The 60,973-nt window shown below is 34.6% G+C and overlaps 5 protein-coding genes, 1 long non-coding RNA gene and 1 pseudogene across 8 annotated transcripts; 2 read left to right on the plus strand and 5 right to left on the minus strand.

Moving 5' to 3' along the window:
- Positions 1-9,637: 9,637 nt before the first annotated feature.
- On the minus strand, positions 9,638-13,848 carry LOC7487309 (protein QUIRKY). Its single transcript, XM_024604212.2, has one exon. The coding sequence runs from the start codon at positions 13,134-13,136 to the stop codon at positions 9,948-9,950; it is 3,189 nt and encodes a 1,062-aa protein (XP_024459980.2). The 5' UTR covers positions 13,137-13,848; the 3' UTR covers positions 9,638-9,947.
- Positions 13,849-20,066: 6,218 nt separating this feature from the next.
- LOC7487351 (uncharacterized) lies at positions 20,067-21,847 on the minus strand. The gene is given in 3 exon segments (XM_024603530.2): positions 20,067-21,011; positions 21,013-21,284; positions 21,286-21,847. Coding segments are annotated over 3 exon segments (1,020 nt in total). The 5' UTR covers positions 21,385-21,847; the 3' UTR covers positions 20,067-20,362.
- A 3,350-nt stretch (positions 21,848-25,197) lies between these two features.
- LOC112327946 (uncharacterized) lies at positions 25,198-30,840 on the plus strand. 2 transcript variants are annotated; one of them, XR_002982474.2, is made up of 2 exons: positions 25,198-26,016; positions 26,201-30,840. It is a non-coding gene; the product is annotated as an uncharacterized LOC112327946 (long non-coding RNA). The 2 variants fall into 2 exon arrangements; XR_002982473.2 differs by having other exon boundaries at positions 25,198-25,991.
- A 1,709-nt stretch (positions 30,841-32,549) lies between these two features.
- On the minus strand, positions 32,550-36,389 carry LOC7468050 (probable LRR receptor-like serine/threonine-protein kinase At3g47570). 2 transcript variants are annotated; one of them, XM_024603270.2, is made up of 3 exons: positions 33,475-36,389; positions 32,921-33,334; positions 32,550-32,785 (listed from the first exon to the last, which is right to left on the minus strand). In XM_024603270.2, exons 1-2 carry the CDS (start codon positions 36,176-36,178, stop codon positions 32,934-32,936), a joined length of 3,105 nt encoding a protein of 1,034 aa, XP_024459038.1. In that variant the 5' UTR covers positions 36,179-36,389; the 3' UTR covers positions 32,550-32,785; positions 32,921-32,933. The 2 variants fall into 2 exon arrangements, with proteins under 2 accessions (XP_024459038.1, XP_002309132.1); XM_002309096.3 differs by having other exon boundaries at positions 32,550-32,765; positions 33,475-36,388.
- Positions 36,390-41,497: 5,108 nt separating this feature from the next.
- LOC7487312 (uncharacterized) lies at positions 41,498-44,685 on the plus strand. Its single transcript, XM_002308180.4, has 5 exons — positions 41,498-41,882; positions 42,291-42,330; positions 42,415-42,575; positions 42,665-43,381; positions 44,089-44,685. Exons 1-5 carry the CDS (start codon positions 41,673-41,675, stop codon positions 44,401-44,403), a joined length of 1,443 nt encoding a protein of 480 aa, XP_002308216.3. The 5' UTR covers positions 41,498-41,672; the 3' UTR covers positions 44,404-44,685.
- Positions 44,686-45,296: 611 nt separating this feature from the next.
- On the minus strand, positions 45,297-56,306 carry LOC18100006 (RNA polymerase II C-terminal domain phosphatase-like 2; annotated as a pseudogene).
- A 3,030-nt stretch (positions 56,307-59,336) lies between these two features.
- On the minus strand, positions 59,337-60,475 carry LOC7487313 (chlorophyll a-b binding protein CP29.2, chloroplastic). Its single transcript, XM_002309098.4, has 2 exons — positions 59,899-60,475; positions 59,337-59,804 (listed from the first exon to the last, which is right to left on the minus strand). The coding sequence occupies exons 1-2, from the start codon at positions 60,394-60,396 to the stop codon at positions 59,445-59,447; spliced, it is 858 nt and encodes a 285-aa protein (XP_002309134.1). The 5' UTR covers positions 60,397-60,475; the 3' UTR covers positions 59,337-59,444.
- Between the last annotated feature and the right edge of the window lie 498 nt (positions 60,476-60,973).

A 60,973-nucleotide genomic window follows, 5' to 3' on the forward strand; every position in this document is an offset into this window, starting at 1 on the left:
TCCAAATTAATTTTAGGCCTTGCCTATAAGTCTTCTGGACTCTTTTGAGCCCTTGAAGTTGATTGTCTGTTCTATAACCTGATTTAGTTCATAGCTGAAGAACAGTTGGAAGAGCCCAATGACCACTCTATCCATCCATCCATCCATATAAAACTGGCCAGAGACTAGATATTAGCGTGAGGGAAGGGAACTCGTTAGCAAAATACCTTGTCCTTAACAATCCAAAGATTTATTCATGCCTTCGCTAATGGTAGGAGCAACATTATATATATGCATTAAAATAAAATTATTTGAGAATTTTTAAAATTTTATAGATAAATTTAGAGTTGTTTAGAGATTTATTACTTGAAAATTTGATATTTTTTGACTTTAAATAATTTCTTAAAGGCTGGGTTGTCCCAAATCACAAGCCATTAATTGTTCGGCCTCCAACGATAATCCACATGAACCATCCATGAGAAATCTTCTAAATCTCTTTTTAGAAAAAATGAATTCCTATACCTAGAATGCTAGTTCTAATTTTGTATTTACGTAGTTTTTTTTTTTATCTTACAGACAACAACTCTAAAAAATAAAAGACATGCCTTATTATTTATAGGAAAAAATAAAAAAAATCCTATAAATTAGTAAAATATAATTTTTTTCCCTGAATAATATCCATATATTAATTCGGGATAATTTTCCTTACTTGATTTTTTTAGATCTATAAATATAATCTCTGTATTAATTATATTTTAGTTCTTCATTTCTAAAATATATTTTAATTAAATCATCTCAGTTTAATTTCTGGCTAATAGTTTTTAATATGTGTGACCCATTAGGTTCCTTATATATTAGACCAAATATAAATTATAATTATAATTAAATAAATTAAAAAATAATAATTTATATTTGAAGATCAGGTGCATCGTCTAACAACGTGTTATGATCTCCCAAATATTAGAAAAGTCATTAGTGGTTTGATTTAACCTTTTAGTGACCGGTTTCTCAGTGAAATTAATATCATTTCATTAATAACATTAAAGTATTGAGTATGTCTGCCATGTTAAATCATGTTTGTTCTCTATATAATAGTCATTGTTCATTTGAATAAGATTTAAAACTCTTTTCAAATTTCATTCCATCTTGGCCAAGGATTTCTTAGTCAATACTATTTGAGAACAAATTAAACATTTTTTCTAATTCATTTAGGGTGATGAATCCTCTCTTGATCAATCAAATACCTTCATATAGTTTATGCTATATCTAATGTCTTTCATGTCGCTAACTCGATTAAGATAACATGTAACAAGATCAAAGCATAACATTCTCTATATAAGATGACTTAGCGATCTCAAGTCTAAGGATCGCTTACACAGCCATCACATGAGCCTTTCCAGAGATATATGTGATCTCTTCATATGAAATTCTCATACGGGTCAGTTCAATGTATATGTTTTATGACAAGCACCTACATATTAGTTCTAGGTATTCCTTATATCTCAACTTATGAGAATAACTGTTTCATTTCATAAAGGAAAGAACATAATATATATTTGTCTTTATAATTCTAATGAATGTTCAATATTTAAGGGATCATCGACTAAGAATATTTTATGAACAATGCTTTGATGCAATAGAAATTCTATAATTATAATAACTTTATATTTTTATTTACAAAACATTTTTGTCCCATAAACTTTATATTCACTCTAGATTCATTAATCTAATATTATATGAATATTGAAGATAAATTAAGCTTTTTTTATTAATAAATATATATTTACATGAATATAATAATATCACTGTAGCTAACTGATCGGCTACAAGACATATTAAATTAACAGGTGCTTCACTTATGACCCCTCAAGCTCTCAACTTTACATCTCGCATTTTTTATTCTCAATCCTAAATCCTTCTTTGCCATTCAACTTCTTCACTTTCACTCTCTATCACCACCACCCACTCCTCTTTAACCAATTATATTTTGTCTCTAGGTCTCCTATTTAAAAACAATAACTAAATGCTCCTTATCTTGGATAAGTTAGGGTATTCAACCCTCGTTGCTTTGCGAGCAAAGCATTTACAAAGAAAATGAATGTTTGTTGAACCTGTTTCTGGATATTTCTTCATTAGTTAATTAAATCATCCAATCCTTGGTTCGAAGAAAAGTCATTTAGGGCATTGGTAGGATTTTGAATATGGGATTTGCCTCTATGGAGATTTAAGTCCATTTTGAGGGTGAGATGCCTTAGAATTGTGAGTTGTGGTACACATCTATGTTATCGTTGTACACAATGTTGTGAACAAAATTTATTTTATTTTTTATGTTGAGCTTAGCTAATAGGTTCAGAAAATGAGAGTTTGGTCGCCAAAACTGTCTAGAGGAAACAAATATAGGAGATTTCAGGCTGAGATGATTGAATTTTGTTAAGCTCAGGTTTTGGTTTTTCCATTGAATGTTTTATTGCTTGTTCAAATTGCTATTTCATATGCATGTATACCAGGTTATAAAAAATGTTTTGTTTCATGCATCTATTTTTGCAATCAAATGATAATCTTTTTTTTTTTACATTTTTACCAAAAAATCAAGGATTTCAAAAATTATTAGAAAGTTCAACTTTCCTTTATCATCGAAGAGATTAGTCAAGCAACAGAGTTTGCTGCTTGTTATCTTAACAAGAGGCTCCTATGCATTCTGGTTGATTTCGTTGCTTCAGGCGAATACTCTCAAATAGAGAAACTTCATCTCGTTTATTGTGAGAGAAATTTTCTTCCAGAATGGTATATGTGTTGGCAGACGAAATGATGATCTGAGATTAATCTATGCATGAAGCTTCCGTACCCGGTAATATTTAACTCTCTATTTTTCTTGTTCCATAGGTGTAATGCATAGCTCTCTTTCAGTCTGAGCAATGCCTCTTCCACCCATCCCGAGTTGGTTCTATTGGCTGGCTTGCGGCAGAGGAACAATCATAAATCTGATCAGCTAGATGTGGTAAGTATTGGTAATTATAACCCGAGCATTGTAGATTTTTTATATATAAAATTGTTTTTCGAAGAAGAATAAGTTGACTTTGATAACATTGAGAATAAATCTTATTCTTGATAAAAAGGAAGATGACAGTGAAATGAAGCTGATTACTCACCATGGATGATGCTCTTTCAGATAAAATCGAATCTAGACTCTGTTGATCGTACTTTGCTTCGTCACTCTTTTCTTCAGCTTCTCTTTTTCAAGATTTTCACCAACACACCGTCTTCTTTCTTCTTTCCTTCTTTCTTAATTTTATCCCATAGATGCAAACTCCACGTCCCCATCCCCACCAATATTATTGTGGCTGTGAATATTACTATCCAACAGGATATGCTCCCATCTGTTTCTGACAGAGGCCGAGGCACTCTCAAAAAGTAACTCTCTCATCTTGTTGCTGGCAAAGAACACAAACGGGATTAGTCCCTCACCTCCAAGCTGCCCAGCTTTAGTGGAAAGCCCGTCCAATGCACTGTGTTTTGGTATGAAACGAGAACCCCACAAGATCTCAACATTTGTAGCTTTGATCCTCAAGCTACCCCATAGATTTTTTATTGAGAAATTCCCGTCAACACCAAGCTTCCAGGAAATGGAGTCCTCTTCTTCACTATTAGGATACATCATCCCACAAGCTGTTGCCTGAATATCAACAAGTCCATCGTTACGAGCATTAAGCTAGCTATCCCAAAGAAATTCCTATTATTAACATCTGCAACCTTTGCACCTGAAGATATATAAGTATTGAACATGATGCTGCTAAAGCATCATGGAATACTTATTGTCCCACCCAAAATGTTGTTCTTTGTGACTCATAGAATTCGATTCCCACTAAAGCATAAAGGAGGAACTACATTAATCCGGGAAAATTATTCTCCCTATTCCGGGTCTTTATCAATGCTTGGCTTTTGTCACTCCATTAATTTTTCCAGCAAATCTTTTAGCACAATCTTACCATTCATCATTCATCCTCCTTCCTATGACAAGTTATCCCACTAAATAATAACATAATCCTATGACAAGTTAATCCCATCAAATAATAACAACATAGTTAAGTTATTATACTTTCTTTACCTTATAGTAATGGTGACAGTAAGAAATTAACTTCATTTTCTTTTCTCAATTCAAATAAGCTTCCATATCATTTTTTTCTTAAACAACCAAACTCTTTATCCTAATAATGCCCAAATTAATTTCTATCTAAATTATCCCGAAATCCATTCTCCATATCTACCCTCCTATGACCAAATTGCTTAAGTAGTTGAACTATCATCATGGTTATCATCTGTATTTTCAGCTATAAATCTTTTAGATGTGAATTAACTTGTTTTGTAGACCTTATTCCTTTCAAACCCTTATGATCTGGTTCATCTAAAAAACTAGCCATTTTGATTTGTAAACCAGTCACCCACTCATTATCTTGGAAACCTTGTATTCATCAACTCCAATTTTTTTATTTTATTTTATGGCCAAATAACTCATTTCAAGATTATTCCTATTTCTTCGTGGTGATGATCCACTCTTAGTTGACATCGTCAAAAGCTAAAAATTAAGTTGGTAGAAACACACACACACACACACCCCTTACACACTCTCTTACGTGTTTACAATAGATTTCACACTCTTGTGTTTCACATAAATTTTTAGTTTTACACTCAAATATGATTACCTTTGCTTTTTACCACTCAATTCTCTAGTTTTCAATTCTTCAAGGAACTAGGTCACAACAAATAAAAAATTAATATCTTAATGGTGTAATTAAATAATGTAAAGGCCCAGGAAGTAGTAAAAACTAAAACTATCAATATAAAATCATGAATATTAATACGAATTCATTTGAAATATTAAAAATACGAAGATAAAAAAAAGACCATGAAAATTAAGAAACTATGGAATACGATTTAAACGACTCAAGATAACAAAAGAATTTTTAATCTTTTTATATATATGGTAGTTGAAACTAAAAAAAAATAATGATGCAAAAACTACTTTTTTTTAATTTTCAAGAAAACCCAACCAAATAAAACTAAAACATCCAAAATCAAGATTAATCTTTTTGAAACCCCAAGAATCAATATTTTTATTTCAGATTTAAAGCAAAAGTGGCCATATTCTATGTTTCTTGATCAAGATTTGAGATAAACCTTAAAAGTTTCTTTTTTGTTACTTTTCTTTGTTCTTGTTTTTTTTTTCTATATAAGACTTTATTGAATCAGAATCACAATTAATCAATTTTTTTTCTTAAACTTGAAGTCGTGACTAGTTCTTAGAGAAGATAAAGAACTCGACAACAATGGATTATACAAAAACTTGAAGATAAAATGATATAACTTAATTAATTTAAAGCCTTGTTATGATACAAACTGTCGCACCCTCGCGGCGGAGCGCGGCGACCCACAATCTATTTCAGGGTTTATGTTTATTTGTGGATAAAAGAGTCGCCACTTAGTATTATGGTCACTAGGAACCCTAACTGGTCTTTCAGAGATTCTAAGACAAGGGATTGGTTGCATAAAGAGAAGGTATTAGCACCCCTAGTATGCCCTACCTAAGGTAAGTTGCTTGGTGTTTGGTTTGCCTTATAATTGTTATGGTGTTGGTGTTTTCTAATCCCATCGGTTTTCTTAGGATACGTTTTGCTATGATGAACAAACTCGGACAAAAAGTCTAAAAAGAAAGAACCCTTGGTCAATGTGGATCACACCCTTAGATGTGTTTACAAAGTACCAAGGAGAACCCATGCAGATCACTTAAAATCTGTGTTTGATTCAGACTAAACTTATTAAGATAGAAATCCAAGGAGATTCCATGTGTTTTAAAAGCTTATTTTCCCCTTAGTATTTCAAGAGTTTGCGACTCGTAAATCGCAAGGATGAGGGAAAAAAATTTAAAAATCTAAGGAAATTCAGGGCGCTTTAAAAGTCTATTTTTGCCTTAGTGTTTCATACTCTCACGGCTCGTAAACCGTGGAGTCAAAAATTGAAATGTCCTCAATTATAATCAAGGCTTCTTTCAAGGATGTGTGATGACTTATTATTCATAGAAAATTATTTTGGATATTTACCACTTAGGGTTTCTTTATCTAAACATTAACAGTGCATAATAATAAGTTATTCCCAATAATATTTTGGATATTCATCCCTTTGAGATTTCTTTATCCAAACATTAACGGTGAATAATAGATGAATTCTCCCCAAAATAAGATTTTTGTATTTTTTGGAATATTGGCCAATACCCTTTGGAGTTTTACAAACATGTTGTATAATCCAGAAATGCAAGAAAATAATTTTTATTGTGTTTAAAAAATCCATGCGAAAATACATTTTCGAAGCCTTGGTGTTTTTTTATATAAAAAGAACGTTCAAAACATGTTAGGGTATTAGCCGTATGCATGGAAACATTTATATATATATATATATATATATATATATATATATATATATATATATATATATATTTGTCACATTGCGTCGAAAACCAGGTATTCTAAATACGAGATTGGTATTTTTTTGACAACATAAAAAAATTTCAGACTTTAAAATAAATATGCCAGAAAATAAATCTCTTTCTCTTTCTTTTTTTTTTTTTTAAAAAAGAAGGTTCGGCCGGGTCACTTGCCCAAGCAAGTGACCCGACTGGACACAAAAAGGCGTAGTTAAAGTTTAAGGAAAGCTGGCGAGTTACTGTTCAAGTGAATTAATTCACTTGAACTGTACAATCATAAAGGAAAATGCCTACAAAGAGACCCCGTAACTGTTCAAGTGAATTATAATTCACTTGAACAGTGCAAACATAAAGAAAAAAAATACATGCAAGAAGTGAAGAGAAACAGACCTGGAGACGAAGAAGCTACAACAACGTTGAAAGCATGATGGTTGCTCGGTCTGTGTTCGTCTGTTTCAAACCTTTTCCTTCTGTTTTGTATTTGCGTTTGTTTCTTGCTTTTTCTTTCCTCTGCGTCTTCGTCACTCTCTCTCTACTGATTCTTGCACTTTCTTCTCCCCTGTTCTGCAGATTTTATTTGCAGAAAAATAGAGCAAATACCGAAAGTCAGTCCCTGTTTCTTCCTTGTTTCTCCTCTCTTTTTTTTGCCTTTTCTTTTCTCTTCTTTCTCTTCTACTACCTGCCTTCCTGATCTCACAGCAACGCAAGGATGAAGGAAAGAAACTCCCTCTGTTCTCTGCATTTTTTTTCTCTCCTAACTGCTTACCTCTCTTGTGTTTTTTCTTATCTTTCTTTTTTCTGTTTTTCTCCCCCCTTGTCTCCCAGCAGAAGAGGTTTATATAGCCTAACATGCAGCTCTATTTAGGAAACAAATATTACATTAATTCTAGGTTGTAATCTCGGGTGAGCAAAAAATAGAAAACCAGAATATTTGATTCTGATTCTGTGATCATCAACGATTTCTTTCCAAGTTAGAGGATGGTGCAACTCCTTTTGATCCTTCCATAGCGGGGACCATGAGGCACCAGTTGTTTCCTTTGAAATGAGGCAAAAAAAACATGGTTTGCAGATAAAAGGAAAGAAGATAATCGGGTTAGCTGTGCAGAAAAAAAGGAAAGAATTGTAGACGAGGAGGCATTGTTTTCCTTTTCTGATCTAATACCCGTTTCTTCAATTTCTTTACCTGGTAAAATTTCTTCTAATTTTATCTTCAATCTACTCCCTTATTTTAGCACCTTTTCCATTCGGTCCGTGGTCCAAAAAAGGGGTTTCAAATTGGCCTGCAATTGGTCTTCAAACTTTAAGCATCTTACAATTGTGTCCCTGCAAACTCGGGCAAAAAATCTTTATTCCCTGCTTTCACACTAGATATTCAAACGGGAATATCTTAAATTTCTGAAATCAAAATCAAGCGATTCAAAATTAATTATGATATTTTTAATTAATTAAAAAATGTTAAAAACATGAAACCTTAATAAACATTTAAAACTTTAAACTATCTAGTTATTAGGAAAAGAAATTGAACAAATAGATTTATTGAATCTGGTTATGCCATAAAAATAATCCTTTTGAGTTAAAAAATTATTTGATAATAAACTCACGTTCAGGCATAGGCTCAAACTCAGCCAAGTCAAGCGTGCACATGTGATTTGAACTCGAAGCTTATTAAGCCTAAGGCTTCATATCTCTAAAAGCTTTAGTGCTTCACGAGTTTAATTTTGATTTTTTAAAACTTTCCACTTTATACATCTTAATAAAATCTTGTAATTTTTTTTTAATGTGGAATAAATTTTTTTTATTTGAAAAAATAAGCTATCTAGAGTTCTTGAGATTAATTTCTTATTCTATCAAAAATAATTTTAAACATGTTTATATTTAATTTTAAAATACTTTTTTTGAAGAACAATTTTTAACAAATTTCAAGTAAACCCCACGGTAAAATTTACTTCAAATATGTTAATTAACTATGTTCTTAAACGAATTTTCTATCACCCAATTTAGCAAAACATGTATAGTTTGAGACTGAATATTCATTGATTTGGAGATAAGAAATATATCTATAAAAAATTATCAAGAAAAGTTGAGAATCCAACGTTACTTATCACCAGAAGAGGGGAAATGATGGAGCAATTGTACGTGCTAACAATCTTTGGATTTTCCTCCTACCATCTTAATGCACTATCACTAATTAATAATAAGAAAATATTAAAGCTAGTTTATGTAAAGTGCTTTCTCTACCAACAGCTCTCTGGAATACACGCATCCTCCAAAACCCTAACTCGAGCATTATATATTAGAGCAGGATGGACTCACGTTCACAAAGACATGCCAAGTAAAAATCAAGGATGAATTCAGTGATTTGCTTATTGAGCCATATATATACCCTCACCATAGAAATACTTGACGACATCAGAAAACTAGAGAGAAACAGAACGTGAGAAAAAAAACATCGATCAGCTGGTGATAAATATTATACAAGCATATATACTTGTAGCCCTGAGCAGCGAAACTGAAGCAGAGGTGTGCCTTCAAATTAAACTTGAAGCTTTTATCCTGAAAATAACACCGAAAAAAACAAAACAAAACAAGAAAAACACCCTGATCCTAACCTCAACCCAATTAAAAATTAACAGAAAATGAAAGTGGTGACATCATAAACAGTAATCCCAACTGGAATGACCATACCATCGCTTCCTGCATTATATATAGTCCTTGCAATTCATCCCTCTGAACCAAGTGCTGGCCCTACTGGTGTGCAGGAGCTGCTTTCCCAGCCTCGAAAGGCAACTTTATCAATCACAACCCACCAAAAAACAAAAAAGAAAGATAGGAAATCTACAAATAACAACGTAAAGGCTTTATCATCTGACTTGGAGGGGGCCATTTGCAGTAAGTGATAGGTTGATTAAAGCAGAGTTGTACAGAAAAATCCAACTCTTTCGAAAATTAGTCTCGATGATGTCAGTTGCCAGACTAGCATTTTGACCTTGATGTTTATTCATTGTTTGATGCTATTAAATAATAAGACAACTCTAGGAAAGGCAAGATTTCTGATACTATATGGCTTCTGATACAACAGGAAAACAGACATTATCTAATCTCTGCTCTAATCTAATTATTGACTAGGAAAATTTTTATATGGAAGAGCGAGAGTAATAAAAGAAAGAAGAAAAAGAGAAGATGTAAATGAAGTTGCAACGTTAGAAAAGCATTTCAATGTTTACACTTTCCAAAAGACTCTCATTGGTGTCTCCCATTCAAACTCCGTTTTTTCTCTTATTTCAAGTTTTCAGCCTCAATCCGCCAATTCCATCTCAACAACAACAAAAATAAATAAAAAAATAAAGGAAACACATAACTTTTTACTTTCTTCCCACTTTTCACTCCTCTCAACGTTTATCTAGGACAACTTTTGTCTTCGCATTTGCTCCATCATCCCACATTTTGGGGCTGCTCATGCTAAACTATTCGCTATATCAATTTTTCCCATAACCTACATTAACCGATCAGATAAGCTTGGTAGCCGCCGGAAAAAGTTCAAACTAGCCGGTGGCATCGGGTCCCTAAACATGGGGTGTCGTAAATAATAGAATCCCAAGGCCACTGCTACCATTTTTGGTGGAACCACATAGAGTATCAGTGTTATAGCCAAACACACCCCTATGAACAACTTTGTGGCCCTCGGGTCTCTCCAACTGACCAAAGCTTGAACCCGCTCCCCTTGGGTTGCAAAATCACCCAAAACTGTTTGGACCCGGGCTGCCAGCACCCGTAACCTGTCATAACGGGCCCTTATAATTTCAGGTGGTTTCATACTTGGTATTGTATCAAATTCCTCATCCAATTCGTCCGGGTCAACCGTTTCCGCTTGGGATAACCGGATATCCATACCCGCTGGTATCTTCGGTCTGAATCTATAATACCAAACACCAATCAAAATCACATATAAAAACCCTGTTGGGACAACCAAATCCGGATACCAAACAAGCACCAAATATAAAGCATGAACTAATACTGTTGTAACCGAGTTCCTCCATCTCCGAATATCATCCAACCATTTAGCCAACCCGACAGCCCACGCAAGAACCGCTACAATTCGGAACCAATTAGCTTTACTCTTCCTCATGCTCCATGTATGAGAATCCGCATCCAACATATACCTAACAACCTCTGGTCCCAATGGTGGCTCGGACCGTGCAAGCCACAAAGAAACCATTCTGGTAGCTGCTCCACGCAATGCCTCTTGTTGGGCTACCCCGAGTGGGCGAAGATAGTGCATTTTAGGAAGTAATGGCTGGCCATAAGCCGCGCAAGTATCTGGCAACAAGCTTGGGCAAGCAAACCGAACCGCTAATTCGATCTCACCCATTTTCTTCAACCCGGTTCTTAATAAAACCAACAAAGGATATGAATTCGTATACACCTTGTTGCTCTCCAATGTAGATACTCGTATGCGTATTTTTCCTATACGACAATCAGGTTTATCATCAGACATATCACCAAACATATGCCAATTGTCAAATACACCAATGGTGAGAACCGTGCAAGGATCATAGACCTGCCACGTATACTGCTCGTTCCAACGTGGATCAAAGCTATCTGTGATTGTTCTTGTGCGGACCCATTTTTTGCCAAATTTAGCCACACAATAAGCATCGGTCGAACCTTTGCCTCCACCCTTGGTCTTCATGGGCAGCAACCCACGAGCTCCTAGAATCCCCAGCTCCAAAACCCCAATAGCTGGCTTCCATAGCTGCTTAGCCGTGGGTCTAAAATCACTGCACACGTGCGCCGCTTCATCCAGCACGTGATACCCTCCCTCCAAACAGAGACGTAAATGGATTCTCCCACGGTAGGACCCGCCATTAACACCACCACCTCCTCCCCCGGTGTCCCCACCTCCTTCCAGTGCGAACCATTTGGATGCCACGTGGCGTTCATCAATCCGTTGCTCAATTGAGCTCACAGGAATAATGATGTGCCCGAGTAGTAGTGCTTCCTTGTTTGTACGGTCCTCCACTAACAGAATCAACGACTCTTCGAGTGGCTCGCCGGCGACAAAAATAAGGTCCTCGATCCACTGGAACGACGTACTATGATTGCTCATGGACCCTCGCCTCGTTTTCGCTGATTGGAATCCTAATTGTGCCTTGACTCTGATCTCCGGTGCTGTTAACGGTGGCAGATTGGATGCTATGCGAAGATCCTGAGCTTCAATAACTGTCACTCTCAAATACCACAGCTTTGGGGACTGGTAAACCTTCGAGCGCGTGTGGGCGACGTATGGCGCGTCTGAGCTCCACGCTTCAGGAAACGCATCATCAGCTTGAGTCCCAATCCAAACAGAGAGCTGGATATCACCAGACACCCTACAGGAGTTCTGATCAGCGGCGGCGCCACTTTCCAATCGGTACCACTGAGGGGCAAGTGGACTGTCCGGCGGATCCCTCACCGGGACATCAGAGAGATCAAGGCAAACTCCTCCGAGAAACTGCTCCGACTGCGAGTCCCAAACTGAAATCTCTATAATGCCAGCATCGGAGGACTGTACGTCAGTCTTGTTATTATGGCCCAATGCAAAAACCTGGTGCCACTCAAACGAGCCTGGTGAGTCACCAGGTCGGTAACTCGCTGGTTTAGACCTCACAAAATGAGTTGAGGTCCTTAACTTGATAAAAGGACTCTCGTTTTGCGATAAACCACGAGCCTTGACAATTCTGATAAACAAATACTGCATTGGTTCAACAAGATCATAAGGAAGGATTCTCTCCGTCGGTTCAGATTTGAATCTGCCTGAAATTACTTTCGGAGTGAAATCTCCATTTGGCCTCCTCATTATCTTCACTCTGTTATTACCACTGGACTCTCTCGTAGTCTGCATCATCCTCACCTCTGGATGGTAGTGAGTGTGTGTTTCCATAGAATGTAGAGGAGGAGCATTAAGGCCCGGTGGCGGCTCCTCTGGAAGCGGTCCTTGTGGTTGTTGTGGTGGTGGTTCCGAATGTACATGCACCACTGGCGGTGGAGACTCCTCGATAGCAACTGGAGGCGAGTGAGTCCCATTCTGATGTTGTTGATGGTGGTCATTCTGATGGTGGTGATAATCGTGGTAATTAAACTCTGCATGTTCAGCGACTTGGAAAACCCTGACCTCCTCAACCATTGTGACTGCGGGAGACTTTTGCGGGTCTTGCTGTTGAGGCGGAGGTGCATCCTTCTCGGGGGGAGGTGGGGGTTGTTGCTGATCTTCTTCAAGTAACTCATCGTAATAGCAAATTCTTAGACCGATTTCACCTCTAATCCAGCTAAACACACTTTTCTTCTCTAGAGGGAAATAAACAATCCCTTCATCACCTCTTTTAGAAAACTGAGAGCCGTAGACTTTAACCCTCCCCAAGAAATGGTTTTTACGGCCACTGCCATTGCAGAATTTCTTGTCATTAAAAACCTCGATCTCCAGCTCTTCGAACTCCATGTTGCTTGGGTCGGAAACGGTGAACTCGAAGGTCTCTTTCCATACTGGATTGAGGTCTCGGTATTTTGTGGTGGTTCGTTTTCTTTGACCGTCAAAGTCTGCAATGACATAGGCGCTGGAGCTTCCCTGACCGTCTTTGGGGAGAAGATCACGTGCATCGACTACTTCTACTAGTACTTTCCGAACGGTTTTGGGTGGTTCGGTCATGTTTTTTTTTTTTTTTTTTTCCTTTTATTACTTCATGGGGAGTAATAAACCAAAAAAAAAAAAAAGGTCGTGGGGTTTTGATGGGAAAGTGAAGAAAATGGGTTCTTCGGTTTGATCTGGATTTTGACAAGGAGAGAGAAGCAGGATGGATGATAGCTGATAGAGAGAAGAAAATGGGTGCTGCATCTAGCAAATGGATGTCTTTTTTTATTCTTTCGAGGCGTTGCTTTTTGAATTTGTGTTACTTTTTCTGTTGCTTTTTTGAACTTGTGTTTCCTTTTGTTATTCTTGTTTTTTAATTTCTTGTTACAGTATTATTCAGTTCTGCTTTGCTATAAGATCTTGAGAGGGAGACAGAGGGAGTGAGGGAGGGAGGGAAATGGGGATTTTGGGAATGAGATTCTTTATTTTATCATCTCTTGAAAGAAAGGGAATGGGATTCCATGAAACTTTTTTTCCCTAAAAAGGGAATGAAATTCTATCCCTTCTCACGAAGAGTTTTGGGTTATTCTACGGTACAAATTTTCTGTATGCATACTGAATATTTTATAGCCATCGAATATAATAATAATTATTATTATTATTAAATCATAAAGTTTCATGTTATTTTTTTTATTCACTATCCTGCATTCCTTGTGATCCCTTCTTCTTTCCTCCTTCAAACCTCCCTTGTCTACTTCTTAGACATTATTGACGTGTTCATTTGCAGACAGGACAAGCCAATGTTTCCAAGGTATCTGGTTTTTCATTTTTTCTATTTTTTTTAATCTTTTGCTTTGGTATCTGATCTTGCTATTCTTATGAAGGTAGAGTTGATGGGAATCTGTCAAGTTTACATTTTCTGAAGTACCTGAATTTGATGTTTGTGTTCAAGTTTTGTGCTCATTTTGGAGGTCCCGTATCAACTGCTCCGGGACTGATTTTTACTCTTTTGAGAGTGCAAAGAAGTGAGAGCCTTCCTCCCTTGCTCTGTGTTTTGTGCGATTGTTAATGCGTTTGTAAAATGTCTGGTGTTTGTGCAGTTTAGGCCGGAGGTCCTTCAGAAAAGAAGTTAGATCTAAGAGAGTAGAGTAGCTAACCTCCTACCGTAATACAACTAGTTACCTCGGTGAAGTTATGTTGAAGTTTTTGTTAGAGATGCTTTTGGTTATGTTTGGCAACTGACTGAACCTGTGCCTATTGAGATCTAATATATCCATTGAATGTCTGGTCTTTTAGTGTTGTTGCTGTTACTTTTTGCAGACAGCGAGTTTTAAATTGTCTCTTTCTACATAGTCTATGATCTACTTTTCTCTGTAGATGTAAAACTCTGTTCAGTTGGGAAAATTCAACAGGATCATCTTGCCAAAGCATGTAGTGAAAAACCTTGAACGTTTTGGTGATATTTTGAGCTGTGATTTTCTTCATTTGGTGTAATTGGTGAAGCGAATGAGTATATCCTGAAAACACAATGTATGCTGTCATCCATAAACATGCATTTCAAAGCCTTTACCAGTTCTACTCTCCCTGTCCAGATCTGCATTTACTTGGAGTGATGCAAATAATGCTAAAATATACATGTACATCAAGAAGTTATCCCTCCGGAGATTTAGATTTGTAGACGGTGGAATGTAACCTGGATTCTTCTTACTCTTCATCTCGCCAAGCCAAGCTTTTATTGCAATTTATACTATCAAAAAATTAATTCAATTTAAAAATTTAAATAATTAGGTAAGATTTAACATATAATTCATATTATTTATTAACACAATTCTTAAAATAAAAACATTTTGAGTTTAAAATTTACACAGACTCACACTACTTTATCAAATAAATAGAGATAGTGAGATTTAAACTTGTGCTATATCAAAAAATCAATTCAACCTAAAAAATCAAATTATTAGGTTAAATTCTAAAATATAGTTTATATTATTTTCTAACATTTAATACTATAATAAAAAAATCAATTCAACCTAAAAATTTAAACTGTTCTGTGAAGTTTCAAGATATAATTTATATTATTCTCTAATACAGCCGCTCAAGTGAAAATGTTTTGGGCTTTAAACTTACAGGCTCACACTATCTTGTGTTTAATTTTTATCAAATAAATAAAAAATATGAGATTCAAACTTGTGACCGTTTAGTTATCAAAACTTTAATATTATATTAAATAATTAATTCATCCTAAAAATTTAAATTATTAAATAAAATTATTAAATAAATTTTATATTATTCTTTAAACCGGTACATCTTCACAGTATAATCATAATAAGAACAGATCAAGATCATTATTTAGTTGCGGATCCAACGCTATTGGTAACCGAAAATGTGATGAAAGTCTAGGAATAGAAATTCAACATCGGGATTAGAGACTAAATTCTCACAAAACTATCAGAATGTCTCTGTGGGGAGTAGTTATTGTTAGCGTTAATTCCAAAATCAATCCATTCATTAAAGCTGATTGTTCGAAGTTATTTTTAAATGTTGATGCATGTCTGATCTGACTGCCATTTAAGTCGAGCGAAGGGGCTGTGAAGAAAGAGCATTACCGAAAGATAATATTCAATACGTTGATCTCATCAGATGCAATAATGATTGTTTTTGATTCGGTTTGTATTTTATCTATAAAAAAAAAAATTTAAATCAATTTTTTTTTAAAAAAAAACTGAAACCGATTCAAACCGACCGGTTTCGGTTCGATTCGGTTCGGGTTTTTAGAACAAAAGCCGGTTCAAACCTGTTTAGCTCGGTTCTTTTTCCAGTTTTTTTCGGTTTGGATTTGGTTCCGTTCAGTTTTTTCAGTTTTAGGCTTATAAAACCAAAACCGAACCGAACTGGTCGGTTTTTTTAAAATTTTAATCGGTTTTTTTTCACGATTCGGTTTTTTCGATTATTTTTTTCTGGTTTTCTGGTTTTTTTTGGTTTTTTGGTTTTTTTCAAACCCCTAGCAATAACCCTATCCGAGACAAATAATTTACTGCTAATGTCTCCTCGCTGGTATATCCTCTTTGTGAAATGCCTAATTAATTATAATCATGTCCAAACTTTGGAGGTGCGCATACGCAGCTTGCTATACAAGATGTCCATGTTCAGCTCCTTTCTGCAACTTGCAAACTGTTTATCAGCTATAATTCTCTCTGCAGATCTATGGGCAGTCGAGTGTCTGCATAATTCCATCCAACTTTAGGATGTGTATGCTTTGCTTCGTAGATATTTTTCTTTATCTCTTTTTTAGTCTCCAGGGCATTACTATAACAGGTGGTGTAGTTTTAAGGTCTATATTCCCTGTTGACTTTGGATTTTTAATTGTAAGTACGGGATTGCTGTAATTTTTGTTTTTTTATGTTTTTTAAAAGTATTTTTTAAAAAAAAATATTAAAATCTTTTTTTATTTTTAATATTAAAACATTAAAATTATTAAAAAAATACTAAAAAAATTAATTTACTATTTTTTCCAAACTAAATATATTTAAACATTGTTCCGCAGTTTCAACCTCATGATAAATAGTCACTGATTTTTTTTAATAATTATAGGTGTTTGAGTCAGTTTATACCTATCTTAATTAATTTTTTAAAATTTTAAAATTAATAAACAGTTAAATATTTATATTTATAGTCCTCTATCAGTAATTTTACTTGGGAGAGTTTTGAAGTGGCTTTTGAGGCACTGTGGGCTAATTTACTCTGACTAAGCCCATCTAATCAGCGCCCATGATACTTTTCCTTTTGCACCGTGTTGAGTCCAATTTCTTTTTCTTTTTTATTTTATTTTATTTAAGATGCTAAATGAGGCTCAGCCACCGAAATAGTTTGAGGCCTTGAGCAAGGAAACTCGAGATGTAAAATGACCATCTGAAGCATTTGTGACCTGCTAGAAGGGCAGCCCAAGACGTTTGAATTTTCCAGTTGTCCCTGCGTATTTCCTTGGTCAAGCAGCGAGAATGCATTCTCTCATTAGCTTAGAGCCTTGACATGGTCTTTGACTGAACCCAGGAAATGGATTTAGTCTAAACACGTGAACATTGGCCTAAGGATACTATTTGCCCACCAAAAAATGAAGCATCCTGTTGTGTTCTGCATTTCTGTCTCCATCCCAGTTTAGTTGCTGGAGCTAACCTTGAAGATATCGTTCTCAGTGGAATGCAATAATTTATCTGCCTTTATCTCCAATTCTCTGCATTTACATCACTTGTATTCCTCGCTTGGCTTGTGTCTAAAGTAACCCTCAATTATTATTTCATTCAGTCCCATCAGAGATTACAGGAAGACTCGTTCCAATGCCGGTTGCCTGTTAGAGCAGTGTTAAGAAGCAACTATTTCTTTTTTCTTGGTACTAAAAGAGACATTCACTGGATCCCACCCATGTTTGTCTGCAGTGGCTGTCCTTACTACTACTCTGCAATTAATTAACAGCTCCAACATTCCAAAGGCATATAGGGAAATTATTTATGTTTGTTCCCAGCCACCAACTTAGATTTCCTAAAGACAAAAGGTAGAGCCAGCATTTTGCCATGGCCGGCTTTCTCAAATTTGTTCTTTTACTTAAACAATTAACTATTTTTTGTCCATTCACTTGCCGAGGGAAAAAGTATTTAGACGACTACCATGATATAAGAGAAGGATGAGGATGCCCATGGCTTCATCAATACAGGAGATCAGAAGCAAAGGATCAGACAGATTACGAGTACCAGATATCATTGTATCATGGTCTTCATATTTGGCAGCTTCCTGTTCTTCATTCTCTTCATCTCACAAACGTAGCAGTTTGTTTGACTTGATGAAAGTTGGAAGCAAATCTCTGAGGAGATTATATCACGAAATTGATTTGATTTTGATTAACACATAAGTTTATACAATGATATAAAAGTACTAGCAAATATGGAACTAGCCCTCACGTAAGAACTGCGGTCGTTTATTAGAGAAATGACAAGAATTAGCTGCTAATTTTATTTTTTTGTTCTTTTTTTAAGGTACTACGAGAAGCAACTATTTAGACGTTGGGCAAACCTAACAACAGTGAGATGTAACAAGTTTCGTAGATTGGATGTCCTCAGTGTCCAGTAATCAAGAGCCCCAACATTCCAAACTCCGAAGGCAACTAGGCAAGTCATCTCTGCCCTGTATTTTTATGCCCAAATGACCATACTTGGATTTTCGTAAAGACAGAGGGTAGGAACAACATTCGGTTATGGCCGGCTTTCCCAACATTTTTATCCAAGTTACTTATTTTTTTAGCTCCATATACGAAGGACTGTCTTTTGTCAATTTCACATGCAGAGGGGGGGAAACGAGAAAAAACGAACTCAGAGAATAAGATGACATCAGAAATAACAGAAGAGAAGGATGATGATTCCCCTTGCTTCTTCAATACAGAAGATGAGAGGCAAAGGATCAGACAGATTATTGAATACCAGAAATCGTTGTACTGGTCTTCATCTTCACCTTCATTGTCATCTTCAACTGCTTCCTGTTCTTCATTCTCTTCATCTCACAAAAGTAGTAGTTTGCTGGACTTGATGAAAGTCGGAAGCACATCTCTGAGGAGATTATTTGACATGGAGCACACAAGTTTGGCAACCCATTTTCAGGACTACAGTGGCTCGCCGATGATAAAGCCTATCCCTCTATGGGGCAGTGATACTGAAAATGAGGTGCATGATCCATGGGCATCCATAAGACAGATTGGGGCTTTTAGTGATCCTGGGTCCGATGAACCTAGTAAGTTTGCTTCTGGTAGCTGCAAGAACGATGATTTTGCCTCCAAGGATAAAAAGGCAAAGAATCGCAAGTTAACCAGAAAAAAGTCATTTCGTAGGTTGCCGGGATTTCGTGTATGGAGATTTAGGAGATTTAGTTTCAGGTTGAGATTGAAAAGGCTTAGGATTATGATTTGTGGTAAAATATTCTGAAATCAGATAAATGTAACCTTAGTTCTTTTCTAGTTCACGAAAAGAAAGAAAAGATGATAACCTTGGTGATGCAAATCAGGAGACAGGGGAAGAGACCCTATAACTCACAAAGCCTACTGGATAACAGAAACGTGGGAAATTCAAAGAATCTTGAGAGCTGTTATAAGCTTATTAGCTGTTAGTTATTATTATCCTAGTTAGCAGGTAGTTTCCTAGTCAGATTAGTATTAGGTATTAATTACATATTAGATTGTAATTCCTTAGCCGGAGGGTATTTAAGAGAGGAACAGAACAAAAGATATGCAGTTTTTGTATTCTTGGCAATTGCTTTTCTTTAAACATAAATTGGAGTGATTCTTCTACGGAGAGATTCTGTGTTAATTGCTTATTGTTCTTATTAGGGTCAACGAGAGGTTGCACTCGAGGGCATTTACATTAATTTGGTATTAGAGTTATTCATGACTGTAACCCAGAGTAGTAACTCGTATATTATGTCAAACCCTCATGTTCCCAACAATTCCCCATGCCAACATACCAAATTCTAACAGCAAATCATCCATATCACCACTATGTTGGAACAGCTTTCTAACCAAATAGATGCTATGGATGAACGTCGAGCTCGAGAGAGGGTAAGATCTCCTAATAGAAGGGGGCGTGACCAACTTCGTGAGGAGTCACTGGAGGGAAATCACATAATTGGTGGGGAAAACTTGGAAACTGAATTCGGCAGAGATTTTTGAGCCCCATCACCACCGAGTTCAGCATCACAAAGATGACTTTCCACGAAACCATGACAGGCAAGGGCTGGAGAATCAACCCATCGACGAACTCACTAAGAGAATGAAGGTGGATGTGCCTGATTTCTATGGCAAATTGGAACCACATGCTTTTGAAGATTGGTTAACAGTCATAATATAAATTGAAGTGATTCCTCTATAAAGAGATTCTGTGTTAATTGCTTATTGTTCTTATTAGGGTCAACGAGAGGTTGCACTTGAGGGCATTTACATTACTTGTATTCAAATGTTGGATGACATGCAAATGAAACAATTAGTCGCCTATAATTCAGAACAAAAAATAAAATTACATCTTTGTTGCGAGAGATTTGCTTTTATGTCCTCGTTGTGATATTTACGTTGAATGGGAGATGAATGAAATCGACAAATAAAGATACAAAAGACTCTTGGAAGAAATATGGGACTTTCAAGCAACGAGTGGACTCATCTATAAACAATGGGAGGATTTTTGTTGATTCTGTATCTGATGACTCTGTACGGGTGCAGCTACCTGATTGAAGAAACTTTATACATCTCTATTCATAAATCTTCTTCAAGAGCTTTATTTGTATTCCCAAATGACACAATTATCTGAGATCAATCTACCCATGATACTTCCCTCTTCAATGCTGAATCTACTGCTCTGCCTGTTCCATACGTGTATCCCATAAGTCTCCCCACTTATAAGCTGAAGTAGCTTGGCATTTACCCATCTTGATTCCGCATTGCTTTCTGATTTCTTGAAAAAACCACCTATCCTATTCCAACCAACTGGATAGAATGCCATGGGAGGCAAGATTGTAAAGTTATATCCAGGTCTCTCAGCCACTTTCTGCACAACTCTGGAGACCAAATAGGGTCCATTATGCCCCCATTTATTTCCATCGAAAGTCGAAGCGAATTCTTCTATGAACTTGAAAAGTAGTGGATGATTCATATCAAAGACTAGAACTGCATTGTTCAATCTTGTCCAATTCTTGGACACACCAATACTTTGTGCTCCAATTGCGTTCCTCAAGCCTGCAAAACTTTTTAGGACAATGAAATCTGTATCCAGGTAAATCCCTCCATACTTGTTTAAAACTGCAAGTATAATGAGGTTTGATAGATTCTGAGACAATGGAATTTCGCCAGGGTCTTTGTTCCCACTCTTCATCTCTTCAAACCAAGTTTCTGCTGGAGTTTTCTTGAACATAAAGGACAAGTCAGGTAATTGCAGCAACTCTGTACTTATGGTCAAGTAGTGGTTTCAGAATCCTGCAACCTTGTATGGAATCCATATCTCTTGATAGAATCAACAAGCAGCCATGAGGGTGGACTTTGAACACACTTTCCAACTCTCTTCTTTCAAAGGATGCTACCGGCGAAATCCATGTCATGGAGATTTGAACAATACACTCATTGCTGAAAAATTCAAGAAATCGACCATGAAATTCCTTGGTCAAGTTTTTTGACTTCAAAATCTCAAACCCCGGTGCCTTTTTTCCGAAACCACGCAATTCTTTCTTCTTCTGTGAGATTGAAGGGCGGAATTACAGAACTGTGATGTTCACTATGATCAACTTCCTTAATCACTTTTTGCATAGAACGCAGTGGTTGCTTAATGATAGCTGTCAACGTGATTTGTCTTTCAGTTGTATGAACATGTAGTTCCCCAGAAAATTGTTTAGTGTCAACAAAAAATTATTGTAAAGAAACAGTAGAAATTATACTGTTTGCGTAGACAAAAAAGATTATAGCAGTGGGTGCTGTAGCAAAGAGGATAGGAGTTTTTCCACGACAGAGTTGCTGGTAATCTAACATCTTGTGAGAAACTTTTCTCAACATGGTTGTTGTTCAATGAATGATTTTGACAAAAACAATAATATGGATATAAGTTCTTTTTGAAGAAATCTCAGAAGAGAAAGATCTTCCGCGACGGTCAGAATTATGTGAATTACATGAAGTCACAAGTTTCAAGGAGGCTGCCACACAATATTTTTGGATGTTCTAAAGGTTTGTGCTGTGTTCCGAGTCTGAAACACCCTTCTAATGCTAAACCCTTAAACTTTTTAATGCCCATAGGCAATAATAAATTATTTTGATCGGTAATTATAATAAATAATGTAATTACAATTGAATTATGATAACATATATACACACACATGATCATTTTCCTTTCGCAATTCATAATTGAAATAAATATCCTATCATAGTTTTTTTTAATTAAGTCAACTAGCTTAAGTATATGTGGTAAATGAATTCTATAAAGAGTAAAAGAAATATATAGTATATTAATATTCATATAATTAAAATATCTAATCAAGAATGAATCTAGATTTATAGTTACTTATTACTCTAATTAATTATTGGATGATATTAAATATTTAATTTATAGCAAAAAAAAGGAAAGAAAAAGATTGAGTTGAATTCCTTAGGCCCCGTTTGTTTGCTGGAAAGTAGTTTCCTTTTGGAAAGTGAATTCCGGGAAAGTGAATTATTTTTCGATGTTTGGTAATGTAATGAAAAATAAATTGGAAAACACTTTCCAGTATTTGGCTATGTTATGGAAAATGAGCTGGAAAATAACTTATTAATGTTTTATTTTTTTCAAGTTTATTAAAATAATAAGGAAAAAATCTTACAAATTAAAAAGTTGAATGATAATGAAATTGAAAAAAAATATAATTTCATAAATTATCTCAAATACAATAAATAATAATCAAAATAATAGAGATCAAATCTAAAAAATAAAAAAAATTGAAAGATGAAGAAATTAAAATAATAATAATTAACATTTGATAACTTATTTCAAATAAAATAAGTAACAATCAAAATAATGAAGACCAAATTTGATAGATAAAAAATTTCAATTAAAAAATGATAAGGGAAAAGCAAATAACAATTATAAAAATGAGGACCAAAATTAATATAATTAAAAATTAAATTCTAAGGGATGAAATTGAAAAACAAATATTCAAAACAAAATATATATAACAATCAAAAGTTTGAGGACCAAATTTGATATAATCAGCAAATAATATAACATTTTTAAATTTTTCACAACTTCCGGAAAGTGTTTTCCGCCCAAAATAAACGAAATACACTTTCCTGAAAACCAAACCAAATTTTTCTTTGACCGGAAAGTGTTTTCCGTTAACCAACTTTTCTAATGATGAAACAAATATAAAAAAGTTTGGAAAATAATTTTCCAGAAATCATTTTCCAGATAATAAACACAGCCTAAATTGAAAAGAAACCGCCAGTGACATGGGCTCGAAGACATTTATTTTACTCAAGCTAGTATCTGATGTCTGGTACTGCTTCTATTTGCAGGTACTTTTTTAAAATAGTTTTGGTTTAAAAAATATTATATTGATAGTTTTTTTATATAGTTTTTACACACACACACACAAAACTATATAAAAAACATTAATATATATATAATTATTTTAATATATTTTCAAATAAAAATTTGATTTAAAAATCACTATACGTCATATAATTTTATACACCTTAAAACATGGTGATTAAAATATGTTGTCTTTAATTTACAATATTCTTGTATTCTCGGGCGAAATACTATATGTTATGTATATCAATTACAATACAATGTCTTAAAGTGTATAGATCGCTTAGCTAGTTAATATTATTATTATTATTATTATTATAATAACTATCATTACAAATATTATTATCATAACTACTTATTATCATTGCTATACCTATCATAATTAAATATTATAAATGTACATATCATACTATTATCAATAAATAATAACATCAACCCATACCCTATTTTTTTTTATCAATTATATATTAATTTAATTTCCCTAAATTTTCAACAAGATCTATAATTGACTAAAAGTAATTGGATCCCAACTAATTATCCATTATTTTTTTAATTCAAACATCTTATTTAACCTAAATTAATACTTTTTAATTATTATTAATTCCACACAATATCAATTTTCTTCGAGTTTCCAACTTAACCATAAAATTGACAAAAAAAAAAATATTAAAGGATTACGGCTACCCTTAGGAATAGGCATAATGAAAAGATGTCACGGAAACTCTTGGGGACAGCAAGATCTTTGTTTCTTTGTTACACAATATCTGCCTAGCTCTGATATGGTAAAGGTTTCTTGATCTATTGTGAGCAAGTGGGGGACCAAACAATCGAAGACATGATAGGACTGAACCTGGTCAGAATCTGGACCGTATGAATGCTGTTTATGCTGTGGGTGAGTGGCCATAAATTTCTTCCACGCCCTTATACGTACTCTGGTATTATCTTTTCAGCTTTATTTGTTGTTAGGAAATTCTGCTGAAAATGAAATTAAAGGTTGGATTATGGATTGGGACCAAAATGAAGAGGAAGTTATTCTATACCTTCCCTGTTGCCCACAGTTCTGTCTAGATTCATGCTAGCTATATGCTTTGCTTGGGGTACTCGATCAACGCAAAAACAGCAACGTGCATGTTATCCTTGCTAGAGGCTTCATTTTCATACAAAGGAACCGCTAATATATCGGCAACCAACTTAGAATATAGGGAGTTTCTACATTCTTTCTTAACTACAGAAACGACATGACTGCAGTTAAAAGTATAAATGCTGTTAACTGCATGCTAATTTTTATTTGCTTCGTTTAGGTTCCATTAATATATTGTTTTGCATTTAAGCAATGACAAAGCTTTCCTTCAATTTTTCTTGCCTGTTTATTTCATAGATATGGTTATCAAGTTTCAATTAGTATAAAAAGATTTGGTTTGAGCCATCAATGAATACGCAAATACTAGTTTAGGTGTCCACGCTTCGCTAGACTAAATTAAAACTCGATTCAATCGAGAGAAAAAATGTGGGTGACGTGAAATTCTTTGTTGACGATGAAAAATTTGGAACACGCATCATAAGCTTGGTCGGCATGTTAGTAAAATTAATCAATCACCATATATGTTGATAAATGTTAAAAATAAACATTAACAATAAACAAAGACTGAACTGATATTCTAAGCAATGAATGTAGAACAAGAAATTAACACGATGTAGCCGTCCTGGACCTGTGAGAGAGGCATAGTAAATTCACCATCAGAATAGTTTTTTTCTATAATATAATGTCTTTGATTTTTAGTTCCTCAAATAAAAAAAGAAAAAAGCATTTACGTAGTCTTCATTTCCTTAATAAGAAGAAGAAGAAGCCAAATTGAGCTCAAATTGCACTTTCAAGAGAAACATAAGATTTCTAGATTTTAAAGCTGGTCACAAGCTGTTCTTCTTCTCTCTTTTTTCCGTGTCCAATTATCTTTAGTATATCTCTTGTTTTCTTTTTGAAGTATAAGAGTTTCAACAATTAGAAATACTTGAAAGGGATGCTTATCAAATTGGTGCCGAAAGGATAGGGACCTTAATTTGTTGTGATCAAATTTTAGTGTAATGTATAAATGTATATTCTCCTAGAATCTTAATAAGATCTACCTCGAAGATCTGAAAAGGAAAGGCTGGATGTCTATCATCATAGAATACGAAAGAGTTGAATTATTCTCTTTATCACAATCTCCCATCCACTCAGCCTATTGTTGCGTCTAGATTCACTATGTACTACTAGCTGCTGTACGAAACAGTTCCTATATAAGTTGGCGACCATCACTGATAATATAAACAACAAGAGGATTAGTAATTTGGTATAGGTGCAATGGTGCATAGATCAAGTGTCCCCTAGAGTTCCCTTGAGCACTTCACTGGGACCCTTCAGACCGAAAGAGTATTATCTTTCCCACTGAAGTGTTTGGGGGAACTCCTGGTGTCATTTGATGTTAATAATTAGTTAATTGCAAGCTCAGAAAACAAGAAATCAGTCTTGTGTTACTCCCTGGTCCTCAGATATAATGGTATAAGTGATTTTTCATTAGGTCATCATGGTGAATTCTCTTCTTCCTGTTTTCCTTTCATAGTTTGCTAGCATGTAAATATTACTACAATATGACCTCTTGGTATAAAGATACTGATAAGCTGGCCCTTAATCCTCCATAAGATTAGAACCTGCTTTTTCAATTCATTTCCACCATTTAAGGGAGATTCCTAGTACAGAAATTTGATAGGTTTTTCCATGCAACATATGCATTAAGCACCATCCATTACCTTAGGAAGAACCTACTAAGAGAACTTAAGCAAGCCGAATTTCTACAATGAAACCCCATGAAACGGTGAACAGGTCAGAGTTACTGATTATTTGAAATGTTTTGGGGCACTCTTTCTAAAGTAGTGTGACTCACTGTGAATTGTGAATTCTTTCTTTTTCAGTACTGATATGCTATTAAGTATTTATGGTATTCAATGCTGTTCTTTATTTTGCCCTAAATCATATTCATGTCTGCCTAGAAATTGAATTGTATATCCTAATAATTAATGTATATACTGCAGGAAAAAGGGTTGTTGCACCATTTTAAGGGATTGCTTTATAAGACTAGAGAAAAGAGGACTAATTCTTCCTACAGCAAAAGCAGGTCAAATGAATTTCTTTCTTCTGTTATTTGCCCGTGCTTTTAAACTAAGTTGACCCGTTGCATATTTTTAACTTGTGTTTTCTTCAAACACAAGCATGTGTTGGCCATGTGTGTGCTTGCCTTCAGTTTTAGATCATAGTCAAGTAGATTAAGTATATATCCTCCAGTTTCATTTTACCAAAATATCTGGAGCTAATTGCTTTTAAAACCAGGGTCATTATGTTTGCTAGTGTCATGTCTTTTTGTTGAAGAATAAAAGTATTTGGAGTACGAATATCTCAAATGATTGCAGCTGGAACTGGAGGACAATCTTAAAATTTAGAAGCATTGCAAGGGATCATCTGGTGCATAGTACTGGGAATGGACGGAATGCTTTTCCTTGGTGGGATCGGATTGGCATCCTGTAGGTCGTTTGAATGAGATTGTTGGAATGAGACTTCTTTATCAATCAGGCTTTCCTCCTTCTAATGCTAAATTTTGTGATTTCATCTCAAATGGAGAATGATATTGGCCTAGTGCTAGCTCAGATGAAATGCTTATCATACAAACTGCAGTTTGCGGTGGTCTTTCCTTCAATGATGATGTTTCTGCTAATGGGATCGCAATCCGAGTTCGCCTCATGCAAAACTAATTCAAGATCCGCACAAAATCATGAGTTCATGGAATGATTCAATCAATTTCTGTAATTGGGTTGGTGTTTCATGCTGTCCATCTAATGGAAGTGTGGTAACTTTGAACCTGGAGTATTAAAGTTTAGTAGGCTCTAAACCGCCTTCTATAGGAAATCTTACATATCTTACAAGAATTAACCTGTGAAACAACAGCTTTGGTGGGTGAATTTCCTGAAGAACGGGTTGGTCGTCTCCTTCCCTTGCAGCATATCATCTTGACCTTCAATTACTTAGGAGGAAAGATTCCAACTAATCTCACTTATTGTACAGAAATTAGAGTGCTCGGTCTTGCTGTCAACAAGTTTATTGGGGAGATTCCAGACCAGCTTAGCTCACTGACAAAGTTGGTTATCCTAGGTTTTGGAGGTAATAGCTTTACAGGAAGCCTTCCACTTAGCGTTAGTTGGCAAAATAAAGTGGGGTAATTGTAGAGATTTATTTTGCTGTGTTTGTAAACTTCACAATTTACGGGTCGAAGTAAATTAGAGCAATCAACTAATTGATAGCTAAGGATAACTTTCTAAATTAGCTATCCGTACAAACTATATATGTAGATACCTTGTAAATTATAAATGGTGGAAAGCCAAATCAATCTTTAAAGTCACAGTTACAAACAGGAGGAGGACGCTGGCCATACTGTGGTAATTTAATTCATGCCCATGAGACTTGTTTTAAATTACATGGGTATCTAAGATGTTGGGACGAACTCAAGGCTCGAAAATAGCATGAGACAGGTTTCAATGATGGTTCAAGGAATGTTGCTTTGGTAAATGCCGAACCTTAGTTATCTCTTATCTCACAGATTTCATTACTTGAAATCTTGCTCCTAGAAAAGCGCTCGTGTTCTCGAAGAATGATCATCTGGACATTAGTGGCTATACAAATACAGATTGAGTAGGAAGTGTTACTGACAAGTATCCATGTTTGACTATTTTACCTTTGTGGGAGGTAATTCAGTTACTTGAAGGAGCTAGAAACAAAATGCTGTGGCATTGTCCAGTACATATTAACAAATAGGCTAGAACCTATTTGTTAAGTCTAATGACTGGTTGGCAGACATATTAACAAAGATAGTTTCCAGTAAAGTATTTCACAACTCGCTCGACAAGCTGGGTATCAAAGATATCTATGCCCCAATTTGAGGAAGAATGTTGGCGAGAATTAACAAGATAAAGTGGAGTAATTGTAGAGATTTATCTTTCTATGTACTAACTAGTTATGTAGATGCTCAGTAAACCAAGAGAAATAGAATAGGAAGTTAATATTTTACCTACTGTTAACACCACCTTGGATAGGGAATTTTTCTTCTATGTTTGCTTTGTGATCACTTCCCCTGAATAATTCACGAGGAAGCATGCCTAATATAAGAGGATTGGGTTATTTTCAGGTTTATGAAAATTATTTGTCTGGTATGATTCCATCTTCAATTTATAATATTTCTTCAATATACTAGTTCTCTGTTACTCAAACCAGCTGCATGGGCAGTTACCACCAGATGTAGGTTTGACTTCGTGGCGTGGAAATATTTGCTGGTGGTGTTAAAAGTTTTACAGGACTCATACCTGTATCAATGTCTAATGCTTCTGGACTTCAGGTTCTCGATTTTGCTCAAAATGGTCTCACTGTAACTATTCCAAGGAATCTAGGATGGTTAAACAGTTTAGTTAGACTCAATTTTGATCAAAACAACCTGGGAAATGGGGATGTCGTTGATGACTTGAGTTTTCCTAGTTCTTTGGCTAACTAGACGAACTACACAAAGATGTTAATACGACAGGATGATTTGTAAAAGGATGTAGAGCTAGGGTGGCTTAACAAAAATATTAGAGATTCATTCATGATAAAATAACTCATATATAAAATAATGTTTCGTGATGGAGAAGAGTTTGTGACTAAGTTTTAAATTCAATAACTAGTTCCTTCCAATTAAGGAAGACTACTGCAAGATTTTTTTTAGAATATTTTATTTTTTTTAGTTTAGTAATTTTAGTTTTTTTTCCCATTTTATTTTTCTATTTAATACTATTAAGATTTTCTAGTTTTTTTATTTGAAATTAAAGGAATAATTTTTCTATTTTTTTTATTTAGTATTAATGTAGTTTTCTAAAAAAATATCTATATAAAGGATTGTAATAATTATTTAGCAAGTAAAATTAAGATAAATAAAAAATAAATATTTTAAATATTTCCTCATAGTTATGTAATTATGTTTTTATTTTCAAGAGTTTTGACTCATAAAAATGCTATTGTTTACTTGAGCTACGTCACAACCTTGGTCTTTCATCTGTCTGAATTTCTTTGATAATGTCTAATTATTCCTTAACTTGTCCCCTGCCATTACAAGTAATAGCTTACAAAATCATGTGGAGTTGGATGTACGAGGGAACAAAATGCCAGGTGAAATTCCAAGTACCTTGGCACCTGTTGCAGTTTAGAACGCCTGCATTTAGAGGGAAATAAATTTGAAGCACCAATTCCTGGATCTCTGAAAACTTCGAGAGGTTTAGAAGAACTGGATCTGTCAAAAAATAATTTAACTGGGAGGATCCCCGAGTTTCTCGGCAGGTTATTAGCTCTCAAGCATCTCAATCTTTCTTGTAATGATTCAGAGACGGAAGTGTCAAGAGAAGGTACATTTGCAAATGCAAATGCCATCCCAGTATTTGGAAATGATAAGCTATACAGAATTACATTTACCTAAATGCTCCAGGAAAAAACCCAGAGAACCTCTTTCCTTCAAGGTAGTAATCCCAGCAATAATAGCAGCAACATTCATTACTGTTGTATTGTGCTCTCTTTCTAATTTTTGTATGGTAAGAAAGTTAACAAGGCATTTCAATGCACCTGTCTCTGAGGAATAGAAAGTAGGTATGTCAGTCTCGGAACTCGTAAAATCAACCGATGGATTCGCTGCTGAGAATTTGAATGGTTCTGGCAGCTTTGGTTCTGTGTACTAAGCAATTCTTTCTGGTGAAAGAAGAAATGTTGCGATCAAGATTCTGAACCTTCATCAGCAAGGTGCTTCAAAAAGTTTCACTCATGAATGTAATGCTTTAAGAAGCGTAAGGCATCGTAACCTCCTGAGGATCATCACAGCTTGCTCAACTGTTGGTCATCAAGGTAATGATTTCTTGCTCCAATGTTGATCATCAAGGTAATGATTTCAAAGTTCTTGTTTTTGAGTTCAAGTCTGATGGCAATCTAGACCAGGGGCTACATCCAACAACTCGAACTAACAAATTGAGCTTTACTCAGACTGAAAATAGCCATTGATGTTCCTTCTGCATTGGATTATATATCTCCTTCACCATTGTGAAACTCAGATCTTTCACTGTGATTTTTAAAGCCAAGCAGCGTTGGTGACTTTGGATTAGCTAAATTCCTACTCTAAAAATCAAACAATTTCTGCAGGTTTAAAGGGCTCCATTGGCCACATCATTCAAGGTATGGGTCTTAACCTGACGAATCATCTCGAATTCATGGTTGCTAATTATTAAGAAGCTATAGCAAATGGAGTCTCATCGTAGCCAAGCCCCTGTTATGGTGGACAAAACGTGTCGTTTTAGGCCTTTTGACTTGAAACGGTGTCTTTTTGTCTGCTATAGCAGAACCTTTTTGGCTGAACATTTTTTTTCAACAGCAAGTGGCTGCTGAAAATCGTAGACGCAGCACCAGAGTCGCAACGTTGTGTTGGCAGGAGCCATCCGCCACGTTTTTTAAAATAATTTTTAGGGTCCTAGCCGGATGCTTACAACCTAGTCGCTTCGGCACCATGCCCATGCCCGTAGGCTTGACAAGCGCCCGACCCAATTTTTTTATTTTTATTTTTGTAGTTTTTTTGTTTATTTATTTATTTTCATTATCTAGTATTTTATCATTTGCTCAATATCAATTTTCTTCAAATAATTAATTTTTTATTTATTTTTCATACAACCTCACAAAAATAATTATTGTTTTTTGTATTCTTAACTTTTTTATTATTTTTTTCAAAACTAGCATACAAAATAATCCTTATTGTAAAAAAATAACTATTTTTATGCAAACTTGTTATAAGATTTAATGATTAATTGCCATTTTTTTAACAATAATAAAAGTTTGATATAACAAATATTATCTTAAAATAAGATATTAGCATTGATTGTACATTTATACTCAAAAGAAGAAAGGGTCAAAATGACAAGGAATTTATAGTTTTTCTTTTATTTCTATCACAATTTTCAACAAATAATTCATATTATTTTTATATTTTTCATACAACCTCATAAAAATGGTTATTATTTTCCATTTTTTTTACTTTTTTGTTTGTTATTTCAAAATTAGTATAAAAAATCATTTAATCTTGGATAGTAATAATCATGATTGTAAGTAATAATGACTCTTCATGCAAACTCATAAAAGATAATGACTAATTGCAAAAAAAAAATTGACAATAATTAAGGTTTGATAATTGATTATAGTTTTTTTTTTAAAAAAAAAAACTTAATGACAATAACACTAAAAAAACAATTTTTTTAAGAAAAAAACCAGCACTAACTAACTAACTATATATATATATATAAGAAATGGTCCAGATAACAAGGATTTGGTAGTTAATAATTTATTATATTTTAGTTTTTTTTTTTTTTTTGCTGGTTATATGTCTCACTTCAAAATTGATTATGATTCTTTGACATGTGTTAAAAAAATTGAATTACATTGATCCGAAATAATAATAATAACAAAAGTTAAGATTCAAGTTGAGTTTTAATCAATAGTTAAGGACTTATTGATTAAAATTAAACATCCTTCCAACATAGATTGTTCAATCACTTTTTCATGTTCATTTGTTGTTTTATTCTATTTTAATCAGATTCTTAGATAATATAGATAATTGGTTGCATGTTTGCTTTTTTTTAGTTTATCAAAATCAAACATATTCATGATATATATTTAAACTTAAAAATAAAAACATATATGATATTAAATACTACAGTATACATATACATATAGAGTTAAAAGATTTCCACAATTAATATTGATTTATTAAATAAAAACATATATGATATTAAATATTACAGTATACATTTATTAGAAAATAATATAAATTATATCTTGGAACCTTACCTAACAGCTTAAGCTTTTAAGTTGAGATGATATTTTGACATGGTATCAGAGCCTTGATGACCAAGTGATTACAAGTTTGAATCTTACCACCCCATTTATTTGATAAAAATCAAGCATAAGATAATGTGGGTCTGTGCAAGTTTCAAGTCTAAAGAACTTTTACTTGAGGTGGTGTATTAGAGAATAATATAAATCATATCTTGAAACCTTACCTAACAGTTTAAGCTTTTGGGTTGAGACGGTTCTTTGATAATATGTAATTGTACAAATCCAAGGTTCATTAAATGCCCAGTTTAGTTTTCTCGAGTCTGATAACAATGATCCATGTATTTATTTATTTTGTCCAGAGTATGTATGCAATTGATGCCTAGAAACAGTAGGCAGCAACATCTCTTCTCCATTGATGTTACCGTACCAGAGAATTTCATATGTACATATATTTCAGAGAATGCTATTTCGATAAAATAACAATAATGGATGGAGCATCACAGATGAGAGCCATATTTCAGAGAATGCTATTTCGACAAAATAACAACAATGGATGGAGCATCACAGATGAGAGCCATATTCCAAACCAGTAAAGAAAGAGAAAAGGAGAAATCACACACACACACACATGTATATATCTTTTACATGGACTACGGCAGTAACATTCACAGGCAGACTGCTGGTTGATTGGAAGTTGCCTTGAACCATCCTGCTGATAACCTGACAGACGAAAAGGGAAACTATATGTTCAATTAGAACCCTGCTTGTCAAAAGACTTGCTGAGAGTTATACTCATTTATACTTAAGAATCTCCCTATCATACTGTTTCAAAATCTAACTATAAGTTATTAATCAATGTGAAAGATCTGTGTCACCTGCTCTTGAGCTTTAGTTCCTCCCGGATCCAAGAAAAAATCTCCTGACATTCTGCAATTCTGTGAGAACATCTTTAACGTTCTTTCTTTCATTGATTGATTCCACCGAACAAGCAATTCCAATTCTTAGGATTGCTATCAAACTCTCTTGCATTTGGTCCTTTTTTATTTGTCCCCTGGTTCTATTCTCTAAGTGGCCGGTCTCCTCTTCATCTCCTTCACCTCCAGTAACAAATAATGGGTCTACAACTTCTGAAATTTGATCAGGCAATGCTGTCTTAACAAAATTATGGAGATCCAATCCATCATGGAACATGTCATCAGTAGGCCTCTTTCCTGTAAACATCTCCAACAAGAGGATTCCGTAGCTGTATACATCACCATTCATCGAAGGCTTACTTCCCATACCATACTCTGCAATAATCAAATTTTGAACTGATTGTTAGATCAAAGAAAAGAACTTTTAAATGCAATAATTTCGTTCATGTACTTGGTTTTGATTAATCTTCATAAAACCATTGTAAGCTTTGTTGGGTAAAGCAAAGCTACCATACCTGGTGCAGCATATCCCACAGTTCCCTTCAGTCCAACTGAGCTGCTTTCATTCCGATGAGACGGATTTATGGCTTCTTCAATGAACCTAGCTAACCCAAAGTCACCCACGTGAGCTGTCATATCATTGTCAAGGAGAACATTGCTTGGCTTTAAATCGCAATGAACAACTGGCTTATGGCACTGATAATGAAGATAATTGAGAGCAGCAGCCACATCAATAGCAATGTTTAACCTTTGATGAAAGCTTAATATTTTCAGGTCCTCATTGATGCCATTTGTCCTTGGAAAGGAATGCAGCCAACTTTCCAAAGTCCCATTGGGCATAAACTCATAGACTAGAGCTTTGAAGTCATTTCCTTGGAAATCTACACTCGAGCAAGCCGTCAGGATCTTGACCAAATTACGATGCCGAATGTTCTTAAGTATTTCACATTCAGCCATGAAGCTCTTCAAAGTTTTTCGTTGACGCATGAACAGCACCTTCACTGCCACAACTGTTTCATTTGGATCCAGAATGCCTCTGTATACGGAGCCAAAGCTACCAGCACCAATCAAATTGGCAGAGGAAAAGCCTGCTGTAGCTTTATGGAGATTTCTATAGGAAACCTTCAATAACAGTTCTTGTTTTGATGACAATGAAGATGCTAGAGAGGACTGCCTATTCTTCTTTCTCAATCGATTGATGACAAGAATAGACATGACGAAAACTAATACAAGAAGTGGGGTAAGTATTGCAATCATTAACTTGACCCGCCGAGACGTCTTTCCATTCTTTGATCTGTTAACAACACATCGCGGCAATTTTAATTGTGGTATGCCACCACAAAGCCTTTTGTTTCCAGATAACGAGATTGCTGTTGCATTCAGGAAAGCCCCTTCCCTTGGTACCTCACCCTCGAAATGGTTGAATGAAAGATTCAAGCTAATGAGTGCAAGGCGCTTTAGAAACTGTGGAATTTGGCCAGACAAATTGTTGCGGGAAAGATCCATGTCACGGAGTCCTCTCAAGGAGCTAAATGAAGGAGGAATAGCTCCTTCAAAGAAGTTACCCTGCATGTGAAGTTTCTCCAAGGTTACACAACTGCCTAGACTACTGGGAATTTGACCGTATAACTTGTTCTCGGAAACATCCAAGTAACCAAGATTCATCAAGTTTTGCGCTTCTGGAGGCAGGGGACCTGTCAGTTGATTTTGAGCCAGGTTCAAAGAGATTGTTAGGGAAGAAAGACCCATGACCTCTTTGGGTATCGTACCACTGAGAAGGTTTTGAGAAAGGTCAAGGTTTTGCAAGTATTTCAGGTTTCCAAAACTGGAAGGAATGCTCCCCATTATCTGATTCTTTTGGAGATGAAACTCAAACAATTGAGTGATGTTTCCAAGGGATGATGGAATCAGCCCCGAAAGCTTATTTTCTGACAGGTCCAATCTTTGTAGCATCTTAAGGTTACCTAGTACAGAAGGTATACTCCCACTCAAGTAGTTTTTCTCCACTGTCAACTCCGCCAAGTTAAGGAGGTTCTCGATTACAGTAGGGATGCTACCAGATAGTTGATTTCCTCTCAACTTCAACAGAAAAAGTTGGGTTGAGAGGTTACCTATAGAATCAGGAATCACCCCTCCGAAGTGGCTATTACTCAAGTCTAATAACCGCAAATTCCTACATTTAGTTAAGGAATCTATGAAACTCAGGTCATCAGCTTCTCCTTTCCCAAGGGGATTGGAGGAAAGAGCTAGTGACCAGAGATTAGGTAAGCCTCCAAAATCAATCGTGACTTTAGTGAAATTACTTGTATCAATATCCAATTCTAGAAGATTTGAAGCATTGGATATTGACACAGGAAGAGGTCCAGAAAAAAAATTATGACCAATATTCAAGACTTGCAAATTAGGAAGTGTAAGTCCCAAGTCTGATGGCAAGGTGCCATGTAGTTGATTATAGGGCAAAGTAAAGACTATAAGAGATGAGAGATTGAAAATTGTGGGAGGAATCATTCCAGACAAATTATTCAAGCCTAGGCCAAGAAAATTCAAGGTCTTTAAACGGCCTAATGCATCTGGTATGCTCCCCTCAAAATTGTTAACTGACAAGGACAGAGACCTAACAGATGAGATGTTTCCTAAAGAATCCGGAACTGACCCGTTGAGATTGTTGTAATGAAGCTGAACTCTCTCGAGCTTCTGCAATGATCCTAACTGGTATGGGATTTGGCCTGTCAATTTATTGAACCCCAAACGAAGCATTAAAAGGCTAGAACAACCAGAAAGATTGGCTGGGATCTCTCCAGAGAAAGAGTTGTTGGAGAAATTAATGTACTTTAGCCTGTCTAGACGGCCTATTTCTTGTGGGATTTCACCATGAAAGTAGTTTTGTTCTAAGCTAATACCTCTAAGGAAGGACATGTTTCCAATTTGTGGTGAGAGTGAACCTACCAAGCCATAGTGGCTAAGGTTCAAAGTGATGACTCGTTGATGAAGGTTACCACAAATGATGCCCCCCCAGTTACAGAAATGGAGAGAATCATTCCATGAGCTCATCAGACCAAGAGGGTCAAGTTTTATCTGAGCTTTGATGGCAAGCAAAGCAAGATGATCAGTCTCATTTCCACTCAAAGTGGTAGCTGCTTGAGTGAAGGATGGCGCATGCAAAAAAATTACAACGAAACAGGATTGCAAGATTACCTTCAAGAACAATGAACAAGACATTATTGAGATCTTATAAGGAAGAAAATGATTTATGGAGAACAGATAGCTTGAGGGCTCTGCTCGAAGTGTGGCTGCTGCTTGAGAGGAGGGAAGGATTATAAGAAAATTTTTGTAAAGGGATGGAAGTTGATTGGAGGACTCTGCTGATGGTTTTTCCCATCGTCATGAAAATGGTGCTTTATTTTTATTTTTATTTTATTCCTTGAAAAGATGGGTTTTGCTGTTTAATTTATAACCTGGTTTCCATATGTAATTAGTGTGTGTTTGTATTTGAGGTGGAGGTTGAGGTTGGGTATGGGATCCATTAAAAAAGTCACAAAAAACAAGAAAAATAGGTTGTATGGTAATTTGATCTGATTGTTTTTAACGAATCTGATATTAGCCAGTGGCAGTTGGCTAATTTGTGGGTTTCTAAAAAAATTAGCATAATAAATTAAAAATTAAAAGTTTTGGTAGAATAATATTTTAGAAAAACATTTGGTAAAATAATATATTTTTATATTGTTACGTTTATGGAGCATTATATTTATTAAATATTGTGACAACTATTTTATTGTGATTCTCTCAGCTATCCCATTTAATTGATGAATCACAATTTTTAAAAATATGTTTTTTATTTTTTTATTTTTTTATTAATATGAATGTCCGGGTCAGCTTGATCGCACCTCAATTAATCTCACGGGCCCTAAAGTTAACGACCATATAAACCTCCAGTGATCATCATATTAGCAACCACATGGCTCAAACTTGAGACAACAAGGAGAGCAAACCCCTTGATCCCAATGTTATCTTGCTGAATTTTTTTGCTACTATTCACTTTTTTTTTTATTTTATAAGCTAATCTTTTTCTATGTAATCTGGCCCCTGATGGTTCTGCATTGCTTAGAATAAGAGAAGTTAAACAAAGAATTATTTTTGTATATTGCTGTAAATATTATTTTCAGCAACTGTTGAAGGCAAGCTCGATAATTTAGAGATGGTTGAATTATAGTGGGCACCAAGATCTAGTCTTGTCGACGAGTATGTTTCTTACTCTTTTCTTATAATTAAGATCTAGAAAGGAAAAAAAGTGAAAATTCATTAAAAAAATAATAGAAACCAAGTTTGACTTCATAGTTGATCCTTACTAGTAGAAGTTTATTTAATATAATACCTACAATTACGCCCACCCAATCCCCCTTATCTGTCAAATGCTGCTCTTGCAAATTGGAGGGGTTATCACGCAACTTCCTGTGGACCTCCCATAAACCAAACAAAACTCGTGACAATCCGGTCAAAAACCAACACCTCCTATCTTAGAAAGTCATCAGGTCAACGAAAATTTATTTTGATTCCTAATCTTAAGAGTTCTTTCTTACTCAACTTATTAGATTCTAAATTTATTTTTTAAAGATTATCAATTTGAGTTCCATAAATTTTTAAAAAATAAAAAATATTTTTTTTTAATATATTTTCCAATAAAAAATACTTCAAAAAATAATTATTATCACATTTTTAAATTTTGTCTGGAGAACGGTCACACTAGCTTCCAAGTCAACACCACTTCACAGTTGATAGCTTTGTTTATCGGTAATGAAAGTTTATCTGCTAATCCTTAATTAATGATTTCATTGAATATGTGAGATTATGCCTCCCTCCTATGAACCACTTTCCCAGAGCACCGAGTCTTGAATATGAAAGTTTAACTAAACAGTGTTTTTTAGGGTTTTTTATTAATTATTATGAAAATAAATAATAGGAAAAAACACTATTGCAGTTCAATATTTGAAAAACAAAGTTTGGCACACATCTCTTAGTTTTGTTATTTTGTTAAAATAAAATGTAATTTAATAGTAAATAACCGTGAGCATGGAAAACGAAGCCAATTTGAAAAGTATAGTAAGGTTTGGAAGTCTTAGGCTTTACCCCACAGCCCACATCAAGTTGACTCAAGTCCACGCACGTGACCGAGACGTGTGAAGTACATACCAAAAGAAACAAAAGGGAATCTGGGAATTTTCTATACCACATTAGGGTAAATTAACTCGGGGAGTGTAGCTTAATTGATCAAGTTTTAGATTTGTTTTCTAAAAATCACCAGTTCAAGTCTCACAAACATCAGGGCTACTGGAGACTTATATAGTCGTTAACTTCAGGATCTAAAAGATTAATCGAGGTACGTGCAAGCTGACCCTAATATCCATGTTAATCTAAAAAAAATAAACTTAAATATTATATTTAGAAATTTTATAATCGACATGTTCTGTGGTCACGAGGGTGGACTTGAATCGAGAGGGTGGACTTGAATCGACTTGATGTGGGCTGTGGGGTAAAGCCTAAGACTTCCAAACCTTACTATACTTTTCAAATTGGCTTCGTTTTCCATGCTCACGGTTATTTACTATTAAATTACATTTTATTTTTAGTTTATGTTCTGGGTTAGTAGTTGTTTCGTTTAATCTTAAATAATATTGTTTTAATTATTATTATTTTAACATGTTACTAATAAATCATATTTTTGAGTCAATAACTTTATATATTTAATTATTAAACAAATCCCTGTTATATTATTCAAGAGACACCAAGATTTTGTCTCCAATGATAATTAAATCTTCCTACAATGAAGCAATAAGGGTGAGAAATTGTGCGAATCAAATCCAAAAACACGTAACACCGCAAGAGTATTGAATTATATATATATATAAAAAAAAAATTTGGTTTCATTTTAAAGATTTAAATTATTTAACCAGTGACCTGTAATTAAAAGAATCCTGACGTTGACTTTAGAGAGTATTTGACAGTGTAATTGTAGTAGCTTTTTAAATAATTTTTCGTGTTGAAATGTATATTAATAATATTTTTTTATTTTTTAAAAATTATTTTTGATATTAACACATCAAAACGATTTAAAATATATTAAATTTTAATAAAATTAAATTAAATTTTTAAAAAATATAATTAACACCACGTTACCAGCGTATTCTAAACATCTTATGACTATACGTACCTGTAATTAAATTGATTGACACATACATGTCAGCAATTTTTTTGATTTTATTTATTTATCAAAATATCATATCAGTGGACAAAAGGCAGGCAGAAGCGTATTATCGAACGAGCGTGAAATTTGGGAGAGAAGTCCAAAAGTTGCTTATCAGTTATCACCAAGTTCATAAATTATTACAAAATAAAGTAGAACTGTAGAAGAAGAAGGTATTTTCTTTTTGCTGTTACCTGTAGACTCACTCATGATTTTATTATGGATGACTACATTGCATTCACAATGTAAAAAATAAAATTATATTTTCGTCCCTTTTTTTTCATTATCCAGTCCTTATAGTTTTAGGCATTTATATTTCAATTCTAAACTTTATTTTTATTATATCTTGATCTTTAATTGTTGAGAAAAATGAGATAAAGTTTTTTATTGTCTATACTTTGACTACATGAAATGTTAATCTTGGAATTGATTGATTTATCATGAAGAGAGGTAATCAATGAATGATGTTTGAGTCTCTATTCATGCAGGAAAAAGTATGCTAGGGCTTGAAAAGATTTATTTTATTTAATTTAATTTTTGAATTGTAAAAGGAGTTATTAATTTCATGTTTGGGAGTGTGGTTGCGGTTGCTTTTCAAAATGTTTTTCATACCGAAATATATCAAAATAATATTTTTTTTATTTATTTTTTAAATTATTTTTGAGATTAGCGTATCAAAACGATCCAAAACACACAAAACATAATTACTTTTTAGAAAAAATAAAAAATTTAAATTTTTATGGAATACGGTGCAAACTGCGTTTCCAAACGATGCTATTAAAGATAGTATGTATTTATTATAGTGGATGGTATATTGTCTTTCCTTGAAAACAATATGTTTGTTTGTTTATTATTATTATTTTTTAAAATAAAACCAGGCATGCCTGGAGTTTTTATGGATCAAGTGATCATGCCTAGCAATGTCATGCCTTTTTTAGCCCTCCTCTTTTTATTTTTTTATTTCTTAAACAAAATCATCTTTAAATAAATAATTATAATGATGTTTCAAAAATCATTCAATCATGTCATATTTTTTAAATAAGATTAGAGATTTTGATGGTTATATTTGAATTTGTTTTAATAATTATATATGAAACTAATGTGCATAATATTTTTAAAAAAATCTTGTACATGAATATTCAATGAGAATAAAAAAAAAACATTTTCTTGTCAGTTTTTGATATTTTCTCCGTAAATTACTTCTTTTTATATATTTTTTATAATCATATAAAATAATTGAGACATTATTTTTTATTTCTTTGTTGAAAATTGATGCATAGTTCATGATAAGTTATATGAAAAACCACACTGCAAATTAAAAAAAAAATATTTTTATCAACATTAAGAATAAATAAAGAATAACGAAAATAGAATCTTGGATAAAGAAAAATATTTTTTCTCCTAAATTTAAATAATTAAAATTATTGTTAGTCTTTATTTTAATTTCTTAATGTTTTTATTCAAAAAACCATGTTTTTGATTATTTTTATTTTTTTTTAAATCATGGTTTTGACAAATAAATAGAATGCATAAATAAAAAGAGAGAACATTGATTAAAAAAATACATTTTCTACTTTAGAATTTAAATTATTTCAGATATTCCTAAAATCTCTAAAAAATCAAATAAATTTTTGTTTTGAGAATGGATCCCCAACATCGCTCGAGAAAAATGCTAAAACCACTGAATGGTCGATAATATATAGATTCTCATCTCAACGATGTCCAGTAAGCACATAATTGGCAATTGGTTGCCCTAAACTATGAGCCCAACTTACATGAGGCCCACAGTACCCATTTTTGGTAGCCCAGTTTGTTACAGCCACACAAACTCTTGGTGTTGTGGACATTTTGGCTAGAGATATATTAGGTATCCATGCGCCAGCGTGTCATGTCAGTATTAAAAAAAGTATATATTATATTCGATTTAAAAATATATAAATATTATGCATGTATATCTATATAATAAAAATGCATCTCATATAAATTAAATAAAGTAATTATTAATTAAAAACAAATTCACATAATGAATTATAAGCCTCGAATTTTCCCAAATTTTGCTATTGCCAAATTCCCATGCTAGAATAGAAAGAACTTGCAAAGAGAATCCTTTTTCTTCAATGGTATCAAAAATAAATTATTTTTTTATTTTAAATTTTTAGATATGGACATAAATTAAGAAGATTCTTATTATCCGAAATTGATGGTGGGGGTTGAAAGAGAGCGGAGCACCGACGGTGACCTTAAAACCTGCAATAGTACTGTACCAATAATTTATTTAATGAGGGTTCCTCCAGGTGCTAAGTCTCTCACACGTGTCAGACCTCCACATTCATTTTATCAACTCTCTCGACTAGAGGCCCTATCACCCATCTCCCAGGGCACAATGAATCAAAAGACAAACCAAACCAAAACAAATCAATCATCAGTTCTCTGCTCTCCACTGCTTAGCAACTGAACTACTGTTGTTGTCAAGTGATGGAAACCCTAGCCAGTTCTTTTTCAAAGATCATCCTTCACAAAAATGGAGACAGACCCTTTTTCTCATCCAGAGAATTGAGACATGAAATTAGTATTTTTCCATCAAAGAAGCTTGTTCATAATGTTGGCTTCTTGCACTGCCTATGTGTGAAACATAAGCCTATCTGTACAATTCGTGTTTCTTCTTCTCCCTCACCTGAGTCCCAGGCATGCGCTCTTTTCTTTTCCTTCTCTCTTGCTCTATGTATGTCATAGCTTTCAAGTTTCAGCTTTCCTTTTTAGGTCTCCAAAACTTTCTGGAGTGGTTCCTTTTCTTGTCCCTTATTAATTTTATTTATTCTCACTTGTTGGAGATGTATTCAAAATACTCATGAAGGCAGACTCAAAGATGTTTTCTTGACAAGTTTTCAAAAGAGAAAACAGAGTCCTTGGAAGAATTATATCAAAGACAGAGAAATTATGCTTAAAATACTTATCTTTAACCCTTACTTGTGTTTATTTCTCTAAAGCAGTTGTAGTTGATGATGTTACAAGGTGCTTATGGGGTTAGGGCTTATTGTGTATGTACTTAAAATTCAGTATAAAATCTAAACTGGTTTTAATTTCTTCTTTTAGGTAGACTTGGAGACCAGAGATGATCAAAACCATGAAACAAGTAAGTATTCTTTTTCTTGTTTGGCCCCTGAGATCTTTTGGTCAATCCTTGGTCTCAGCTTGGCATGCTTATCTCTGAGTGCAGATGAATCAAAGACAGTTCGTGTCAAATTCCAGCTACAGAAAGAGTGTTCCTTTGGTGAGCAATTTACCATAGTGGGGGATGATCCTCTGTTGGGATTATGGGATCCTGGAAGTGTAATACCACTGAACTGGTCAGATGAGCATCTTTGGACTGTTGAACTGGTAAGCAGAAACTACTAGACGATGTATAAAATGTTGTTACTTTTAGAAAGATTTGATGAGGTGCTGATGCGTTTTAATGTTTTATGTAGGATTTACCGGTTGGAAAATCCTTCCAGTTCAAGTTCATACTGAAAGGTATTGGTGGGGGAATTTGCTGGCAACCGGGTCCTGATCGGGTTCTCCAAACTCGGGAAACTGATAATACAATCGTAGTTTGGGAAGATTGGGAAGATGCTGCATTGCAGAAGGTAACAGAGGAAGAACCATCTGCTAATGGGACTGAGGAACCTTCTGTCAACCCAGAAATGCTGATTGTTACTGAGAACTTGACTCATCAAAAGGAAGAATTGGTTTCTGATGCAAGCAATGGAGGAGTTACTATGAATGTGAGTTCTAACCCGGCAAAGAAGCCAACTCCAGTGACTTATGAGAAACGAATTGTTGCTGATAACATTTCTCCTATGCAAGAGAAGCCTGTAGCAATTGTAGCAGATAACATACGTTACTCAGAGGGGGCTTCTGCTGTGAATGAAGTGTTAGTTGAAAAGAGAACTAAGTCAAACAAGAGTACGGTGATCAGAGAGGATGTTGTCAGAAATGATGATGCTCCAACAGCCATAAACTCATCAAAGTCTGACGTCGGAGGAAGTGTGGTTACTCACGAAGGAGATCCTGTTCTGGTACCTGACTTGTCTGCAGTATCAGTTCTACCAAATGAAGCAGCTAATGACAATGAAGGTGAGAGAAGTCGGGCCTTTCATGCCTCTGTTGGAGTTGATGAAGTTGAGAATCACAATTTCCTACAGGTAACTGCCTGATTAATGCGTACTCCATTGTCTTTTTCTTCGTTTCTGCTACCAATTTGGCTTTGAATGAAATAAAGTTATTGGACATTTCCATTGGCCGATTTCTCTAGTGCTAGGGGATTCACTCCAAAGAAATAATCTGGCACTGGTTTGTATCTTCTCGAAAAGAAAAAACTATCCAGAACCAATTAACTCTGCCAAAAGGAATGGAACAAGAAAGATCCTCTCTTCCCTCACTTTGTCAATTGTATACTTGTATTCTGGACAAGTTAAAAAAAACACAGCTTCGTGCTCCCTTCTTCTTTAGAACCAGGATCCACAGATGCTGTGCCCCTGGCACTTTAGACCGGTACATTTTTGTTGTAAACATCATATGCGAGAGAACAGCAGAACTCTTTGTTAAACAATGAAATATGCTACCGAGAGCTATTGCTTTGAAATGTGCAAGAAGTTCTAATAGTAACTTGATAGCCACCACCATTTCCATAAAATGAGAAATGCTCAAGGAAAGAAAAAAACATCAGCCTACTCCAAGCACAAATCTCCTCAGATGGTTGCTTCTTTACAACTACTCGGGCACTCATACAAGCACGCTAAGGCTATTGCAAAGTGCATATTACTGGTCTGATAGATCTTGTGATACATTTTATGGCATTTCTGCCCATTATGCTCTTCTTATCAATTAACTGAGTTGTCATAATATTCAGTTTGATGAGAAGCATGAAATTGGTGACAAATCACTTCGGGAAGAAACAGTTAATGGTTTCATTGACGGGGAGCAGCACGGTAACGAAGTCAGACATAAGCTACAGGCGGAAGAAGAAAAGCGTGATACTGATGATGACAATCCACATCGAGGAGAAACAGTCAATGGGCTCAGTGATGAGAAGCAGCATGGCTATGAACTCGTATACAAGCCACTGGCCCAAGAAGAAAAGAAGCAAGAGCTAGTTAGAAATAGTATTGTTCAAAATGACCTGCACTGGATACGGAAGCTGCTAACCAATTTAGGATTTCTTTAGCTTCAAGAAAATTTATTCCGTGCCTGATTCCGTGCTACTACTTGGTTGTCAACAATTTTTAAGGGCCTGGCAAATAGGAGGCAGCGAGACAATTGCAGGTGTTAGTGTAGAAATTTGTGACTGAGCCATGATGTTGTTGTAAATTTTTCTACTAGATTGCATGAAAGATGCTGTTATTGTCGCCTGGATATTGAAAAGTATTTATATGTTGAGTGTTTAATGATGTTAACTTCCCAAAGTTGTTTCATAAAATGAAATAATAGTAATAACCAGCTGCTTGTATCCTCTGTCTCTCTCTCTCCCTCTCCTTTTCGGTTCTCCCTGGAATAAAAACCCTGGCATGGGTGAAAGAATCATGGGCGGCAACCTTTTCACTTCTCTTCCAGGATTTTTATTTAGAGAATAAATTCAGAACATGACCAGTTGAGCTACACTTCTAAAGAAAAATCTTAATCTAGTTGTAAATGGTTCTAGATCTGATTTTGTTTTTATCTTCTTCTCTGAATAAAGAATTTGCCATTACATTTAACGATTTGAAAGAGATTGGTACTCTCTAGCAATCATGAAGTGAGAAGGATCTTTCATCGATGAAGTTTTATACTGTGGTCTATTCCTATTGCTTATGATTCCTATTTTAAGAAGTCCTTCTAGTTTGTTTATTTTTTAATTTGCTATTACATCGAGTTTTCGAGTTTTCTATAGTTTGTAACTTCGTTATTTTGAAAATTCTTTATATTTTTAATCAATAAAAAATTTCAAATCAAATCAAATAATTAAATTACCCTCGTAACACATGTTGCACACTCTCTTTTCTCTAGTCACAAACAACATTCTCCTCTCTCTTTATCTCTTTCTTGTTTCAATCAAAACCCTAAATAATAACACACGGAAGATTAGAGTCCAGACCATCCATTTTTTTTCTCTGTAGATTTTTCTAACAAAGAAATTTCACAAGATCCATGAGAAAATTCAACTACAAAGTTTCAAATTTTCCATATAAAGTAAAACCCATAATTTCACCTATTCACTTCCTCACTTAGTCTCAAAACTTCCACCTGCAAAAATAATTAAAACCCATAATTTGTTACAGAAGCAATAGGAGTAATAACGTGAGCTGGAAGTAAAGAAGTGAAACAACAAAGGAAAGAAGAATGGAGGGAAAAGATGTAATAGTTGACTGGTATAGAAAAAGCATGGGAATAAAAGTAGTTAAAGATTGTAACAGATTCAATTAGTTAGTTGGAGTAGTGGTATAAATAAGACAATGATGTAAAGAAGAGTTTAGTTTTTGAATGATTTTCTAGTCAGCATGTTGCTCGTGATTTCGTCAACAAAAATACAAGAAGCTGACTTCACTTTATGGTGAGAAAACAGAGGGGAGAAAGGTAGAAACTCTAGTTTTGAAACGGTGGATCCTACTCTATACATGAATTGTATTTTGTGGGGGTGTATTCCTCTTGTAGAACTAGTTGAACATGTTTATTTTTTAAATGTTGGAAAGCCTCGAAATAATATCGCTCGTTTCCGGGGGGATGTATCTGACAACTAGGAACATGTGCCTTGGTGTATATGCAATTCTCAGGGGGGTGTTCCTGCTTTATTCGTAATCCTCAAACAAATTCCAGGAAGGTTATACAAGGTTACTGATAAAAATGGGGGAAATTTAGTTATTGTGGTGTTCATTCAAGGATCCAAGTTACATGAATTCGCAGTTTGGTTGATTTTGTATTGCAAATGAAGTGTTTGATGAAATAACGCTATGAAACTTTAACTCTTCTCTAATTTTTGGCAAAGCTGTAATATTGATTTAGAAACAAAGTCGTAACTATATGTTTGATGGAAAAGTTGTAATATTAATATTAAAAAAATTCTTTAATCATCAAATAGAATATGATGACAATATTATAAATAATTCTATATTTTTTATTGATTTTTTTTAGCATGTCAGTATGGGGATATAAAATATTATGAAATTATAAACTTTATGATATAAAATATAATTTCCGAAAGAACAAAGGTAATATATATATATATATATATAAAGAACAAACTATATTATAATTAATCTAACCTTTTATCATTATTGTTGGTTGTTTTATTTTAAGTTTTTATTCCATTAATAAGTTGTAATTTCCATAATAATCCGATTTTGAAAATAATGATGTATTTTTTTATTGAAAGAAATGATAGTATAAACTATAAAATTGATGTGCAAGCAGAAGGGCCTATTTTACCTGTAAAGCTTCATTTTCTGTCCAGTCATGGAAATGCTACTGTCATCTAATTATAGTTCCAGGAGGCAAGGATCCTGCACCAACACATAATTGATGGTAGATTCTTCTGTAATGATAGATAGCGCATGTTTCTGATGTCAGAGCAATTGACCGACACTTCCCTCCTACATACAAAGATGAAAGCAGCAGGTAACCTCGAGAGCGATAAGTCACCGGAGATTCTGGAACTTGTCCCTCGCTCCGGTTGGCAATAATTACCTTTATTAATTCTGTCTCGTTCAGGGGGCAGAGAAGCATAATCATAGTGAAATGATATCGCAATGCACTTGAAACAATGTTGCTCTGATACCAAAGACGCATCCTCTGTAGTCTGCATTGAAAATCTTAAAATCGAAACCAATAAAAAATAATAATCTTGCAAACATCAATGGTAACTTGACATTTTTTAATTAGATCGAGGTATGCCCACGGGTAACTCCCAGGCTGAATAGCTCCAAATGCAGCAACATTTGAGTTAAACCACCGTTGCTTTCTTAAGGTGCTCCGCGGAAAGCTCTCTGCCCCAGATTATTTTTCATCACCTGCCAGCGAAAAAGTGACGCATAGAAACTTTTTTGCATTTTATCACTGTAATAAATTAGGTTCTAACAGAGCTGGAGTTACTGATTCTCCCAGCAAGGACCATCTGACCTGTTGATCCTGACACCAAGTCCTCGAGTCAATACCAAGTTTTCTCGATATTAACGACCCTTGGCCCTTTCAAATCCCAGGCTTAAAGAGCTATTCGACTTTTCAGCCTCCAGATGTGGCTAGAAAAGGAAAGGAATGTGTTACAGCGGGCAACCGGCCAGCCACGTTCTCTCTCAAGGATCGGCATAGACCATTCCATGTGAGCAAAAATGTGTTTGCCTTTCGATAGAATTGAACTGCTAAACAAAAAGCGACCAGTTTTTGGTTAAATGCTTTAAGAATATGCAAGCACTAAGCTGCCATCTTACAAACAATCAAAAGTATTTACAATTGATGAGCTATAAATTATTTTATAAGAAATACTAGCAGCAAAAATAAATAAATCCAGTGGCTGCCTAAACTAGACAAGAAGAGGGTACTGTAACAAGCGGACGGTAGAAGCTGCTTTTGCCAGAACGGCACCGTATATCTTTAAACCAAGCTCTGCCCTCATCATCCACCAAAAATTGGAAGGAGGGAGAAAAAGGATAAAATGTGCCAATCTTTCCAGAAGATAACAAAATCCAGGTGCAGCATTATAGATCCAAACAAATAAAACCTTTGATCATTCCTCATTTTCCCAATTTTATGGCTTTTATGAAACATGATTCCCGTTATTGGGTTGCTGAAAGGGTAGACTTCGTGAACCGCGCAGTTTTTCCTTAGACCGTTTACTTAGTATAGATTGAGGCAATCTGGAAAGATTAAGCAACCATATCGGGAAGGCATGCACAATAATTAGATTTCTACAACTAGCAACTCAAGTAGGAAGCAACCAAGCTTCCAAAAAATGACCAACTCACCATCATGTATCTCCAAACTAGACATGCAATAATTCTCCATGACAAGAATGCAAATGCCGAGACCAGATTTCGTCATAAGATACACATCAAGAAAAAAAAGTTCACAACAAGACAAATTGCCAGGAATAATTCATGCTCTACAAAGATTTGATAATAGATAATAAAGGAATCACAAACAAAGGTACAGAAATGTCATGACAATGCATCAAATCAATCAGAAAAGAAACACCTCACCCTACAATTTCCTTCCAACTTGCACCCCAGAGAGTAGCATAGATTCATAATTCCAAAAGAATCTAATTTCCATGGGGGATGACATTCAAAAAGCACATGCCATACACGAATAGTACAAGACAGCATGCAGAAGTTCCACAATAAGGTATAGAAAAATGAAAGACAGGGAAAAAAGGTTCAGCAAGGAGTATATATGAATGTACAAGTGTGAAAATCCCAGGACAGGACCCCAAAAAAAATCCTTCAGACACGACGTTCAGAAAGGCAATAACATCCATCTGTGAGACACTTAACACAAGCTTCGCAACTCCCAAACCACCTCAATAAGCCAACCCTAGGACTGAATTCACCACTTTAGAGCCCATTGAATTCCATGTGTTCAAATAAATCCGCTTCATGACTCAAAAAAGAAATGAAATCCAATTTACTGAAAACACAGTCAAACTATTGGTTCGAACACAATCACTGGTCACACCAATCCCACTCCTCAAAAACTCGTTGGAAAAAAGTTTCTGCCCTACTCCCTCTATGTCATTATGAGATCAAATTTACAATCGATTCACTATAAAAGGAAGAATTTTTTTTACATTACCTAAGGGAGTTGGCACACTTCTGCTGTTTGATTATTTACCATATTGGATGTACTCCCAAGTTCAGCATCAGCAACCTGCAAATCATTTGTCAAGAATATAACAGATGCATATTAGGCATACAGACAATGTAAAGTAATAGAAAGGGATTGCTTATGGCATTCTATTAATCTAAAAAGTGAGAATGCATTTAACAAACTTAAAATAGTAATTACACGTTTAAAAATATTTAGTCCTTCAAGTTCACAGTCAGTCAAGTGCCAAATCACCCAGAACAAAAACAAAAAGATTTTCCAACACATAACAAGACAGAGAGAGGCTTTTGAAACCAACAAAGACTGGTGATACAATGGGCCACATGAGAAGTCAGAAAAAAACTAAAATAAATAATTGCTGGCTTCAAAATTATGGAAGATAAAGAAGCAAAACACTCCCAATGAACAAGAAAATAAAATGGTAAATCAACTCTAAAGGGATAGCTGATTCAACTACATGGGAGTACTTGGATAATGGGCCTGACCACCAAGTCTTACCTCTTAAACAGGAATAAGTGGAGCTTGGTTAAAGCCACAGTAGCAGACATGAAGCTAGCTCACTCCCCCTTCACTGTTTTAGCTCCCACATCTTGGTGCAATGCAAACTCCAAAAGGGTGTAGTTTCAGTTCAGATAACCACTTCCCCATCTGGAAATTTCTTGCCAGCATACCCTTTATCCAAGCATCGCCTATGTTTTTAAACAAATGAATCAAACCAACTACTGAAAACATCATAAAAAAATCCTCACCTTGGGAGGACATTCTCTAGCTAACCCGTCTTCTTGTACCACGTCACTTGATCCAGGATTTGTAATGTCCCATACAAATCCATTCTCGTATCCAATAGAAAGCTTATCAAAATCTCGATCAAAAGCAGGAAGGGGTGAAACATATGCTACATATTTTCTGAAAACAATAATATATTCAGTACTTTCTTATAAAACATGTGGGTCAGTATTCAAGGCCACAATCAACTAGGGAATATATGCTGATATAAGAATCATAAGTCTTGCATCTATCTAATTTATGTTAAGCCCGGCTAAAATGTCCATTAGCAACCAATATGCATATGCATAACTATCGCATAACATCAACCCTATGACTATATCAAGAACTTTCTTATTTCATCCTAGATACACCAAATGAAACAAGGAGACACTCCCTCGAGAACCAAGACATAGACAGCAACAAAGAGAAAAATCAATCAATGTCTATGTGCTTACCAATCAATGAACAATTCACACTTGACTAACCTAGATCATGCAAATATTTAACTCCATGTTCATTGAGAGAAGAAACAATAGAAAAAGGGTATCACAATTACAAAAAATAAAAAGTTTCGAGCAAGGAGAATTATGATAGAAAAATGAGCTGGAGAATAGATTTACCTGCCAAGCTGCGAAGGGCATTCTCAGCTGCTTGCTGCTGTGCATCCTTCCTTGTTGTACCCATTCCCACACCTATCTTTTCACCAGTGAACAAAACCTAAATCATTTAAGTCAGCAAAATGAGTTTGTTGGTGTCAAAAAGCAGCATGATAATCGCTTAGTCTTTTTACAAATAATCAGACAAAAATATAACAAAAAGGAGATTATTTCATAGCATTGCTCATTCCAAGTTCCAGTAAAATTGAACTTTTGCCACTGATCTACTAAAATCCACCCAATTTCCATGAAGGTTTTATGCAAGTTTTCTTCCTCATCTATTTATTTAAAAAAGAATGGCCATTCAGTAGCTCATGTCAGTCTCAATGGTAGGAAGCTGTTGTTGGCTTCAAGAGTAGATAAGGAGTTATCAAAGAGAACACAGAGTCGAAAGAAGAAAGTAAAATGGAATTTTCTCCAACAGCGAGATGATCAAAGACAGATATGCTGGTTCGGGAAGCCCCTATCCCATTAAATTTTTGAGCTAAAACAAAGTCCCTCTATACTCTCTTTATTTTCAGTAAAAAAATGACTACTGTCTAGACTCCAAAAGCTTGAGCACCAAAGTCTAATTATACAAAAGTCTCAAGGGCTCAAAAGTTTACCCAAAATGTAAACTTATAGCTAGCACTGATCATAAGGTAATCCTCCCATGTGTGTAATCATCATTCATGAATCATCCATTACAAGAAACAGGCACGTTGCACAGCAGTATAGCCAGGAATGTTTTTCAATGGGGACACTCAATCACAGAGTACTTCACAGTTGCAACTCGCAAAACATGGATAAAAGAACAGCCAATAGTATATGATTAACAAAGAGAATTTTGAGGGTAGAAGAAACACTTTTAGGTAAGAAAGAGAGACATTAAGTTTCTTTTTTATTACTAAACCCTGGTTTTAATATAAAAGCAACAACGCAGTGGGAGAAGTTACTATAGCCAGTTAAGTTTCGAGTAAAACTGTAAGAGGGGAAAAGTTAAAAAGCAGGAACAACTTTTACAAGGCTGGGAGAACGTCTAGATATCATAAACTTTTAAAATGAAAATACAAAAATAAGCCCACCTGCTTGAGCTTCATGACAATTCCACCAAAGCCCAACATCATAAGAACCGTGCAAAACACTTCTTATTGTAACCTACAACCAACTTTTCTTCAGAACTCAAGGGGTGACCTCACCCCACTATTGCAACATGGCTACACCCTTACATTTATACCAGCAAAACTAACTGAAATTTCCCCAATGAAAACGAAATTGCAAGGAAAAATTGGATGGGAGAACAGACAATTGGCAAAGAGAACGTAACAATGGATTTCAAGTATTTATTCAACTACAGTTACAGCACCAAAAATTTCTGTCCTCGAAGTAAAGCTCTCAGATAATCACAACAATAAAAATTACAAAGCTCATGAATTACACTGAAAATGTTCTCACAGTATCAAGAACCAGAAATACAGGGGGGTAGGCAGAGAACAAATTTTAACTGACCTCAACAGAAAATTGCAAATCTTTACTGGTGCTTACAACAGACTTGAACTCCACCTGCACATCAGGAGATGATCAATGATCAATAGAAATAAAGAGATGAGGCAACCACGATCAAGCCTGGAACTAATCAGTACCTTGGATCTGCATCCTTGTCCAATTTCTTGCAGCACTCCAATAGACAAGTGGGATGGTAGCAGGTTGAATTTCCCAGCTTCAGCTTGAAACTCTCTGCTACTAGAGGAAACGTGATTCTGAGACACACCAACCTCTGAAAAAAAAATCATATGGATTAGAATGGCCTTCATACCGAGTACAGTAACCAGTGGCTTTGTCATCACTTCTGAATAAGTTCGATATTGATACATCTATAAGTTCGATAAATTGTTCTGTTATGGCATTTTCTTGTCTCTCAAAAGGCTCCCATCTTTTGATGTTTAGATCATTTGATCCTCAATTTTGAAGAAAGAATTGAAAATTGTAACCAATTAAGATCAAAAGATGGATTCCAATACATATCCACACACACTGAGCAGGCCTAATGGATCAATACAAAGCAAGCATTAATTACTTGGCACTTCAAACTATTATAGTTCTAAACAATTCATATGCTTGAAGACTGACCTCCAGCAGGAAGATACTGTTTATGCATGTCATTTCCAGCAAGTGCCTGCAAATAAACGAAGATCTTACTCAGTTTCTAATCTCACAACAATCCCTATGCATCGAAAACTGAAAATAGCAAGGACTTCAAATCATAAATTGAAATCAACTTCAGACAACCTCTTCATCCTTCGATTCTGAAGCAGGTGACACAAAACCAGAGGAAGCATAGGCTGATGCGCCATGAGCAAATGGATTCTGTGTTCCTCGCAGCTTATCAGATTTTAAAGAATCCAATTCTTGGGCTATTGCTGAAGGTCGGTAATTTGATTCTGCTTTGCCAATATCTTCTTCCACCAACCAGCATCCCTGAAGCTGTAGAGTGGATGATGATATTGCTACAGGTACTCTAGAAAGAAGTGGGGGTTGACCTGAACTTTGATTGCTTAAATCTTGTCTAACAGGAGCACCAAGTAAACTAGGTTCTGAAATACAGTGGTTTAAATTATGGGAAGTAAGTTAAAATGTACTCTGATGCTACATACAAGCACCAAAAAAAATCAAAACCAACTGAGTTCCATACTCTGAGAAGGCAAGAGTCTTGCCGACAAGGTCAGTCCAACAATATTTGGAATTATTGCTACAGGAGGCTGGGGGATTTCAGATCTCACTTCAGCACTGTTTGTTATAGAATGAGTTACTGGGTCCATAACATTCTTGTCATCCTGAAAGGTTTAAGAATTTAAGTACAGGCTGCACAAATTTATCAAGTTTTGTTACTTGTCAAACGATAGAAGAAACAGAAAACCTCTTGCTTGTAAGTGCATATGTTTAATATTGCTTTGCTCTAATTTGTTAGAAGCGCATGCAGTATTCAGAATAAACCTCGTATTTCTCAGGTAAAGGCAAGCAAACTTTTCTCTCAACTAAGTCAGATCAAGTTCATGAGTCTCTACAACAGGATTTTTTGGAACTTACTGATTGGTGCAATCTCCGTTCAGCTTCAATGTCACTCATCCCTTCACTAAAGAGGGCATTGCTATTGCCATTGGGTACAAAACCACTATCCTGTGATTCATGAAAATGACTGTCACAACTTAAGAATACAATTAGAATGGGACTTGAAGAACCTAATATCTCAATACAAATACCTCTGCCATCATGTAGTTGCTCACATCAGGAGGAGGAGGTAAGCTTTTCACCTCGTCTTCATAAAAGACTTCAGACATTCTTCGTATTAAGATCTCAACAAATTCTCTATAAACATAACATGTCACAATGCAATCATAAATAATCTCACACACTCACAGTAACATAAAATACTTTAAGTGTATAAAGTTAGCATCTCTTACTTAAAGAAACAACCTCTGACATTGCATGCAACATTTCTTGCCACACATAAGACTGGAATGGCGTTCGCCGTCTATAGAATAGAGAGAGTGAGCCTAATAAACATTTTACTTGGAAAGAAACACGAGAAAAAGAAAGAACAGATTTTAACAAATAAGTTCACAAAGATATTTTCTAGTACCTCTGCTTGAGGAACATAATATGGAGTAAATGCAGGAACTACATGAACTCGAGGTTGATCCATGTCTTCCCAGACCTTTAACCGATCATCTATTACCATTGCCATCTTTGGATGGCACATGCATCTTGGAAGACATTTAATAAACATTTCCTGGAGCCTGCTACAATAAAAGTATTCTAGTCATTGGTAAAAGCAAGGTGGCTGACATGACAACTCAATAATAATGCATTCCAGGTTGTTTATGTGATGTACCACTTCTATTTAGCAAACGTTTGTCTACTTTGGCTTTCAACCATCTACCTTCACATTTAAAACTAGTGTAAAAAAACTATATGCCAGATTCACCAAAACACAATCGAAGAAATTTTAACTATATTTCACAACAGATAATCAAATAAGTATCAAACTTCCAAGCAAAATTGGAAGTCAATATATTCTAAAATGGTAGCGATCCTTTACTTGCCTGATTTAACACAAACTACGCGGTCTAAGCGGTCTGAGAGTTGCTTTGAAGCTATCAGGTGAGCCTCCAGGTCAAGAAGCCTCCACATTTCTAAGGCACAATCTCTTTCAGCCATCGTACAAACATAAACTTCAAACCGTTTGCTTCCTTTTGCAGTTAAATAACTTTATAACTTATCAAATCTTCCCATGCAGGCCTTAATCTCACAAGCACACTTGTATCACGAATCTACATAAACAAATTACCAGTAATCACTTGCCTCTCATATCAGAAAACTCAGAATGGCTAACAACAAACCAAGGAGAAGTCACTTTCCTACATTATTGCAAGAAAAGTGACAAAAAAATGTCAGCTAAAAAGTAAAATCAAGCCATGCCTTGAGAAGTATGAAACCTTCCAAGCTAAAAACTTTTGGGAAGGCACAGAAGTAAGGTCGAACTGATCTAGAAGAATGGCTGTACAAATTTGGCCAAAATCAAAAGTTATTCTATGAAAATTGAGAACTCTCTAAAAGAAAGTATAATTTTAACAGATGGGTGAAAATATAATAAAAAAATGTAAATACCAAACCAAAATACAGAAATACATCTATTTTTATATAGACACATCACATCAGGTACAAGTTTTATACTGCCTGATGACATCATGACGATGAAAGCAAGTAACATGAAAACAATTACACTTGATTTGATCTTCTCCTAGCTTGAGGAAAAACTTTGATAAGTAATAGTAGGCATGTAAAAGCTTTAATAGTTCCAAATAATGTAATCAAGCTACAAACCTCATCCTCATTTCCACTCAATTAACATCAAATACTCACTATTCGAACACTTTTTAAAAAATATATCATAAAAATAACAAGTAGACAATTCCACGGAACAAGTGAATAATAGTAAAAAACCTCAATAAACAAATAACATCAAGCAAATTATACCTCTGAATTGATGCGAGTGAGAACAATGTTTTTCTCTGGCAATCTAATCACAGGTCTAACAACTCTCTCATGGCCATCCGATAATCACAGAACCTCCTCCAATTGAACCTTATACGTCTTTCCATTATCCATAACAACATCACTCTCTATGTACTGCTTCAAAAACAACCGATCATCGATATACCTCTTCATCTCTGCATACATTCCCGATACCCTCATCGGATCCATGATTGATTGTGCGATCCAAACCCTAAGAGCCTCAATTCTATCCTCAAACGACTTCATCGTATTCGCAACGATAAGCGTCTCATCAAGATCGAACACAATAGAAAGACAACGCATATTGAGCATCCGTAGACACGAATTGTACAATCCTACAGGTGCCGCAAAGCACCAAAAACACGGAAACTTCTTTTGCTTACTTGGCATTGCCACTAAATGAATCTCATCGTCTCCAATTAAAACCACAGCAGTCTATAATAACAAAAAAAAAAAGGCCAAGAACATCGCATTCTCACTTCTTCAATTCTTAATTAGAACTACAAAATTAAGCATGCTTAATTACACAAAACTTTCAACTAATTGAATCAATTAAGCTCTAAATCAGGGTAAAATAAAAAGAAAAAATAATACAGACCTTGACTTCATGGAAGCAAGAGGCATGAAGATTGATCAAATGTGACTGTTCCGTAGGAGAAGACGATTCGAGCTTGCAACGGACGGAAAATGGAGAGATTGTTTGGAGAACTGAAAGAGGAGGACAGCGCTCACTTTGTTGAGAGATGTGGTGGTTTCGAATCTCGTTGTTTGGGAACTGGAATTTCTGTTCCGTCGCCGGAAATTACCAGCAGTAATTTCGAATAATTACCATCAGTAAATGATGATAAAGTGACAGGAACGGCAATGCCTGCGGACTTGCTATGTTTTCTCTCTATGACTCACTTCTGCTGGTCTCTCCCGCCAGGCCTTTAGAGGCGCACAGACTCTCTCTCAACTTGATGCTTCTCTGTCTAAGTGGTTTCAAAAAGAATGGCCATAGGGCGGGGAGGTGTATTTATAGGAGAATGCGGCAGTTTAATTCATGAGTGTTTTGTCAGAGCTTACGAAAATACTTTTTGTTTTTTTTATATGGATAACTTTGCCCTTGGCCAGCTAAAGTGGAGGTTTGAAAGGGATTGGATACGTGGATTGTGATGAGGTGGCGATATAGGAAGGACAGCTTAGGACCGCTTGATCTTTTCAATATTTAATTCAAAATAATTTCTGTTTGCCTCTCCTTAGATTAATGGTGTGTTATAATAATTTCATAATTAACCAAGTATTTTTTTTATTAGATTCGACTAAACTTCAAGAAAAATTAATTTTTTAATTTCTATATATTAGTTTGACTTCAAATTCAAATTTTGATGAAATGAATGTAATTAGTAATTTTTCTATGTATAACATATTAAAAATAAATTTGAACATAACTTTATTTTTTATCTTTCAATGAGTTTTTTTTTTTTTGAATTTTAAAAAAATAACAAAAAAAATAAAAAAATAACATAGTTCAAAAAATATTTTTAAAAACAAACAAATTAAAATTTTATTTGTTAAGAAAAATGCAAACTATACCTGCATATACCTACATTGTTCCAGCCACTCGTGTACTAAGATGTGTAACATTGTCCGGAAAAAGTTTTGCAAGCCCAAAACCCCCTATTTTAGGCTTCAAGTTTCCGTCAAGAACTACATTACTGGCCATAATGTCCCTTTGGACGCTATGTGGTTCAGCTTCCTCATGAAGAAATGGAAGACCTTTTGCTGTATCCAGGCAAATAGCAGGTGGTCACCGTGGTGCTCACTTTCAACCATTTTAATGAGTTTTTTGGACTCATTAAAATGTTTCTTGTTGTTGAAAATTAGATTTTAAAAGTCTGATGTTTGAGTTTTCATGTTTTTGTGTTGATTCTTTATTCCCTTATTTTTTTATTTTTTTTTATATTTTATAACAGGACTCTATTTAGATAAATAATTATATTTTAATAATTATTCAATTAGTTTATGTTTTTTAAATATTATTTCAGCCTTTTGTTATAATATTTCATTTTTTATGGTTATATATGAAACTTATAAGCACAAGTTTTATCAAATTTTTGTGTATAAATATTCAATGAAAATATAATATATTTTGCTTATTGTCAATTTTTATAATACTCCCTTTAATTAATTAATTTTTTTTCATAGAAACATTATTTATCATTTTTTTTTACTTTATAATTGCTTAATAGATCATGATAAGCATAGTGTTCCCTCAAAAATTAAAAAGAACTAAAGGAATAACAAAAATGAAGTTTCGGCAAAAAAATATATTTTTTTATCTTACTTAATTTAAATCATTTGAGTTTTGATAGGTATTTATTGTAATTCTTTTAAGATTTTTAATTTTTTCAAATAACCATACTATTAATAAAAATAACTTCCAAGATAAATAAGAGAAAACAATTAAAATGCAAAGAACCAAAAAGTTAAAATATTTGTATGTACATTTATCTTTTATTTCTTACAAGAAAGATTAGCTTCTCACTTTAATTTTTAATTAATATTAATAATTTTTTTATGATTTATTAGTTCATATATTTTTTAATTTATTTTATTAACCATAGACATTGTCTTTTCATTCCTCAACTAAAAACTTTCATTATATCGAAACACTCATTTATAATGTTTGTGTTTTTTTTTTTGAAATTAACTTGAAATCTTATCATAATATTGCATGAATTTTTTAAGGCTAGGTCATAGGTGTATGGGCTGGCTTCCAAAGTCTAAAGCGCATGACCTTTTCCTTTTTCTTTTATTTAATTGTTGTATTGTATTTTTCTTTTTAATTAAGATTATTACAATAAAATTTTAAAAAAGTCTAATTATACCTTACTTTTCAACTAAGATTTAAGCTTTTTATGGTAATATTGCCAATAAGTTTATATGTAAATCTAATATGCAATTTTTTTAAAAAAAAAAAAACAAATGCTCATGAATATTCAATGAGAATATTTTTTATTTGTATGTTTATTTTTTATATAATTTTCTCAAATTAATTTTTTTTTATGTCTCTGGATTAGAGTTATAAGGCATGATTTATTTTCATTGAAATTTTCTTTTTATATGATACTAAGTTTTTATTCAAAAAACGATTCTATTAATTAAAAAAACATGTTATTGCTAGGATTAAAATGAAAAAAGGAGTTTTTTCTAAAGAAATATTGTTTTTTTCCTCATTGATTTAAATCAATTGAATTCGTCCCAATTTTATTTTAATTGTGTTAGGTTTTCATTCAAAAAATTAGTTTACTGACAAAATATACTTGTTTTTTAAAAATAAAATAATACATTGATAAAAGAAAGGAATTATGATTAAAAAAACTTTTTTCTGTAATTTAAATAGTTGAAATTCTTAAAAATATTTATTTCGAGCGGACATTCTATTAATTAACCTATATTAAAACATAAATCATTTAACCTATGTAAAAACATAGAAGAACTATTAGGCATACTTTCAAATTTAGGTGAACCAAGTTCCTCTCCATTCTCTCTTTCATGAATCCTCGTTTCATTTCTGCAACAAAAACAAGTTTATGCTCTGCACGTGGTCCTTTTGCTTCCTAGGGCGACCTCCATTTCTGACTTAACTACTTGAATTATCTTAGCACACATGCATATAACAATATCTAGAAGTAATTGAGGGCATGCAACAAGAATTAATGTGCTTGAATTGTCGAAGGTTATAATTTTTACATGATGACAAGGAAGATATAGGGTGTGTGTGTTTTTTGCGTTTTTTTTTAATTATTTTTTTCTTGTATTTTTATATCATGCTAGTATTCTAATGTAGAAAATAAATTTAAAAATATATATATATTTTAATACTCCATAATGAAACACTACTGTACTAATAAAACCGAGTAGAACATTCCCAGGGCAAATTAAGGCACATTTTTTAAGAGGACAAGTTGTCAATAATGGTTGTGTGGAGAGGATCGCTCAAGTGAGTAGCCCAGTTGTTGAGGGGACCTTTTCCAGTAACCCAAGCTTGAACTGCGAAGCCAAGGAAGGCTACCATGGCAAGGCGAGCGTGCTTGATCTCTGCCAATTGAAGGGTAGCCTTCTTTTCTGGGTCGGAAGCTAGGCCTAGAGGATCAAAGAACTGGCCTCCTGGGTAGAGCCTTTTCTCTGGGTCAAGCTCTGCGTTCCTTTGGAATTCAATGTATCCAATAATGACAGCCTCGATCCAGATCAATGCTGTAATGGAGAATGGTAGTGGCTGACCAAGGTATGATGAGCCTTCAACCAACTCCACCTGAAACAAACACAAAAATCATATATAAGACAACTTTTCATAATCGAATTCCTTAAAAAACATCAAGAAAAATTCCTGACATATATATATATACCTTTCCAGCATCTTGCCAGGTAACTCCAGTGAGCCACTCAACAGAGAGTGCACCAAGAGTAGCCAACATAGCCCACCTTCCATGAATGAGCTCACACTCCCTGAACCTTTGCAACCCAAAAACCTCACTGTAAGGCTGAAATGGAGTTGACTTCACATCAGCAAACTCAGTACGTGTCCCAATAATATCTCCAGCCAGATTCTTAGCCAAGTTTTGGTCCAAAGAGTCAAGCTCGAACTGCAAGTACTCAGCTGGTTTGCCCAACCCAAATGGGTCAAATCCGTAATCACCAACCAAGCTGCCATCTAGGTACTCAGGTGCCTTGGCTCCTGGATACCAAAGTGGGCGGTCTGGAGTACTAGGCTTTATAGACTTCTTGGGTGCTTTCTTGCCCCCAAATCCGAACCTGGCTTGGATCCTACCCGAGTTTGAATAGATATCGGGCAGACGTGTTCCCATGAAGGAAGATGTAGCGGCAGCAGCTGTGGTGGCAGCCATGGCTGGAGTCTAACGTTAACTGCGTATGTTTTTTGGAGAGTTGCGGAATGGGAGTCCAAGTGGTGATTTGGTAGTGCTGTTGTGTTCTACTGGTTTTTAATGAAGGTTTGATGCTTTATCCTTTGTGGTGATTTCGAGGCCGTTGGATCAAGTTGCGTATCCATCTGATGGTTGTGAAAGTAGAGACCTTATCTTGCCTTATCTGAATGTGGGGTCTGGTGACTTGTGCTTTGCTTGTAACATTTTGCGCCATCTTTTTGTGGTTGATGTTGGCAGGAGAAAATCTAGTTGATCATTTTTCAGGATTTCTGTCGGGAACCACTGCACAGACGCCATTTTATAAAAATTAGTTTTTTTATTTTTAATTTGTTTTAATGTAATGATATTAAAAATTATTTTTTAAAAATAATAATAAAATATTATTTTAATATATTTCTTAATAATAAATACATTATAAAACAATCATTATTACATTTCCATTCATCACCTTAAAAAACAAAAAAAATAGCAACTAGTTTTGACAGGGATTTCTTTTTGATACTACATAGTTTTATGTAGCAGCAGTAAGAAATCTCTA

Source organism: Populus trichocarpa, chromosome 6 (assembly GCF_000002775.5).
Source record: "Populus trichocarpa isolate Nisqually-1 chromosome 6, P.trichocarpa_v4.1, whole genome shotgun sequence".
Lineage (NCBI taxonomy): Eukaryota > Viridiplantae > Streptophyta > Magnoliopsida > Malpighiales > Salicaceae > Populus > Populus trichocarpa.

What these genes read in the sequence shown, in the direction of transcription:
- LOC7487312 (XM_002308180.4), top strand. Translation starts at nt 41,673, where the DNA reads ATGGAAACCCTAGCCAGTTCTTTTTCAAAGATCATCCTTCACAAAAAT. An exon ending in ATCTTTGGACTGTTGAACTG is followed by an intron (nt 42,576 to 42,664) that starts GTAAGCAGAAAC and finishes TGTTTTATGTAG; the next exon opens with GATTTACCGGTTGGAAAATC. An exon ending in AGAATCACAATTTCCTACAG is followed by an intron (nt 43,382 to 44,088) that starts GTAACTGCCTGA and finishes CATAATATTCAG; the next exon opens with TTTGATGAGAAGCATGAAAT.
- LOC7487313 (XM_002309098.4), bottom strand. Translation starts at nt 60,396, where the DNA reads ATGGCTGCCACCACAGCTGCTGCCGCTACATCTTCCTTCATGGGAACA. An exon ending in CCTGGCAAGATGCTGGAAAG is followed by an intron (nt 59,805 to 59,898) that starts GTATATATATAT and finishes TGTTTGTTTCAG; the next exon opens with GTGGAGTTGGTTGAAGGCTC.
- LOC7487309 (XM_024604212.2), bottom strand. Translation starts at nt 13,136, where the DNA reads ATGACCGAACCACCCAAAACCGTTCGGAAAGTACTAGTAGAAGTAGTC.
- LOC7468050 (XM_024603270.2), bottom strand. Translation starts at nt 36,178, where the DNA reads ATGTCTTGTTCATTGTTCTTGAAGGTAATCTTGCAATCCTGTTTCGTT. An exon ending in TGTGGGATATGCTGCACCAG is followed by an intron (nt 33,335 to 33,474) that starts GTATGGTAGCTT and finishes TGATTATTGCAG; the next exon opens with AGTATGGTATGGGAAGTAAG.